Source organism: Malaclemys terrapin, chromosome 11 (genome assembly GCF_027887155.1).
Source record: "Malaclemys terrapin pileata isolate rMalTer1 chromosome 11, rMalTer1.hap1, whole genome shotgun sequence".
Lineage (NCBI taxonomy): Eukaryota > Metazoa > Chordata > Testudines > Emydidae > Malaclemys > Malaclemys terrapin.
In genome coordinates this window covers 74481587-74553675 of record NC_071515.1, presented here as the reverse complement: position 1 = coordinate 74553675, position 72089 = coordinate 74481587, and the positions used below count along the sequence as shown (strand labels likewise).

General features: G+C 45.6%; 1 protein-coding gene across 1 annotated transcript; it reads right to left on the bottom strand.

The window, feature by feature from the left end:
- Positions 1-13564: 13564 nt before the first annotated feature.
- On the bottom strand, positions 13565-51546 carry GYPC (glycophorin C (Gerbich blood group)). Its single transcript, XM_054044024.1, has 3 exons — positions 51241-51546; positions 21116-21166; positions 13565-15710 (listed from the first exon to the last, which is right to left on the bottom strand). Exons 1-3 carry the CDS (start codon positions 51272-51274, stop codon positions 15514-15516), a joined length of 282 nt encoding a protein of 93 aa, XP_053899999.1. The 5' UTR covers positions 51275-51546; the 3' UTR covers positions 13565-15513.
- Positions 51547-72089: the final 20543 nt, after the last annotated feature.

Here is a 72089-nt window from a genome sequence, read left to right as displayed (position 1 = left end):
TAAGGACCGCCGCTTAAGATCTGTAACTGCCCTCCCCTGCCACAAAGTCACAGAGCAACCCACCCCCCACCACATAACATGAAAACAACCTCCCAGACTAACCAGGGTAACTAGTCACTGCATCACTGCACTATGTATGTGCCCTGCTGCTGTGCCTGCCCCCGACTATATACCCTGCCAAAGGTGACTGTCCTGTCGAATTACCAACCCCCTATCCCCCCCTCCTCCAAAAGAACATGATGGAAACAGTAGTTAACAGAAACGTATTTTTTATTATCAACCAAACATGGAACTGGGAAAGTGAAACTTGGACGGGGGCTTGTGTCAGGCGGGAAGGAAAGAACTTGTCAAATTTTGGGGAATGAGAGCCTTCTGCTGCTCGAGCTCTCTGCAGGGGTGGAGTGAGAGTTAGCAGGGACTCTGCCGCCTCTCCTTCTGTGCACTTTGGGTGAGGGGAGTATGGGACTTGGTGGCGGGGGAGGGCGGTTAGAGATGGACTGCAGCGGGGCTCTGTCCTCCTGCCTCCGTTCCTGCAGAACATCCACAAGGCGCCGGAGCGTGTCCGTTTGCTCCCTCATTAGTCCAAGCAGGGTTTGAGTCGCCTGCTGGTCTTCCTGACGCCACCTCTCCTCCCGATCCATGTTGGCTTGGTGCATTCGGGTCAAGTTCTCCCGCCACTGGGTCTGCTGTGCTGCCTGGGCTCTGGAGCAGGCTATAAGCTCCGAGAACATGTCCTCCCGTGTCCTCTTCTTCTTATGCCTAATCCGCGCTAGCCTCTGGGAGTGTGATGACAGGCTAGGTTGTGAGACAGTCGCAGATGGGGCTGTGGGAATGGGAAAAAGGGAGTGAATTCCTCAGAAAGATAAATGTAGTTGTGAACAAAGAACATAGTCTTTCTCTGTTAACAAGACCATGCACAGCACCTATCACATGCGCACTCAGAACAAGGTCGAATTCTCGGCCTTTGCATTCAGTGCCTGGGGTCTTCTACAGCACATTTGAGAAGCCTCTCAGGAGAACGGAATTTCTGTTGCAGGCAGACATGGTAAGCCGTAGACTTGTGGCAGCTTAAAACTTTAATATTAGCAATGGCCTCATTTCACATTGAAATCAATGTCGGTCCCTGCTGCCAGCAATTCGGCAAGCAGGAAGTCTGCTCCTGTCCCACACCCTCGCGGCTGTCCCCGGGAACGATCCCTTTCGGCTGCCCCTCTCCCGCCTCCACCGCGTGGCTGCAAACCAGCGGTTACAGTTCTGTAAAGGAACGGCAAAGCAGTCCCAACACTAACATTCCCCTACCTCATTCAAAGCAGGTCATCATGAGCGACATCACCCTCATGAGGATCTCTGACAGCGAGAAAGAGAGAATGCTCCGGGAAAGCCTGCAAAGACCAGGGCCGTATGCCGCCATGCTGTGCAGAGCAATGATTCCAGAGTACTTGATAGTCTCGTGGCGAGGCAACGTGTCCTACTACGGAGGACCCAATAAGGCCGCTCTCCCCAAGAACCTAATGCAGCGGATTTCCAATTACCTCCAGGAGAGCTTCCTCGAGATGTCACAGGAGGATTTCTGCTCCATCCCCGGACATATAGACCGCATTTTACTGTAGCTGCTGTAGCAGTGACTAACCAGTAGAGCAGCTTGGGCAGGACAATCATGCAAAACCGGACATTGCTAGATTTTTTTTCAATAGTTGCACTGCCCATGACTGAACCGTTAAGCTAATCAAACTAATCATGAGAAACCCATTTTTTAAATTGTTAATATTCCTGTTCTGTTACAAATAAATGTTTAGATTTTTACAACACTTACTGGCTGATCCTTCCCCAGATTCTGTGTCCGGGGTAACGGCTGGGGAGGGTTGGTAGGGGATCTCTGTAAGGGTGATGAAGAGATCCTGGCTGTCGGGGAAATCAGCGTTGTGAGCGCTGTCGACTGCCTCGTCCTCCTCATCTCCTTCCTCATCTTCCCCGTCCGCTAACATGTCCGAGGATCCAGCCGTGGACACTATCCCATCCTCAGAGTCCACGGTCACTGGTGGGGTAGTGGTGGCGGCCGCACCGAGGATGGAATGCAGTGCCTCGTAGAAACGGGATGTCTGGGGATGGGATCCGGAGCGTCCGTTTGCCTCTTTGGTCTTCTGGTAGCCTTGTCTCAGCTCCTTGATTTTCACGCGGCACTGCGTTACATCCCGGCTGTATCCTCTCTCTGCCATGTCTTTAGAGATCTTCTCGTAGATCTTTGCATTCCGTCTTTTGGATCGCAGCTCGGAAAGCACGGACTCATCGCCCCACACAGCGATGAGATCCAAGACTTCCCGATCAGTCCATGCTGGGGCCCTCTTTCTATTCTGAGATTGCACGGCCATCACTGCTGGAGAGCTCTGCATCGTTGCCAGTGCTGCTGAGCTCGCCACGATGTCCAGACAGGAAATGAGATTCAAACTGGCCAGACAGGAAAAGGAATTCAAATTCAAATTTTCCCGGGGCTTTTCCTGTGTGGCAGTTCAGAGCATCCGAGCTCGTACTGCTGTCCAGAGCGTCAACAGAGTGGTGCACTGTGGGATAGCTCCCGGAGCTATTAGCGTCGATTTCCATCCACACCTAGCCTAATTCGACATGGCCATGTCGAATTTAGCGCTACTCCCCTCGTCGGGGAGGAGTACAGAAGTCGAATTAAAGAGACCTCTATGTCGAACTAAATACCTTCGCGGTGTGGACGGGTGCAGGGTTAATTCGATGTAACGGCGCTAACTTCGACATAAACGCCTAGTGTAGACCAGGCCTAAGAGGGCTGTGTTCTGTTGGGCAAAGATTTGCATGTACCCTCTTGTATTTGTGTATGAAGTGTCTCTTTGCTCCTGACCAATACAGCCTGCGACTGGCTCCTCACCAGAGTATTTAGCCCTTTAGCTCTGTCTGTAAAAGCTCTTGCTCTGAGCTCGTTGGTTCTTCATTCAGGCCTCTGTGCATGGTCATCATCACGGGGGCAGGGGGAAAGATTGCTTGAGCCCTGAGCGTCACTCACAGTACAATGGTCTATGCTCCTTTGCCAATCAGCAGTGAGATATAATCATCTACTTGACTCTTCGCTTTCTGTGTTTGAAACTAAGTTGTGCTGGTGATGGACGGAATAGATGTTAGCTGAGCAGAGTTTCCGAGCCCATCACTGTATTTAAACGTAATATTCAGGGAATATTAGAAAAAGCTATGGAGAGCCCCAGGCATCACGCTTCGGTTTATAAAACGAGAATTTATTAATGGAAAAGAAAGAGGATATAGACACTATAAAGAATGTTGTTTGCAGTGTTGTTGTAGCCAAGTTGGTCCCAGGATATTAGAGAGACAAAGCATCAACTTCCTAAAGAAGAGTTCTGTGTGAGCTCAGAAGCGTGTCTCTTTCACCAACAGAAGTTGGTCCAATACAAGCCATTACCTCACCCATCTTGTCACTGTAAAAGTGGCAGGAGGTACAGTTTAATAGAAATACAATATAAAGTGCAATTTGGATTAAACTTGACCATTGTAAAAATGCCATTGATCACTCTATTCGGTGCTAGAGGGGGAACGGGTAATCTTTCCTGGTAACATAGAGCATAGTATTGGGTTGCATTTTGTCGGCATGTGTTAAATTGGGAAGGATTCCAACAGATCCTGCTAGCAATTCCCTTGGGAGATTAGATTCTTTCTTTCTAAGATACTGGAAAGCTGAAAGCTCCGTTACATCTTGCTGATCATTATCCAGCCGTCAGGAAGTAGTGTACTTCCACTCAGCCAGCTCCGACAAGACCATCTGCGGGAGATTTTTTTTGGTTGTTTGTTTTTTTTAGCTGAAATAGAAACATTAATCAAAAGCTTTCCTGGAAGCAGGTTGATTATTATAAGGTCTGGACCATTTTCTTATCTAATGCAGCCAGAACTTTCCACCCTAAGCCCCCGTCCCAGCCCTAGTGATAGCAGTGTGATGTGCATCACATTCATGTATTAGATGTCTCTTCTGAATTAGCTCCGGTTTGGTGGGAAATCCAGAAGTTGCATTTATTCTGGAGAGTAATACGTTTTGCAGAGTTGAATTCTGTTGCTACAGGGGGCCACATGTTGTTGCAAAGAGCGGTTTTCAGTTCCTTTCCTTTTGATATTTTTCTTCTGCTTTGTTGTACAAGCCTGGGGTAAGCTTGTGAAAATCAATGGGGTTAAAAAAGGGATGAATTTGGTCCAATGGACCTTTTATACAGTTCCTGGCATACAAGCTACAAACAAGGGGCCAGACTCTGCGTTGACTTACTCTCCCTGCAATCAGGGCCGGCTCCAGGCACCAGCACAGTAAGCTGGTGCTTGGGGCGGCCCATAGAAGGGGGTGGCACATCCAGGTCTTCGGCGGCGGGTCCCTCAGTCCCTCTCGGCAGGTCCCTCAGTCCCTTCCCTTCGCCGCTTGGGGCGGCAAAAAGTCTGGAGCCGGCCCTGGCTGCAATCTCTCTGGTTTCAGTACAAGTCAACACAGAATTTGGCTCCTTGTGCATCTCCAGGTGTAAGTTAGGTACCATGAAGATGAGTGATATACTTCAGTCCTATGGGCAGGTACACCCATGGGTAGGCGGGGCCTGGGCTTGCATGTCAACGGAGCATCCAATGGCCACTCTTTGGTAGGAACATTGTTCTTGCACTCTACCAGTCCTGCACTTGTGGGCAGTGCCTGGAGGTGAATGTCTGGCTGAAGCTAGCATCATCACACCTTCCCCACTGACTCAAGGGATGTTGCAACAGATTGACACCCAGATCTTTCAGACACCACAGCCCACGGAGCGTGACTTCTCCACCTTACCCAGCACAGCTGGGCCTGTGAAGGGCCATAATTTGGCCCAATTAATGTATCCCATGGAGCGATGTGTTGGAGAGACAGGGGCTCAAGATAAGCAGAGGACAAACAGAACATATGGTTATAGAATTTCAATAATGTGAACACTGAAGGAAACTAGATGGGCAGACAATACCAAAAATGCAGTTTCAAGTATCTGGGTTCCAGAATCTGGGAAAATGGAGGATGAAATTAGAGCTCAGATTAAAACATACCTGGCTCAAATGGAGAGAGAGAGAAGTGGTGTCGTGTAGGGAAGGAAAACAGCAGTAAGACTGAAAAGGGAATGTCTATAAAATGGGGGTCTGTCCAGTTTCAATGTCTGACCTTGTGTGTTGGGCAACGAAGAAGAAAGATGAGCAAATGATCTTTTCCGCAGAGATGCCAATGTTGAGTTGGGTGTAGGTGGGTAAGCAAGAACGACCACGTGAGGAAAGTGTATGTTAGAGACATGCTCCCAAGAACACCCATAAATGCAAAAATGAGGGTGTGCAGGCTCTGATAGTTTGGTCATGTGAAGTGCAGTCCTGAAAACTGTGTGTGAAAGGGAGTCCAGCAGATCAAAACTGAAGGAAAAAGATAAACACTGACCCAAGAAGAAGTTGAGGAAGGTCATAAAGGACGACATGTTAGCATGTGGTGTGATAGAGGAGGATATGGTATTGAACAGTGCACTTTGGAGAGAGAGACTCAAAGAGCAGACCACATTTGATGGGAATAATGAGGGGAAGATGAAGAAAGTACCCATGAAATGCCTGTTAGATTCAGTGGGAGTCTTTCCATTAACCACACCAGTCGTTGCATTAAGCCACCTATTAAAGAAGACTTGCATAAAGAAGGCTAAAGTATGTCTCATTTCAGATGCATCCTCCTATTAGCCTTTACTTAGGGATATTGCAAATTCACCTTGATATTTTACATAAGGCAGAAAGAACAAAGCAGACACCTTCAGACCTGGTATGGTTTGGGTGGACGGCATGTTGTCCACTGCTAATAATCAGTCAGTCACCTTTATAAGCCTGTCTCAGTTGGAGTCTCTTCACAAACTTTTTCAGAATACCTGAGCTTTAGTAAATATGCCAGCATGAATATCCACAGTGACGACATGAGAAAGGTTGTGTTGTTTCTGGTGGCATTATTGGTTGATTTCTGATTTGAAGATTGAATCCTGCTTTAGTCTAAAAGCTTCTATTGCACCAATACACCACCCCGCTCCCCAGCCTTCTGTCTCTTGAGTTTGCTCACCTTATTAAAGAGGAAGGCTGTCTTAACTAGGGTTCCTTTCTTGGACTCATAAGAAAACAACATAATTGGCAATTCTGCTTTAGCAAGAAACTCATTCTTCCCCAAAGAGTTGCAGATATATATGAAAAAGAGAACAAAAATGTGGAAACACACTCCTTAGATACAGAAAGTGACAATTTTAATTAAAAAGTATACCCTTCGTTTTAAATTTCTTTTCCCCATTCAAAATATAGTAGATTAATACCAGCAGTTGATTAATAGCTTTGTTGACTAAAAACATAATAGTCTACTTTAACATAAGTATCAGAGATAGCCATGAAGCAGAGGCATATATCAATTAACTCAGATTGTTCTATGATCTTCTTTGTCAGGTTAAAGTAGGTTTGAAGTGGTATCTACATAAATGTTTGCAATTCAAACCTACTTTAACCTGACAAAGAAGATCATAGAACAATGTCAACAAAGCTATTAATCAACTTGCCAGCAGATATATATTCTTGAAACAAAAAAGAGCAATGAAAGAAAACACTAAAAATGTCCTGAGTGCTGAGTTGTTATTGTGGTGTTTAGATGTTGCTTATAATTATTAGAACTGGGAGCACTGGCTGCTGGGAGTCTGAAAGGACAGGGAACAGGAAGGAGCGGGGAGGAGTTGAAGAGGCTGAGTGAAAGTTACCGAGGGTGCAGCAGCAGCTTGGTAAAGAGGTTTCCACTTTAAAAATCAAGTCCTGTTGAAGTTTGTTAGTACCTCGCCTGGTTGATACAACAGTTATAAAGGTTTATCCTTTGATTTAGTGTATTCTTACTGAGATCTATAAGGACTATAATTCATGTCCCCAAGAATAATAAACACAATGGGTGAAATTCTGGCCAGGGACGGATCCCTCTGGGACTCCACTAGAAACACTCCCATAAAGAATGATGATTCCCCATTTACAATTATTTTTTGTAATCTATCCGTTAACCAGTTTTTAATCCATTTAATATGGGCTACAATCATCTTGTATAGTGCTATTTTTTTTAATCAAAATGTCATATGGGACTAGGGCAAATGCCTTGCAGAAGTCAAAGTATATTATGTCATCAAAGTTACCTTCATCAATCGTACTTGTAATGTTATCGAAACGCAGTAGTATTTGCTTGACAAGACTTGTTTTCCATAAAACCATCTTGTCTGGCATTAATTATGCTAACACTTTGAATTCTTTACTGGTTGCATCCCATAGCAGCATTTTGATTGATGTCAGGCTAACCAGCCTATAGTTACCAAGTCATCCTCTTTAGCTTTCCTAAATATTGGCATAACATTAACTTTTCCCAGTCTTATTGAGTTTCCTGAGTGTTCCCAGAGTTCCTTGGCCAACGCTTTTAATTGTCTTGGGTGCAAGTTACTTGGTCCTGCTGATTTAAAAACATTTAATTTGAGTAGTTGCTGGTTAACATCCTCTCTAGATATTAATGGAATAGAAAGTATTTCTCTATCACTAGAAGACATGAATATATCATTCTGCTTCTTTTCAAATATGGAACAGAAATATTTATTTAATACTTCTTCCTTTTCTCCATCATGATTGACACTTTTACTATCTTTAATTAGTATTGAACCTACATCTTTGTTTGGATTTCATTTGCTCCTAGTATGATTAAAGAATTATTTTTCATTGTCCTTAACCCTACTGGACATAGATTTTTCATTGATACCTTTAGCTTTTCTTATCAATTGTCTGTGTTTCCTGTCAATTCATACTCATTGCTCTCAGCTTCCCAATTTTTTTCATCCATGCAAATTAATACTGAAGTCAACGGGAACCTGGAAGGGTTGAAGGACTGGGCCCTTAACTCTTTTTTTAATATGATAACACTTCCCTCTAAGGATCTGCAACATGCTCTGTTTGAAACACACAGCGCTAATGAAACCTTATTGCTGTGGGTGAAAGGTGATGGGTTCATGCTAACTGAACACAGAGCGGCTTCTTCCCGATGACTAGCTTGGATTCGGATAGCTGTTTTGTTTTTTTCTGTGTAAACTTACTTCACTAGATTTTCCTGTGAGTAAATAAATGAAATGTCTATTTTCAGTGACCTGAGCTCTCCTGTAAGGGGGATGTAAGCTTAGGAGTGCATTTTAGTACATATGGTTCTGCATATATACCCATTTCAGCTTGGAGGGCTGGTCTTCGTTATTGCACTCAAGTTATTCCACCTATACTAGACTAGCGCGAGGGAGAGTTACCACATTGGGAAACAACACTCAAAATAGGCGGAGAGCTTGGATTAGTGGCACAGAGTCATTGGATTGGCACTTGATGAGTAGTTGTAAATCAAGATGCTGCATTCCCACCTCATCAGCGGCAGCTCTCAAGGGTCAATCCATCCTGCCAGACGGGCCTGCTAGCTTCAGCTTAAAGCACCATTGAACTCAAGCTAGAGGTTTGTGTGTGTGGACAGGAGTTGGTTAAGGGGTTAACTTGAGTTATTATAGCTTGAGCTAACAATGCAGTGAAGACAAAACCTTAGCTATTGTGGTGATGGGTGCCAGCACCAGCCCTGAAGAAAGACACAATGGTGATTTATCATTGTTTGTTTTACAAGACCTTGACATTATTGAGCAAGATCCTCAGCACGTGTAAATCACCGCAAGTCTACAGAAGTCATTGGAGCGATGCTGATTTACATCCACTGAGGATCTGGCCCCTTCGTTCTTTATTTATTCTTTGCAGTTTGTTTTGAAGGAGGGGGAGGTGTGTTGGGAAAAAACATACTATTTGTGCCAGCCATTCACGACTATCTATGCAATGTTTGCCTACATGTTCCATGGTCATGCAGTTAATTAACACTCCAGAAGTCCAGGCTTCTGAATGAAGAAAGCTGCATAAGGTTGGACATTCATCTGCTTCCTCGTTGATCTCATTCAGCAGTCTGGGATATGCACAGGTATCTTGGATGCTTGGTACCAGCAAGAAGACAATAGGCCGTATCCCTGGCTTGGTACAGTGAGTATAGAGAGAGCTCATTCTTGGCTGGTTCCCCCTCCTTTTTAAAATCTATTTTAACCACTGGTAAAGTCAGAGGAACTCCATTAAGTCAATGGAGACCCTGAAGTTAATGGAGTGCCAAGCTGTGTAAATCAGGAGTGAGTGAGAGCAAATGTGGCCAGATGTTTCTGTATGTTGCCATAAAAATACGCAGCCTAAGCGAGAGTGACAGGCTGCAGGGTTGGTCCCAGAGACGCTCGCAGATATACCATTAAAACAGAGCTCAATTGCACAGAAATCCAATTCAGGGTCTGTAATGAAGGATGAAAAGATCTAAGCAGCGGCAGGTTTTCGTTTTCTAATGTAAATGGCAGGGTGGTATTTAAGCTATGACTGATCTCCAGCTTTTGGCAAGCTTGCAGTTTTCACTCCACTATGATAAAAAATATAGCTAATAGGGTAAATGTGATTAAGTGACTCTGACAAGCAATTCACAGTTCTCTCACATGGAGAAGCACAAGCAGGATCCAGTGAGCATTATTTCTGAATCTACAATACAAAGGCTTTCCAGCCTTGTTTATGCCGCAGACCAAATTCTGCTCCGGTTACTCTGGTGTAATCCCAAGTACCTGTTGAAATTGGTAGAATAATGGTGGATTTAAATTCATAGATTTTGAGGCCAGAAGGGACGGTTGGTATCAGCTAGTTTAACCTCCTGTATAACACAAGCCATAGAACTTCAAGACTACGTAAGAACCCAACAACTTCGTCACCGAACCCATAACACTACACACTAAGCCCATCTGGAACATAGGAATTGCCCTACTGTCTGTGAACTGTCTGGTCCAGTGTCCTGATCCGGTTTGGCCAGCACCACAGATCAGTCTGGCCCTACGTATAATTTGCCACGTTTATTTGAAACGAGATAAAGGAATGAAGAAAATGGCCGAACGGTGGCCCAATGACCCAATGGTGCCCTTCTAGACTGGAGGCTGGTGACACTGGAGATTGGGTAGGGATAAATAGACATAACACTGCCATTCACACTCACTTTACAGCAGTGGATGATACATGAGTCAAAACAGGGTAGAGATGAAATTCTTCCTTTGTCTGTCCTGAGGCAGCTCTGCTGACATTTAGTACTGCAGCTATTAACTCCTGGATTCTGGAACCTTTTGTGAGTCTTCCGGCTCCCAGGTACTGGACAGGAAAATGCCACAGGCTTTGTCCCTGGCTGGAGACAGTCTGCTTTGCATTCTCCTCCTAATGATTTTGCCTCAGAAGGCATCTCTGGGCTTGTGTGTCTATTTGGCCAGATTGACAATACTGCCCCTGAAGTCAATAGAATTGCATGGTGCGGGAGATGTGGCAGAAGTTGACCAACTGCCTAGAAAGAGAATGGGATGCATTCATCTCGGTGGTTACTCCCTCACGTTCACTGATGAAAGTGGGCCAAGGTGCTGGGAACATTAACTATGTAATGAAAGGATAGGGCACAGCTTCAGTGACAAAATGCTGGCAGATTGTCCCACATTGGCACTGATAGTGGTTGGCATCTGGAAATGCTTAGGTAAGCATTCCCATCAACAGGGGAAGGCAGGGCCGCTAGTTGGACTGAATGCTTATATGCAAAATTCTGTTCTCAGTAGCACCGGTGTAATGCCACTGCTGGTAATGGGTTACACCATTGTAGCTAAGCACCTGTAATGTTTGCACAGCCTTAGACTAAACAATAGTACAGGGGTCGGCAACCTTTCAGGAGTGGTGTGCCGAGTCTTCATTTATTCACTCTAATTTAAGGTTTCGCGTGCCAGTAAGACATTTTAACGTTTTTAGAAGGTCTCTTTCTATAAGTCTATGATATATAACTAAACTATTGTTGTATGTAAAGTAAATAAGGTTTATAAAATGTTTAAGAAGCTTCATTTAAAATTAAATTAAAATGCAGAGCCCCCCGGATTGGTGGCCAGGACCCGGGCAGTGTGAGTGCCACTGAAAATCAGCTTGCGTGCTGCCTTCGGCATGCGTGCCATAGGTTGCCTACCCCTGCCCTAGTATAAGATCAGGTGTTGGTGCCATGTAAATCCAGTAGAGCAACAGATGTCCACGTAACTCAGTTTAATCTAGACTAGAGGATGGATTTTGAAAATAGCTTTATTTTTCTTCACAAACAACACAGGGTTTCAATGAGACCTGTTTAAATCTCCAGGGCCCAATCTAAAGCCCACTGACATCAACAGGAATCTTTCCAGACAAGTTTTTCTAATTAAGTTATGAGCCTCATTTCTTAACACTAGCTATTATCTTATTTTTAAAAAAAGCCTTAATGCGTCCACAACAGCATCAGTTTGAAAAATAGCAAATAGTTGAGGATTCGATGCAAAGTTTCAAAGGCACTGAAAATGCATTTTGAAGACCGACTGGTGCTTCCAAACAGAGGCGTTATGTACAAAGTGGTTCCTGTGGGACCAATGACTGTCAGTTATTATAGAGCACTACACCAGGAGTATCTGTACCAAACTAGAGCTGGGCGTGAAATGGTTTTCCTATCCTGTGGAAATTTTTGAGATTTCTAAAAATTTCCCATTTTGCACTGGGATGAAACCAAGACTGTTCTGATTTTTTTGGGGCGGTGGGGGGGAACCCAGAACTAGATTCCCCTGCCCCAGAATAGCCCGGTGGTTTAGTCACAGCTCAGGTGTGTGAGACTCAGGTTCAGAAGGACTGTGCTCTGACTGATTTGGAGTAAGGACTTGAACCCAGGTGAATTCAAGCAGTAGAGTATTCTGGAGTGTCTCTGGTTTGGACCAGAAATTCCATCCTGGACCCGACAAAACTTCCTAACAAAAGTTTTTTGTTAAAACCAACCCTTTCCCACAAAAAGTTTGTTTTGACAGAGCGGCATTTTATGACAGAAAACCATTTTGTCAAAAAAATTCCCACCCAGCTCTATACCAAATGTACAGTTGGCATTTGCTCATACAAAATGTGTCCTATTTCCTGAGTTGGTGGCTACATAATAATGGGAGTAAGTAACTCACTGAAAACTTTTAGTGCTATTTTAAAAAATCTATCAGCTCTTTTTGATCCAAAGTTACAGCCACCCGCCGAGGCACCTCTGTATTGCAAACTGTGTTCTGTTTAGCACAGCATGTGGCTTACAGAGAGGGAAGTTTTGCAAATTAGCCCTAAAAGTTATGAGAATTTTGTAATGCACTGATTTAAGGCCAAACCGATTGAAGACAGTGGGGCTATTGTGTGGGTAGAGGATGAGCGATTGGGCCCTTAGAGCTCTGCCAGTCTCATGATACTGTTAAATGTTGCTCTTTCTTTACAAAGCAACCTTTGATTCCTAAAAAGTCAAACAAAAAAACCCCTCACATCCCTGCTCTGCTCTCTGTTCTGGGTGCGCGAGTCAAAATCACTGAACTTGAAAGAACACAGAGAAAACAACTGAAAACATGACTAGCGCCAAAGTTACTGTTCTAAAATATTCTAAAAGGCTCATTGGTGATGGGTAGATGATGTAGTTATTGTATACTTGGATTGTTCAGCTGGCTGCGTGAATGTGGGGAAAATGGCATACAGAAATGAAGTAACCTACTAAGAAGGCCATAGCCAAAGATTTGGGGCCTAAATAGTCACATACTGGGTCAGATTTTCAATTGATGTAAATCAGCATAACTCCATTGAAGCCAATTTACCCCACTCCTTTAGGACTAACAGCTACCTGATGGCCATCAGTCCCACAACTCGAGATGACTCTCAGACTTGGTTGGCTTGGTCCATCCACCCCATTAATAAATAAAAACACATTCTGGTGTACCTTGCGCAGCTGTTCAGGTATCCCATGGTTCCTTAGTAGCTTAGTAACAATCCCTAGCCTTGAAAAACGATTTGTTCCTTGCAACCTCAGTGGATCTCCCACCACCACCTCATTTCTGCTGTGCGTCCGTCCAGAAGATGGCTGCTCAGATGAGAATTTACTACCGTTCCAGTCAGCCACTAGAAAGGCTTCAAACAAACCTTTATTGAGTAAGTTCTTCTTAGCAGCCATAGCTGGCTGGTGTGGGGCTGGATAGATGCAAGGTAGAAATAAGGGCATATAAGGTTCAGGAAGTTTGCTTTAAGGAAAAGGCTTAATAGGGCCTGGCCCACTAGGCCTCCTGGAAGGTTGTTTTTTTTGCAGGGGGGGAGGGGTTTCCCTGGTCTCATGTATGACATGGGGTGTATGTTCCACCCACCCTCACATCCATAGGGAATGTATACATTGTTTCCAGACTGGGTTCCTGAGCCTATCCAGGGCGTAAGCTTATGTATTTTTTTAGGTTGATGAAGAATTTAACTTCATAGTAGATATGTGAATTCTGCACCTTCAAGAAGAGGATGTCTTGATGTCTTTCCTTCTCCTCCCCCCAGCTCCTTTTCTGGGGATCCAGGCACAGAAGTGTACTCCCGCTGCTAAGATTAATCAATTTCCTCCACCCAAAACAATCACACACGTTTATTCCTATTTCACAAGCAGCGGTGAAAGGATTCAAATGGTAACACGAATAAAAAAAATCAAGTACATAACACCATAACATTTGAATTGTGTTAGTGCTGGACTATTGGATTTTAGTATCATGTGGGCTGATGTATATGATATGGCTGTACAATGGTCTGTGGAATTTGGTCCCAAGCTTTTAGTAAGTTGGCATGGTTTGGATTTTCTTTGGTTAAAAGCATACAGCGCAAAGATTCAACATTAGCCAACATTCAATCTTTAGGACTCTCCTACTGCAAAGTCCTGCTCCTGTAGGTACTGAGCGGCCTTGAGGACTTAATTAAAGAGACAAAACTGTCCCCTTCCTTCACCAAATCTACTTGATTCCTCAAATATTTTCTCCTGGAGATCTAGTCTCCTCTAGTAGTTGTATGGCCAACATTGGTGAATTAAGCTGGTCTCTAGGAGCCAGTCTGGCTTCCAGTGTCATAAAATGAAGATCTTTGGAGAACATGAAGCCACCAAGTTGTGAAAGCACAATTATAGATGTCTCTCTATAAACAGGAAAACATAGAAAACTATTGATTTAAAACAGGGTAGTTGATCGAAGGCACATTTATTATTAATTGTTCCCTCCGCCCTCCCCCCCCCCACATACTCATTTGGGATAATTAAGGGCATAAACCTAGCTGGTGATAAACAGGTGCAGAGGACAATTAATCCTATTTCCAGGACGACCTGTTGGTTTCCGTGAGACAGAGAGCTTGCTGTAGTGAAGAAATTCATCACAGTGAATTCTTATGTGATGAACAGGATCTTTCATTTTATAGATCACGTCCATTTTATTTTTTTAAAGAGGTGATGCTCAATGGAATTTTTTGTATCTGAGCCTGCATGAAAAGCGAGATATATTTAAAAGCTGGGAGGGGCACAAAAGAGAGAAAGATCAATACCACAGAATGGGATTCAAATGGACAAACTGCTCCAGGGTAGCATTACAGTTACATTTCTAACTGTTATTTATGTCTGCGTTCTGACTCAATTCCCCCAAATGTCAGCAGGTTTTTGAAAGAATTCGCCAATGTGAAATAAATAAATAAACACCAGGGCCAGAGTTCTCATTCCAAATCTAGGGGAGAGCATTTGTTTCAGAAGGCCTGCACTAGCCAATAACTATTGACTTACGTATGCATGAGAGGAGCCAAATAGTTATTTGGGATCATTGTCTTAAGTCTAGTGGTTATTACCTACTATATATTGTAAATTCTAACACTTTGCATTCCTCAAGTCACCATGAAGAGCTAGCTAAAATTCCTTCACTCTTAAGTGTTCCATATTTCTCCTATAGGGTTTGTGTGTGTCGCGTCCTTGACTTAAAAACAAAGTGGGGGGGGGGGAGGGGGAGGAAGAGGGCTGGAAGAAAAAAATCACACCTGGCAAAGTGCACATTTAAAGGGGGGGGGGAATTCTGGACTAGAGACCAATTTTTGTTCCTCTAACCTCAGCTTTTATCTGGTTTAACTCTTGTTCTATTACCACTGAAAATGCATTTTCAGGTAGTTCTGTATAATATCGATGTAGGGGGCATCGTTAACGCTAAGAGGATGTTTTCCATTGGCATCTGCTATTTTGACCAAATGTCAAGGTTTGACATTTGATATCATGGGCTGGTATCGGTTTATCGTTCAGACTGAGATTTTATTTCTTCTGATCGGATACTGAATTCAACTGTGACCAGCTGTGTGGCTAATAAAAATCAACAGCCAGGTATCTGGTGTTCCGTTCTTCATGGGGAGTGGGGGGGTGGGGGGAGAGTAGCAGTTCAGTTAGGATGCTTGCTTCTATCCTTGCCGTATCCATATCTTAGTGCTTTCGTTGATGTAGCATTTCTGACCGATTCCCTTGGGGGGAAAGAACGACTAAGGCAGTCTCAGCGTGGCTTCCTTTTGCTCTCAGATGAAATACTCCTTTTTGCTCTCATCCACAGCCTCCTGGAGAGCCGGGTCATTTTTCAGCGCAGCGTCTGCACTTTCGGCAAATTCAGTTCCCTTTGCTTCATTCGTGTGGTAGGTGCCCTTGTGCCTGTACATGTATCGGAGCATCACGATCAACAGGCAGATTAGGACAATCGCCACCGCTGCAATGACACCTAGGAGGGAAGAACCGTTTGAATTGCTTAGTGAGCAATCGTTTACAGCCTACATTTTACACTGGGACATAATGTAACCGGGGGTGTTCAGTAGGGGGGAATATGCTAAATATTATAGAAGTCCATAACAAAACCATGAGGGTTGGCAATACTAAGGCATAAGCACGCTTAGCGGGTCTATGAACGATGCAGACCCCCGGGGCAATTCCCAAGCAGAGAGCATGCAGCCCACGTGGCTCTGTGTCTGTCCCACGTTCCAGATCCAAGGCCAGGGGCAGGAATTGGCCTCTCCTGACTTCTGTGCTCATCGCCCCATGCAAAGCCCATGTTTAACCATATTTAGACTGTGTACGCAATGAATGAGCTGTATGAATTCTGTACAACAAACACGAGAAAAGCCTGTCCTGCTAGACCACTGGTCTCCAAACTTTTTTGATCGCGCACCCCTATCAGTAAAAAATTTGAGTACGCACCCCCACTATATGTATATTTATGTATAAATTATATACATGTACTACTATACTAATATATTATGTACAATATAAAACATACCAAAAATAGAAATTAAAAACGGATGAGATAAAGAGGAACAATATTTTTAAAATTTTTACTGTATTTTATTTATTAACGGTACAAAAAACCTTTTTGCTCTCACAAAAAAAATTATTAATAATGTTTTTTAATGAGAGCAATGTGATTGAATATGCTTCATTATTTCTGAAAATCTTGGTTTAACACTTTGTGATACAGCGATTGGAAGGTCTGGATTAGGGTTAGGGTGCAGGAGGGCGCTGGGCGTGCAGGGTCTGGGAGGGAGTTAGGGTGCGGGAGGGCGCTCAGGGTGGGGTGTGGGGTCTGGGAGGGAGTTAGGGTGCGGGAGGGCGCTCAGGGTGGGGTGCGGGAGGGCGCTCAGGGTGGGGTGTGGGGTCTGGGAGGGAGTTAGGGTGCGGGAGGATGCTCAGGGTGGGGTGTGGGGTCTGGGAGGGAGTTAGGGTGCGGGAGGGCGCTCAGGGTGGGGTGCAGGAGGGCGCTCAGGGTGGGGTGTGGGGTCTGGGAGGGCGTTAGGGTGCGGGAGGGCGCTCAGGGTGGGGTGTAGGGTCTGGGAGGGAGTTAGGGTGCGGGAGGGCGCTCAGGGTGGGGTGTGGGGTCTGGGAGGGAGTTAGGGTGCGGGAGGGCGCTCAGGGTGGGGTGCGGGAGGGCGCTCAGGGTGGGGTGTGGGGTCTGGGAGGGCGTTAGGGTGCGGGAGGGCGCTCAGGGTGGGGTGTAGGGTCTGGGAGGGAGTTAGGGTGCGGGAGGGTGCTCAGGGTGGGGTGCGGGAGGAGGTGCAGAGCACTTACCTGGGGCAGCTTCTGTTTGGTGCAAGGGGTGTGCAGGTGGCTCTGCGCAGTGCAGCACCGCCCCCATTGCCACGATTCTGGGAGCTGCACCCTCTGGGCAGGTAGGGCCACCCGGAAAGCAGGGGCTTTAGGGGCTGCAGGGCCCTGGGCTAAGGGGGCCCCGGGGCCCTGGCCTGCAGCTCTAAAGCCCCTTTCGGAATGTGGCCCTGTGAACACGGGCTGGAGGACTCAAGAGGAGCAGGGGTAGCCGCAAAGCCAGCGACCGGAGAAAAGCGACGCTCTCCTTCTCTCCAGCCGCCTTTGAAGGGGAAAGCGCCGCTTCTTTCCGGCTGCTGACTGTGGGGCTGCCCCTGCTCCTCCATGGGCCGGAGGACTCAGGGCCGCATTCCAAAAGGGGCTTTAGAGCTGCAGGCCAGGGTCCCAGGACCCCCTTAGCCCTGGGCCCTGCAGCCCCTAAAGCCCCTGCGTTCCAGGTGGCCCTGCCTGCGAGGGAGGAGGGGGGTAGCTTTCCCGCTCGTTCATTCCCTCCCTCCTCCAGCCGGCCTGCTTTTCCCCCCCTCCGGTGGCGCTCCTCCTGCCGCGCCCCCCAATGGATCGTCTTGCGCACCCCCCACTTTGGAGACCACTGCGCTACTCATGTCTACACAGCGACTGAATATGTGGCAAGCCAGGCAGGAAATCTGCCACACGCTAAGTGCCTGTCTGGGCCCTGCTACCGTGTAGTAAAAGTTTCATAGTGCTCTTTGATATACTGCAGCAGTATGTCAAACGCACTATGGGATTTTTAGTGTGTGGCCACTTAGTACATGGCAAGTAAGTCTGCTGTAGATTTACATGCTGACTGCCACACATTGAGTCTCCAAGTAGCCCTAAGATAAGGATATAAGCAGCATTGATTGTCTTAACTCGGGGTGGGGGGGTAGGGAAACCCTGTCATACTTACAAATTTTATTTAAGCTAATGTTAAAATATTTTATAATATATAGGTTGAGAAAAGTGTCTGTACATCTGGGTATAGTGCTTAGATCAGGGGTCGGCAACCTTTCAGAAGTGGTGTGCCGAGTCTTCCTTTATTCACTCTAATTTAAGGTTTCGCGTGCCAGTCATACATTTTAACGTTTTTAGAAGGTCTCTTTCTATAAGTCTATAATATAGAATGAAACTATTGTTATATGTAAAGTAAATAAGGTTTTTAAATGTTTAAGAAGCTTCATTTAAAATAAAATTAAAATGCAGAGCCCGCCCCTCCCCGGACCGGTGACAAGGACCCAGGGAGTGAGATCCACTGAAAATCAGCTCGTGTGCCACCTTCGGCACATGTGCCATAGGTTGCTTACCCCTGGCTTAGATTATCCATTCATACAAAGTTTGTTGTAAAAAAGTCATAGGATACATATAGTGCATAATGCCAAAGTAGCGAAAGGATGGATGGACTTTACAAGAGTAGCTCATCATTGCAGAGTAAGCGTGAGCTCACTTGTAGGGACATGAAAATGGGGGCGAGTAATACGAGACTATTGGCATGAAAACAATGGCGAGGGGAGAATTTTGGCAACACTTCCAGGATTAAGGCAGGAGACCGTTTTAGTTGTACCTAATTATGTTAACTAGCTCCTCCAGCTTTTATGGTGACTGAAGTACTGCTCTCAGAAAGAATTGCTCATGTAAAGAAGTTGAGGTTACAATAATAATTTGATTCCACCAGAGGCTCTCTCAATTTTTTTAGGACTACATTGGTATCCCTTGACACAATGGGCTTTAATAGGCTTTAGATCTGGCACAGTATTAATAACCCTAAGAGACGAAGCACAATTCAATTTACCTTCCACTCGTTCGCAGGAAACTGAAATTAAAGTTACAGGAGCTAGAACCTGAGGGAAATACAACAGAACCTCACTAATTTGCACTAATGATTGGGATACCCCTGGTGAATTACTGAAATGAGAGAGTGAGCAGGGAAGTGAACAAACACAATGAAAATCAAAAGGCCAGGATAATGCATTTCTCCAGGTACAGTGCTTTGCTCATTTAGCTTGACAACTGTAGTTAGTTTAAATGTATGCGAGCGCTTGAATAGAACTCTAGGAAATGTGGTGTCGTATATTTTGTGTAAACAATGGGCCACATCACCAGCTGGTATAAAATTGGCGTAACTCTAATCAATGAAGCTACCCTGATTTACACCAGCTGATGAGTTGGCTCAATGAGGTAAGAGTTCACTAGAGTGCCCGACTATTGGTTCTTTGTTGAGCTGTGGGGCGAGCGGCATCATTTGTGGGACGATAACGTGTGTAACTCAGCAAAGAGCCGATTACCGAGGTTCTGACATGATCTGGAATCTAGACACAGATGGATGTGGAAGGTAATAGAGCAGTTCCTTTCGGAGACAAGAGAAGGAAATGGTTGCCTCGTGGCCATACATATCCCTTCCAGATGCACAGGGCTGGTGAAAGACATATAGGTACCGGTCGGGGGAAAGCTAAACATCACCGTTTCCACCTCCTCCTCTGCTTCCCAGGGATGGATTTGGGGGTACAGGTGAGGTTGTGCTGGAGCACAAGCAGGGAATTGCCTGCTCAGTGGTATCATCCCGCTTCAAGACTGCAGAAATTCTGCCCACCTATTGTGCCGAAGCAAATACAAGGCCAGAAGGGACCTTTGCGATCATCTAGTCTGATCTGTATAACAAAGGCCAGAGAACGGCCCCAACATAATCCCTAGAGCAGATCTTTTAGAAGAAACATCTCGATTTAAAAATTGTCAGCGATGGAGAATCCACCACGACCCTTGATAAATTGTTCCAATGGTTAATTACTCTCACGGGTAAAAAATCTACACCTTATTGCCAGTCTGAGTTTGTCTAGCTATAGAAGAGCGGGGTGCTATTATTATCATTAACATATGGACCGCCCCTGTGCATCGAAACCCTAACATCCAGGCAGATCCTGGAATATTTGATTCCTTCCCAGGAAGCATGACCATCTATTTAAAATTCCCCCTAATTCTGCACCTGAAACGTGACTTCTGTCATGAATTACGCACAGGCAATGGCAGGTGAAGTAATTGCCGGTGCAAATGTTGGATTTAAGTGTCCTAATTCTGTTCTCATGCCAGTCTTACACTGGTGGAACTCCATTCACCTCAATGGGGAGTCACTCCTGCTTCCCCCGGCATAAATGAGATCAGAATCAGGCCCCAGGCCGTTAGATGTCTAAATTCTATCACTTTTCTCCTCGGCTGGCCACAGGTAAAAAATTAGAGGCTGGGCTGAAGCTGCTTGGAAGATTTAACCCTTCAAGGGCTGCTGGGTGGAGAGTGACTCTGTAGAACATAGTAACACCCTGTCTCCGGAGAGGGAGAGGGAGAGAGAGAGAGAGAGAGAGAGAGAAAGAAAGAGAGCGCGCGCATTCTGGGCCCCTAATTCAGCCATGTATTTAAGCACATGTTTTACTTTACGCGCGTGAATACTACAGAAGATTTAAAATTAAGCATTAAACATCCAAATTAAGTCTGTGCTTAAGGGTTTTGCTGGATTGGGACTTTTCTGATTTCATTTTTGAATACCACATAGTATCTGCACAGCGATGTCTATAAAAGGCTGACCAAGCATGGGATTTTATAAGACGACAAGAGCCCTGTGTCTTTCCTTCTAATGCAGAGGTTCTCAAACTTTAGCAGCCCGAGGACACCCCATTTTGATTTAAAAATTTTCACGGACCCCTAAACCCCCCCACTCAGCCCCAGGCTCCACCCCGACTCCACCTCTTCCCCCCCAAGGCCCCACCCCTGCCCCACCTCTTCCCTGCCTCTCTGCCCCCTCCCCTGAGCGCGCCTCGTCCCCGCTTCTCCCGCTCCCTCCTAGCATCTCCCGCACACTGCTGAAAAGCTATTCCTCGGCATGCAGGAGGCACTGGGAGGGAGGGGGAGGAATTAAGGGAGGGAAGAGGTGGAGTTGATCAGCGGGGCCGGTGGACCCCCGGAATACCCTCACGGACCCTCAGCGGTCCACGGACCCCAGTTTGAGAAACGCTGTTCTAATCAAACTTTCAAATACAGTCTAATACTTACCTCCAATGACTGCCACATCTACTGCCGCTGAAGAACCCCCGTGATCTCCAGCTACAAATAGAGAAGAATACAGAAAAATTAAGTAGATGAAATGGCTTGCATGATGTGTGACTGCAGCTCCCCTACTGAAGGGTGCGATAGTATTTTAACCTCTGTAACATGAAATGTAGAACTTAAATGAGATCTCTGATTTAGCATCCATAAAATATCTAATTAAAACTGGGTGCATGGTAGTGGTATTGTATCAATATAATGCTTGGGAAAGAAACAGCCAACACATAGTGCAAATTCTCTTTGCCATCAGGGAAACACACCTACTGTTTCTACTGTAACATCCTCTGATGAATGATGAAATTAAGAGTATCTGGGCAGTCTGATTCGTCTTGGAAAGTCAGTATGGGGGACAAAAAAGCGGTGCCTATTTTGGACAGGATTCTCGTTTGGTATAAATTAGTTTAGTTCCATTGACTTTAATTACCATTATGTCTCAGCAGCATCATCGTGTTTTATTTTTTAAATGTATATTTGGAGGAAAGCCAGACCTGGTGTGAATACGGTGTAAGTTCAACACTTTCTTGCACCACATCTGAATGTGGCCCTTCGAAGCTAAATTATTTATAGCTTATAACTTCTAAGCAGATAATCTTAGAATTTAAAAGCATAAGAAGATGATGCCATGGCCTTTTCAGTATCTGAGATCAGGAATTTGGTTGAAAAAGTCATAAACTGCTGGGGAAAAAAAATAGCATTTACTAAAAAATTGAAACCAACAAAAAACCGAAAAACAAACCAAAACACAAAACCACAGGGAGAAAAAAACAACTAATGAAAAGCTGTAGTGTTTGGAGAAAATACAAAACAAAACAATGAAGTTTTTCCCTCCTTATCATCTGATACAGGGGTGGGCAAACTTTTTGGCCCGAGGGCCACATTGGGGGTTGCAAAACTGGATGGAGGGCCAGATAGGGAAGGCTGTGCCTCCCCAAACAGCCTGTCCCCCACCCCCTATCCATCCCCTCCACTTCCTGCCCCCTGACTGCCCCCCTCAAGACCCCCAACCCATCCAACCCCCCCCGCTCCTTGTCCCCTGACCACCCCCACCTCTAACCACCCCCTGAGACCCTACCACTTATCCAACCCCCCTGCTCCCAGTTCCCTGACTGCCCCAATCCCTATCCACACCCCCACTCCCTGACAGGCCACCCGGGACCCCACATCTATCCAACCCCCCCCGTCCCCTGTCCCTGACCCCTATCCACACCCCCATCCCCTGAGACTCCCACACTTATCCAACCCCCCACCATGTTTCCCATCCCCTGACTGCCCCCCAGAACCTCCACCCCATCCAACCGCCCCCTGCTTCCTGTCCCCTGACTGTCCCCCTGGGATCCCCCGCCCCTTATCCAACCCCTTGGCCCCCTTACCATGCCACTCACAGCAGCATGTCTGGCAGCCGTGCTGCCCGGCTGGAGCCAGACACGCTGCCACGCTGCTCGGCAGGAGTGTGCAACCCTGCCGTCCAGAGCGCTGCCTGAGCGGCGGCATGGCTATGGGGGCGGGGGGTAGGGCAGCGCGGGAAGGGCCGGGAGCTCAAGGGCCGGGCAGGACGGTCCCACAGGCCGGATGTGGCCCGCGGACCGTAGTTTGCCCACCTCTGATCTAATATGATACTTAATTCAACAGTAAAGTGAGATAAACTGATATTTCCCTATTGGGTTCCCTGGTTGGACCTAAGCCAACATTACCAGGTATGATTCTGTGCTCCTGTCTACTGTTTTTTACTCTGGTGTATCCCCACTGACTTCAACTGAATTATTCCTGATATTTTACTCGGCTCAACCTGTGTTTATTCTCAGAAGGAAATTATTACGGTGCAGGCCTAACAATTAATTTTGGAGGTAAATTTGTAGCAAGCATTGACTGGCAGCTTCTACAGTCAAGAAAGATAAGGCAGATGGTAGTAGGTTTTAAGGCCAGCAGGGAGCACTGTGATCATAGAATATCAGGGTTGGGAGGGACTTCAGAAGGTCATCTAGTCCAACCCTGTGCTCAAAGCAGAACCAATCCTAACTAAATCATCCCAGTCAGGGTTTGTCAAGCCTGACCTTAAAAACTTCTAAGGATGCAGATTCCACCACCTCCCTAGGTAACCCATTCCAGTGCTTCATCACCCTCCTAGTGAAAAAGTTTTTCCTAATATCCAACCTACACCTCCCCCACTGCAACTTGAGACCATTACTCCTTGTTCTGTCATCTGGTATCACTGAGAACAGTCTAAATCCATCCTCTTTCGAACCCCTTTCATGTAGTTGAAAGCAGCTATCAAATCCCCCCTCATTCTTCTCTTCTGTAGACTAAACAATCCCATAACTCATGTGCTCCAGCCCCCTAATCATTTTTGTTGCCCTCTGCTGGACTCTTTCCAATTTTTCCACATCCTTCTTGTAGTGTGGGGCCCAAAACTGGACACAGTACTCCAGGTGAGGCCTCACCAAAGTCGAATAGAGGGGAACGATCACATCCCTCGATCTGCTGGCAATGTCCCTATTATACAGCCCAAAATGCCGTTAGCCTTCTTGGAAACAAGGGCACATTGTTGACTCATATCCAGCTTCTTGTCCACTGTAACCCTTAGGTCCTTTTCTGCAGAACTGCTGCCTAGACACTCGGTTCCTAGTCTGTAACAGTGAATGGGATTCTTCCATCCTAAGTGCAGGATTCTGCACTTGTCCTTATTGAACCTCATCAGGTTTCTTTTGTCCCAATCCTCTAATTTGTCTACGTCCCTCTGTATCCTATCCCTACCCTCCAGTGTATCTACCACTCCTCCCAGTTTAGTGTCATCTGCAAACTTGCTGAGAGTGCAGTCCACGCCATCCTCCAGATCACTAATGAAGATATTAAACAAAACCAGCCCCAGGACCGATCCTTGGGGCACTCCGCTTGAAACCGGCTGCCAACTAGACATGGAGCCGTTGATCACTATCTGTTGAGCCTGACAATCTAGCCAGCTTTCTATCCACCTTATAATCCATTCATCCAGCACATACTTCTTTAACTTGCCAGCAAGAATACTGTGGGAGACCATATCAAAAGCTCTGCTAAAGTCAAGGAATAACACATCCACTGTTTTCCCCTCATCCACAGACCCAGTTATCTCCTCATAGAAGGCAATTAGCTTAGTCAGGCATGACTTCCCTTTGGTGAATCCATGCTGACTGTTCCTGATCACTTTCCTCTACTCTAAGTGCTTCAGAATTGATTCCTTGAGGACCTGCTCCATGATTTTTCCAGGGACTGAGGTGAGGCTGACTGGCCTGTAGTTCCCCGGATCCTCCTCCTTCTCTTTTTTAAAGATGGGCACTACATTAGCCTTTTTTCAGTCATCCGGGACCTCCCCCGATCTCCATGAGTTTTCAAAGATAATGGCCAATGGCTCTGCAATCACATCCGCCAACTCCTTTAGCACCCTCGGATGCAGCGCATCCGGCCCCATGGACTTGTGCTCGTCCAGTTTTTCTAAGTCAGTTAGGGCTTGTCTACATTACCTGCTGGATTGACAGGCAGCGATCGATCCAGCAGGGGTCTAGTCTACATGCGATAAATCTACCGCTGAGCGCTTTCCCGTCAACTCCGGTACTCCACCAGGGCAAGAGGCGGAGGCAGAGTCGACGGGGGGTGTGGGGGGTGGTTATCCCCCCCTTGCGTAGACCAGGCCTAAGTCTGCCCTCCTGCATACCACAGGCCATAGAACTTCCCTGAAAGAATTCTTGTTTTGAACTATAGCAGATCTTTTAGAGCAACGAACAAGGTGATTGACTTTTAGAGGTTTCCCAGTCTTTGTATAGTACAGAGGCTCCCTTCACCTGGAGTGTTGTTGTATTGTTTATATAATTACAAATTGTATAGAATGGAGGATATCGGTCCATCAGGGTACAACCCGAGTAGCTGGGAAGAGTCTATTTATGTGGAGAAGGAAGACACCCAAAGCCCAGGTCCTCCTACAGAAGCCCCAAGACTATGATAGTTCCCAGAACATCCCAGACCTGTGAAAGGAATGGTAACACATTGGCAGGCCCATGGCTTCCAGCCCCTCTCTGTAGCCCACACCTGGCCCCTCTATATCAGAGCACAGTAACCTCACTGGAGCTGAGGCACATACCCCCACAGCCTCCGATCCTGCCCTCCCATGGAGTTGCACCATTGGGGGGGCGGTTTCCAAAGTATCTGCAGGAAGGTCTAGGAATAGGATTCTTCCGAACACACCCTTCCCCGATCCCGTTCAAGCTGTGTGCTGATGAAGGGTTTACCCCATTCCATGAAATCTGCGCACTTTTATTACAATCAGGTCCACCCCAAATCCTCATGGCTCAGAACAGATCAATTCCCTGTAGTAGCCTAGCAGTGGGGTTCCTCTCCGTCTGGGTCTGTGGGAGGCCACACCACCTCACTACACTCCAGTCCATCACCCACCATGGGGAATTAGCGGGGCGACAAGTGTCTCTAGCTCAGGCCTGTTTTCAGGGGGCGAGCAACAAACACAGTTAAATAGCCCGGGCCCTCAATCAGGGCAATAGGAGTCTAGGGTTCGGGCCTGTGGTCAGGCCCCAGGAGCACACACAGTTAGATAGCCCAGACCCTGAGTCAGGGCAGGGCAATAGCGGTCTATGGCTCGGACCTATGGTCAGGGCTGAGCAGCAAACCCAATCAGGGAGCCCAGACCCTTAGTCAGGGTGGGGCACTAAGAATCAATATCTCGGGCCTGTAGTCAGGGCCAAGCAGCAAAGGGTTCGAGCATTCTATCTCCTGCAGATGGCCGACAAACCCTGGCTTCGTGGCCTGGAGAGGGGGAGACTGGCACCTCAGGATTGGGGTGGTAGGGGGGACACAGGCCTACCCGCTCCGCTGCATCCCAGCCCAGGGCCCTACCAGTGGCAGATCGCTCTGCCACTGGGTCAGCGGGGATCCTGACCACAACACGCTGACCTACTCTCTGGCAGCACTGCAGCCAGACTAGGGTCGGCTGTCCCTGGGCCATTTCCTAACTCCCCCTCGGGGTGCACCTACATCAGTAGGGGCTCCTCCAAATCGTCCGGGTAGAAGGCCTGTAATAGTGCTGGCCACTCCTCTGCGGTCGGATCAGCAGGAGGCTCTGGCCAGTACTCGGTTCCACAGGGGCCTGCGGCAGTCTCCCAGCTTGGGGGCAAGCAGGAGGCATCTGACTCCTCCGGCAGCTGCCGCCTAGCTGAGCTCCCAGGCCCATCTTTTATACTTCCTGTCCTACCCACTGACTTCTGGTGGGAGGGGTGAGCATGACCTGGCTCCACCCACCAGGGCTCAGTGAGGGGTTGCTCTCCCTTTGTGTCCATGAGAGGCCACACCGCTTCACTACATTCCCCCCAAGCTCAAACTGTATTGGCCTTCTTTATGCCTGATGCACACTGACAAAGAAAACTCTTCCGTTATATAGCAGGCACCTAAACGTGTGACTCCTGAAACGTTTCCCTAGGTTATTGCAATATCAAGCTACAAAGGGATGCTTCCAAATATTAATTCCAGATCAAATCCTCCTCGCTTTAATTATAAAAGTATATGAGTAGCTCTCCATCATTCCTGGCATTCCCAAGGGCCCTTCTGATTCAGATAACAAGCAAATGCCTTATCTCCAGTCCTTGACACAGAAGTGCTTTTTGATAAAGTATCTCCGCGTTAAGATTTAATTTTGACACTGGACTTTTTAAGCTTTTGGAAGAATGTGGGCCAGATCCTCCACTGGTGGAAATCGGCGTTGCTCTGCTGAAGTCAGTGGAACTATGCCAGTGAACATGGTTATGTGTCTATAATCACCACAGCTCTCAATGATTGCCAACAGGAAAGTCTCCACTTTTGCATTAACATGTCCTCCTCCCACAGGGAGCTGGAGGTGTGGGAGGGATAGTTCAGTGGTTTGAGCATTGACCTGCTAAACCTAAGGTTGTAAGTTCAATCCTTGAGGGGGCCATTTAGGGATCTGAAGCAAAATCAGTATTGGTCCTGCTAGTGAACGCAGGGGGCTGGACTTGATGACCTTCCAGCTCTATGAGATAGGTATATCTCCATATTATCCTTTCATTGGGTAAACTGGAGGTGTGCCAATTTATACAGCAGTAGAGAATTTAGATCAAAAATTTGGCCCACTTCCCTCCGCACTTTCACTGATGTAAATCAAAAGTAACTTAATTGTGAGGCCACTTCTTCAGCTGAGGTTCTCAGCTGGCAGCTCAGTGAACAAGTGTGTGAGGGAACTACCAGACTTGCTATATTAATGGGACTGAGGGCATTATACAAAGTTACCATGACTGGTTGAAGTGTTGGGGCTGGTGAGTTTGCACTTATGAAATGAGATGACCTGCTCTGAGTCTGAAAGAGAGGTGACCGCCATCATCTGGAGCAGATGTAGAATTCTAAACCTCCAGAAGTATAATCTGTTAGTTTTGGGCTGAATTCTCTACAGTGGCAAAGACTCCCATGCTCTTCCAGGAGTTTTTGCCTGGGTAAGGACTACAAGGTGTGACACTCTATGAATTCTTTAGTCCATTCATCTGCAGAGGACTCAAATGCCTGTGTTTCATGAGTCTTTTTGTTGTGTCCATTTGGTTATTTTCCTGCATTTCACAGGGGAGACATTTTCAGGTATTGCCTATTAAATTGCCCCTGCAAAAATGCCTCCCACAGTTACGCTGGCTTGCCTGTCTGTTAGGCGCAATCTGGCCCGTTATGGGTTATATAGCGCGGTAACTCAAAGACTGCATCTGGGCACTGTACAGCAGCGTTGGTTATTAAAACATACAGAAATGAAGAGAGTGGAAAAGCTCCTGTTCTTCATAAAATTCCTACCCACACCAATGTATTAAACCCATCAAGACAACAATAAACAAACCAAACAGCCAAACTAAATGTTCAGCCAAAAGCCCGTATCTTTGTTGCATTATATGAAACTCATCAAATTCCAGCTCTGAGGGATCAAATTTCAGAAGATCACGTTTTGCAACAGATAATGCTTTGCTACCAATCTCATCAAGCCAGGTCCCAGAGACAGACAGAGGTTTTGTCCCAGCAGACCTCAAATATCATCATGGAACATAGGGGAAGGGAGTGACTTTTTGAAATATCTGGAGTAAGATAGTGGGAAATGGATCCCAGTACATGGAGCAAGGGATTATACCAGTCCATAAATACAATTCAGTGATTATATTTTAATCCATGCACTGATTAGGGGTCCCAAAAATCTACAGGGAATGTTGCAAGTCCACATAATGCTCCTGAGGGCTAGATATAGCAATTGGATGATAGGACTCTATCATCACCAATGCAAAATCCATCCTACCAGATACTTAAGTTTAGCAGTGTCAAATTGCTGAATACTTTCTAATATATCAAAGTTTGCTCTTCCAATAAGGAAACAGAAACAATCCCATGTGATTTGTGTCCAATCACACAGCTCACAGAACAAATTCCAAATATCAAATAAATGATTGCAGCAAAAAGCGTGCAAGGAATCCATAGGCTGAAACATGTCTGCACAAAGTAGCAAACAAATGGGATTGATTCATAGATATCATGATCTGTTTAGGTGGACAGGAGAGAGGGCCAAACTGAATGGATTAGTGGCTTGAAGTGAATAATTCAACCAGCTCTGAATGTAAATGAAAGCAGGATTTTCCCATTCTTAATACCTGGATCCCTGTCTCCCATTTAAACCTTTTATAGATTCTTAGGTTGGAAGGCCAGAGCATTTCATCTGAACCTCCAGCATAATACAAGACATCAAATGGAAGCTACTAACAGTGCATCAAGCCCAATAATTTAAAAGCCTAGAACAAAATGGGAGGTTATATTAAAAAGATATAAAGACTTTTGCCTGGGATTTTCAAAAGTGCTCAGCATTTGCCTAACTTTGCGACCATAGAAGTCAATGGTAAAGTACCTCATTGGCTTCAATGAGAACATGTTAGAGAGGCCAACGTTGAGTGCCGTAGAAAATTCCTCCATCAAGTGAGGAAGAACCTATCCCTGGTCCAATGGGTAATGACTCTTGGTTATTATTATGATCTTTCTTCTGCCATGAACTCTTTTTGTCTTGCATCTGAAGAAGTGAGGTTCTTACCCACGAAAGCTTATGCTCCCAATACTTCTGTTAGTCTCAAAGGTGCCACAGGACCCTCTGTTACTTTTTACAGATTCAGACTAACACGACTACCCCTCTGATACTCTTCTTCTCTTGTGTACCTTCCTGCATTCAACAATCGCTTGAGCTCCAAAAGTAAGTCCCTCAGTTAGCAGGACTCTATCATCACCAATGCAAAATCCATCCTACCAGATACTTAAGACCCAAGAAGTAACATAGTCTTAACGTATACAACAACCCATTGTTTATGCAATTGCTGTACACCCTTCTTGCCCTTCATGTTTGTGTCTTGCCAATACATCACATTCATGAGAAAATCAGTAATCTATGAACCTTAGTTTACTGATGTAATTTGCAAGCTACAGTTAAATCTGGTTTACTGAGGTTCTATGTGTAAGAATGAACAGCGCAAACTTCCTTTAAAAATCTCTCCAAGCAGCCTCTGGACTTGTTTTGTGAAATATCTGTTACATTAGATACATGCCTTTCGAGAGTTAAAAATCTTTATCCAGCATGTGTTTAAATACTTTCTACTAAGCATGTGCTGCCCCACTGGAGCTGGCATCTCCTTTCATGAAGGGTCATCAGTCTAAACTCATCAATCTGACACTCTCTGTTGAAAAACCCATCACCATCTCCCATTAGATAGTAAAAGTCATCAGTGCTGCTCTTTGAAAATTAAGGAACAGTTTCTCATCTGTCAATCTGGACAGGAGACAGAATAATTTGGCTTCCATTTATATGCTAAATTATTACAAAGATAATAGCGGGGTGGGGGGAAAAAAAACAAAAACTGCGTGATCGTTTAGATGGCGAAATGGGTTGCATTTAGAATTCACGATAAAAATGTAGATAAGCATGTGATTTGTTCTAAAATTAAAACACATACAGCCCAATCTTGTACCCTGCCAACTCAGTGGGTGTTTTGTCATTGACTCTGAAGGGAACAGGATCAGACCTTTAAATGTTTGGGGATGTAAATGCTTAATCGGAACAATACCAAAATGAAACAGGAAGGAGCTGGCTATGTGAGAATGTTTTCTCAGCTAATGTAGTACAATGAAGCGACGGGGTGTTTGCAGAATTAGTATAATTATGTTAATTGAGTCCATACCATCTCAGCAGTTCACCTTTTGAATCTGAATTGCAGTGGAAATGTCTGAATTTATTTCCTACTCCCCAAAACAAGGTCTTTTAGACTGAATAGCCTCACATTTATAGAGTAAAAGAGAGCTCGCAACAATTAAAGGCAGCCAAGACTGCCCGGGTGTCAAAGAACTCATTATCCATCTGGGATCATCTATTGATTGTGAAGGTGGGGCAAACTTGGTTCTTTGCCCCCTGAATGTAGACGTGGAGAGTAATTTTTAAGTACCTGTGCTATTTAGTGGAGGCTGGTTGCACACCAAGAGTGCTAATGCTGGTCACCGTGAAGAAAAGAGCAGCCATTGGAAACAGCAAAATAATACCACTTCCTTCATAACTTTATGGAAAGGAACAGTATGAAGGCCAGATTCAGGATGATCCTTAAGCATGGTCATAACTCAAAGCCTGTGAGTATCCCCATTGACCTCACTGGGACAACCAATGTTTTTCAAGTGAAGCATGTCTGGGTATTTGATTAGTTGGGACCTAAGCGTGTCATCCGGCACCTGTTGAAGTCAGTGGTAAAGGACCAGGCAGAAAATTGGCAACACTGAGAATTTAGGATCCATAAATGTCCTTAGTACAGCTGGGTGACAATTTTGACATTTTTTTAATGAAGAAAAGAGATAAATTGTTCACAACACTTTTTCCCATTTATCAACCCATTCTACTCATTAGGTACCTGTGCTCAAGGGACATTCCTGAGCATTGTCCTAGGACATTGGTCAAAATAAACCCACAAAGCCAATCTCTGCTACCATGTTACCAGGAACTTTATTAGAATAAGACAAATAGTCCTATCCCTAAAGCCATTGTGTCTGGCTGTGTCACTGTAGAATTTCTGCGAGAACCAACCCCAGCTGCCCTCCTGCTACAGGTAAAAAGAAATTGCAGAGTTATCTTCATCGTCATCTGAATGTCAGAAACAATAACATTAGGAAAAGAGGCTGCCTGTACATAGAACTGGAAGCTTCATCTCTCCGCATTGCCTGATATTTGCAGTGTGCTTACCATGTCCTTCCAGGTACTGAGAGCCCTCCCATTGCTGTGGCATCTGCTATGTTATTTCCATACAGTGTTATGCTTAAGTTTTCTCAGAATATTATCCTAAACTCTGCTGGACTCCTGTGCAACATGAGGTGGGGCTGTGCGGACAATGAATTGCCAGTGACGTTGGATTTTGTCCAGCTGTTAAAACGTATCGTGTGCTTTTTGCTCCATAGACTGGTGCTGTGAATGCTAATCTCAGAAGTGCTACAGTGGCCTGACACTTGAGAGTGGCGGTGAGCACCTGTTCAGGCTTGCTGGGTACTCTCAACCACATTGGCTTCAATGGGAGTTAAAGATACATTAAACCTCACAGGTTTGGGTATGTTTCATGCACCCAGTTCTGAATTCCGACCTAAAAGCCTATCCAATGCCCAGTGAAGGACTTCCATTGACTTCAGTGGACTTTAGATCAGGCCTTAAATTCTGAATACTCAGGAAGATCTCCTGTTGACATCTATGGGTGTTCTGCGGGAGTAAGGGAATGGCTCAACATATGGGGTGTGTGTGTGTGTATATACTTCACAGCCTATATGATTATCGCCTATAGATAAAACAGGGGTCCTGTGGAAAAAATAGTATGTGATTGTGTAATTAAAGACTGTTTCATAATGCATACACAGTGGGAGCAGAATTGAGGTTGCACAGGCAACCTTTAATTCTGGCATTTCCTAACTTTTAAGTACATGTCTTTGCAACTTTAACATTCTTTTAACACAGGGTTTGGTTTTTGTTTGGTTTAGTTTTTGGTTTTGGTTTTATGTAACATATCCTTGGGGGACTAGTATAAAGAACGAGAATTGTGAAGATGACATCAAAAGAAGACTCGATGTAGCTTCTACTACATTCGGAAAACTCTGCAAGATCTGGAAAGCTAAAGACATTTCAATAAAAGCAGAACCCCATGTATATGAGACAACTGTCATACAGCTACTTCTGTCCAGCTCAGAATGCTAGAGTGTGAAGAAAGCCGATGACCGAAAGATTTTGACTGCAGAAATGAACTGGCTGAGAGCAATGCTGAGAGTTTCAAGGCTGCAGAAAATAAATAAAATGAAGAGATAAGAAAACAGGCAAGACATAATGCTGTTATAGGAGATTCAAGAAAGAGGGACACATGTCAAGAGTGGACCCCTAAGGGGATACCCTAAATAGCGATGCATGCCAGAGTGCAAGGAACTAGAAATAGAGGAAGACTGAAGATGTGTTGGGTAAACATGGTGAAAAATGACATGGAACAAAAATGTTTAAAGATCAATGAAGCCATGAAGCTAGTACAAGATAGAAAGTGGTGGAAAAGCTTCATTTGTCACTGTTGCTGCCAAGCTGATGGATGGGGATCAAAGAGAAGAGGAGAAGATATCCTTCTTTTGTTCTTCCAGCTTATTTAAAATGCATCAGCTCTCAAATGGTCAGGACAAGAAAGCTTTTAAATAATTCCAGCAAATGCGTTTAGCAGCATCTTTAAAAGTAACATTGACAACCAAGGAAATAAAATATATGAAGGCTACTTTAGCAAAGGGCGATGAATAAAAATACAGAACTTGTCCTTGTGCTCAACTTACAGGAGAGCCCTGGAAAAACCTAGAACCTGATTGGACACCTGTATACATGTATGAGAATCTTTCTATTAGACTTCAGTGGGCATTGGATCAGGCTGCTAGTGTGTAGATATAAAGCACAGTAGCTGCTTTGCTAAAATATGCACTTTGGTTCACCCCCATAGTTTGTAGCGGAGCTGACCCATAGGTGATAACTCTTGGAAACAGGCATTTTCCCCCCTCCGTGTTTATTTTAGATGAAATTGCATTCAACTACTCCCATGTCCTGTTCCAATTCTCGCCTCAGGCCATGTCTACTAAAAGCATCGCAAGTTGAAATATCAGGATGTCTAGCATATGCTCATTAGGGACACGAAATCCTGTCCTGGGGTGCTGACAAGCATAATATTATTAATGAAGAGATCTGTTGTGGAAATAGAAGCTTCTGAATTTTTCAGTGTTGAACATATGAAAAGGGAAATAAGACATTCCGAGACACATTGGAAACTTACAAGGCAAATAACAGCTTGAAGTAACAACATTCTCATTCTCCAAGGCTTTCATAAAGAATGTGCAGATTTCATTTGAATATCTGCTGCATTTGAAAATTGCTTTTATAATCTGAACGGCATTAAAAAGAAAAAAAATAAACCTTTTATTTGACCTTTCTTAGCAAAACTTCTTTAACATCTAGCATTTATTTGAATCCTCATATTCAGATTGTGAGATAATTATTATAAAAGAAAGGCCAACTCTAATATTTTTCTTGGACAACTGTCTGGTACTAACTGTTGAAAACATTAGCAGTGCTGACCTTAAAATCCTGCATCAGCAGCATGTATTGGAAGATTTTCAATGATGGCCTTGAAGAGGGATAGCTCAGTGGTTTGAGCATTGGCCTGCTAAACCCAGGCTTGTGAGCTCAATCCTTGAGGGGGCCACTTAGGGATCTGGGGCAAAATCAGTACTTGGTCCTGCTAATGAAGGCCAGGGGCTGGACTCGATGACCTTTCAAGGTCCCTTCCAGTTCTAGGAGATGGGATATCTCCATTAATTTCTAATTGTTGTGAGCACTGTTTTACACCCACAAATAATTTCCCACGCTCAACAATTTGCAAGTGTGAATGGTAGCACTTCGATAGCTAATTACCACGTACTTCAAACACCCATTGAAGTCAGTGGGAGCCTCTCCATTGACTTCAATGTTCATTCATTTTGGCCTTTGTTTGGGTGGTTACATAGATAGACTGGGGAGCCTAAATCTGGCTTAAAAAATTAAAGTGGTATTTATGGAGGCAAAATTATGCCTTGAAAATGAGAGGCTGGGTAGCGTCCTACCCGGAAATGAGCTCATAAAGTTTAAAGATCTGAACAAAGAGAGATTTAGGGAAGTCGATTCCTGTTTCAAAGGAGCGTAGATTCAAGTGCACTGGGAAACTTTTTGTATGCAGCTGCAGGATACATACAAATACTGTGGCAGGCTAGGTAGGGAACTTGCCACAAACTTAAATGTTCGTCTAGATAAGCCCCAGGAATCGTCTGGGAGTGCACAGAACTCACAGCATTCTAAACTATTCACTCCAGAGTAGGTGGTGGCCATGCACTGAATGGTGAAACAAGTTACAGCGATGCCTTCAACTGCAGCTGTTTGGGGAAAAAAACAAGGGAAAAGAATTCAGAAAATTTTCAGCCACTTTTACTCATGCTGAGTAGTGCCTTACTCTGTGAATAGTCTAATTGGGACGCAGTGCAAGAGTGGCAGAATCTGGTCTTTTGTTCCTTTTTGTCCAAGTAATTCACAAAATATAAGAAAATTAACAGCTGTAGTAGGGAAAGGGGTTGCGTGAATGTGCATCTATTCTTTCTTTGACAGTAGATCAGCCTTGTTGATTTCAATGGGGTTCTAATCAATTAACTTAGGGGAGAACATGCTCTAGTATTTTTTGATCACAACAAATGCTTGCTAAGGCACTTCTCTCACGAGCATATTGTATAATGCCCAGTGCTGAGAGCCATTGCTTCTTTTCTAAAAGTATTAAACAACCAACATACGATAAAACCGGATAACCAGGGCCCCAGTGAAAAAAATCGAAGAGTTCCTCAATAAACTCTACCAAAAATAATAACACAAAATAAAATACTACAAGTTGCCGAATTCATTTGGAATATGGAAACAGGGAGGAATTTTGCCTGTCACATGACTGAATAGGACCAGGCATCCTTGATCTCAATTTGTGCTGGTATTACGAAGGGCACTGTTTCAGCATCATTCAGTGGACAAAATGAAATACCAGTGTTGTACGTGGAAGGTGGGATTTTCCGAAGCATTTTGGGTAGAACTAGTCTTGCTCCCATTGAAAGCAAAGGCTAAACTGCCACTGTCTTGCATGTAGAGCTGGTCAGGAATTTTTCAGTAATTTTTCCCCCCTGAAAAATGCCAATTCATCAACATGGAAACTGTTTGCTAGAAACAGTTGGTTTCAACAAATTTTCCAACCTGAAAAAATGTTGAGACTTTTTTGTTTTTTTGTTTGTGTTTTTTGCAATGAAAAGGTCTGGGTTTTTTGTTTCAAAATGACTTTTCATTTCAAAATGTATGCTAAAACAAGCATGAACCAAAGAAAAAATGTCAAAATTGGAACAAAAAAGTCTCAAAATTATGGGAATTTTTTTTTTTTTTTGTTAACCCTAGCTGAATTTTTTTCAGTTTGTCTCTTCACCAAAGTTTTTGAGATTTTGACTTTCCATCTCACTGGGAGGCAGGAAAAATTATCTAAACCTCAACATTTTTCATGGGACAGAAAAACTGTTTCCAGCCCAGCTTCAGTTTAATGTAAGTAAAGTTAGGTCAATGTTGAGGGCTTTTCACAATCCCAGCTGGAAAGATGTCAGAGAGGGGACAGAACTAATGACCAGAAAGCGGATTATTTGCTAGCGTCGCCAAACTCGGACACTCCCGGTAGTTCTCGCTGACTCTCCAACTCACGGACTAATGGAACACAGCTTGTTCTACCTAATGTTACCACACTGGGTCTCTCTAATCCTAACCATCCATGGAAGAGACTGCCCATTTTTCATCTCACTTTGTATCTTGAAACCATTACCATTGCCTCCAAAGAGGACTGCTTTGGAACAGAGTCAGCAGGTTAAGTTATCCCAGTGAAACATCTGCTGGGGGTGTAGGCGGGGAACACACAGGGCTGCCACAGCTCTGGAAAATATGAAGTCAACTTAGAGTTCAGCTATGCCGTACTGACATTAAAGCTTGTTTATGAGCCAAATTCCACCCTCCGACATGCGTGTGCAACTCCTGTTTACTTCAGTGGTAGCTGTGCTGTGCTTATCGAAGGACACAGCTTGAGCTAAAGTATTTATCCATTGTGAGTCAGGGTCAAGAACAAACACCACACACCCGCATAGCATTTTAAAGCCACATTTTTAGCTCCTTTTACAAGCCTGCCTGATGCTACACCCCCAGGCCTGAATTACAGACTGGGACACTGGGAAGCAGAAGACAAGGCGGTCCCTTTCTGCAGGAGGAATGTTCTCTGTGTTTGGGGCTCATTGGTTTCATCCCCCACCCTCTTCTGGTTTTTTGTTGTATGGGGCTGTTTTCTCACCACGGGCTGCTGCTTTCTAGTTTGCTGCCTGGCTGTTGAGCACCACCAAAACCTCCAAGAATTAAGCACAGAGAGAGAGAGAGGCTAGACCCCCACTCAAATCACGCCATTTATTGAGCATTTGTGTGTGGGGGGGTCTCTCTTCTGAGTTATTCACCTGAAGCATTCCCCTGGATTTGCAGAAGTGTTTCGTAATAATGATGGACATAATCATCATTAATAAGCACCTAGACGGGCATTACATCTTTAGAGCCCTTTCCAAGATGCTTCTATGAGAACGTTAAGGGTTCAGCGAGGGTGGACAGCTTTAAGCCCCTGCGGGCTGTGTTGATGGGGCCATTCCTCCACCCTGCACAGCTGGCAGAGCGGACCTTCCAGTGTAGAGTGGAGGAGGAGCTGCAGCCCCTGCAAGGGTGTAGTAGCGTCTGTGTCACTGCACAACTCCTGGGGGCCTCGTGGCTGCACGAGGCTTGCACTGACTGTGATTCAGAGCCACTGACAGCAGTAAAGAATGAATTACTGCAATTCCATGGGGAAAGTGCATATACAAAAATGGGGCAAGCGGGAAGAAGGGGCTGAGGGCTCAGTCCTGCTTGAACTTTAAGCCCTACTGAATCTAATGGGACTGTACGCCTGCGTAAAATTAAACATGTGCTTAAGTGCTTCGTTGGACCAACCCAAACTGCTTGGCACCTTGCAGGATTGAGGCGATGCTGCTGGACCCTGCTCATTGTCATACTCTGCAGAAGGACGGAGTGGGAAGTGTCTTTGGCAAAGATAGCTGCTGTTCCTGATGGATTGGACAGGAAAATGGAAACAGTCCAGAGATGTATGGGGACGAGAAGGAACATTCCTTTGCCCCTTGTCACCCGAGATGTGTAAATCGTACCACACCAACAGCCAGGTAGAACCCTGCAGGTACGCTGGGAGAGGCGAGGGAATGGAACAAAGGAAGCGTCTTTCTCCACCCAATGTCCCCACTCAGTAGCTGAGCAGGATTCCAGCCCAGTGCTCTCTTGACCAATAAGTTGAGGGTGTATGACCAATTTACCAGCTGGCATACCAGGGCTGCACAGGGGTATGATTTAGTGCATCAGGGATAAGGTTAGGCATCTAGCATAGAAAGCCACATTTGCATAGAGAGCCACATTTCCAGCTGGTGCACATTGGTCTATAGCTACCAGGAGAAGGAGGATTCAGTTGAGGGACAGGCCTGTGTTTTCTTTAGCAGCAGACACTGTAGGGAACTCTGGAGCATATTCTCCGCGCCCCCTTTCCCCCCCGCCTCCGCTGTAAGAACAGCCAGACTGGGTCAGACCAAACGTCCATCTAGCCCAGTATCCTGTCTTCTGACAGTGACCAAAGCTACGTGCCCCAGAGGGCATGAACAGAGCAGGCAATCATTGAGTGATCCAACCTCCTGTTGCTCATTCCCAGCTTCTAGCAAACAGAGACTAGGGACACCATCCCTGCCCATCCTGGCTAATAGCCATTGATGGACCTATCCTCCGTGAATTTATGTAATTCTGTTTTGAACCCTGTTATAGTATAGTTGAACCAAAGTCATTCTACTTTGTGGGATGACTCAGAGACCCTCCATACAACCATTCCCCCCGTGTCATAAGAGCAGGATTTTCCCCTTAGTTAAAATGACCACATCTGATGCACTAGTAACAGAGGACTATTCAGGTAGGGGCTGAAGTGGGAAGTCACGGTTTTTGTGGGCCCTCTGCGCTGGAGTGAATTTCACCCGTAACAAGTAAGGGTCAGCTTTCATCTCACAATCCAAGTCGCTATGAAAGAGCAATCTCACCCTTTGACTTTGAAAATCAGGTCATTTGCATCTGCATCTCAGCTAGGTGACCGACGGTATGTTCAAGGGGCCACAGCTCTCAGCCCAAGTACCAAGTACCTGGGCTGGGAGCTGGGGAACGTCCTTTGGGGGGCTCAGGAGAGACAGGGGACTTTATGCCCTTGACAGCAGAGGAAGAGTGGATCCCACCTGTAACTGCTGCTCTGGCCTCAGTTCTGGAATAGTCTTTATGGGCCTTGTGATCCCTGTGCTCTGAGGGCCGGGCCCGGAGAGCCGGTTCTGCATGGCGGTGGGTCCTTTGGCCCTATCTCACTTTTCACCCAAAGAGCTGTTGCATATGGCCATGCAGGAAGTCCGCCAAGGAGCAGTGCTCCAGGTTGCACTGGCGCCCTGCCCTCCCCACTAGGCGGCGCTGTTGCAAGGGTTTGTTTCACGAGCCTCCGCTCACACTGAAGTCGGCGGCAGAACTCCCAATAGGGTTAAGCTCAGGCAGTTGAATTGCTCTCGCAGTAAATACCTACCATGTGCGGCTGCACCTTACTGAGATGCATCCCTTGGAAATTTTATCAACAAAGCTTAAAGGTGCTATTTGGCATCAAGGCAATTGTTACACTCTTAAGACCTACTTCTACTCCCACTGTAGCCAGGGGGAGTCCTTTCCCGTCCCTCCCCCCACCTTATTTCAGTAGCAACAAGATCTGTGCCCTTGTTTTTGGTGAGCAAAGGAGGCGCTGGGCCAAATTCTCAGCTGCTGTACATCAGCATAGTTCCTACCAACATACAAACCAGCAAAGGCTCTAGCCCATCATCCTACGCTATCTGCAATAGAGACGTTCAAACACCCTGAGTTCAGCCTCTACACCGAGAAACTGCAAACGGTGGAAAAGAAAATCACTTGTCAAGCTGGGTACAAGCTGTCATTAGGAAGGCTCTTGTCAGCCATCCTGCAAACCTCTTCCTTTACTGTTTGCTGCTGAGTCAGCTAAAAGCTACAGACTAATAGCATAAGTCAACTTTTCTCAAATCTTCCTCTGGTGCGAGCTTTAAAGGAAAGCTACATGGGAAATCCGTGCTAGGGCTGCTATCCTTTCCACAGAGATGCCTTGTACGCTGTCACTTCTAGATACACCCTGGTTGGAATAACTCCACGACGGGCTAGGGAACAGATGTGATGAATGTATGATTAAGGGAGGTAGCGTTGGGTGCAGTTACAGTATCTGCTATATGCAGGTTGGAGTATATTCCCTGTAAGAGAGAGGAAGTTATACACTTAGGTGGATATTTCAAAAGTCACCTGTGGAATTTGGATGCTCGTTTCCCATTAAAATGAGTAAGAACAGGCCATCCAAGTCTCCGTAGCATCTTTGAAAATCTCCGCCTTAAGGAAGAGGGGCTTAATCCAAAACCAGGGAAATCAATGGCTCTGGGTCAGCCCAAGTTTAGCAAGCAGAGCTGGTTTACAGTAAAAGTTCTATTTTTACTGCATCCTCGAGATTAGAGAGACACGGTGGGTGAGGTAATGTCTTTTATTGGACCAACTGCTGCTGGTGAGAGAGACAAGCTTTTGAGCCACACAGAGTTCTTCCTCGGGTCTGGGACAGGTCCTCAGAGTGTCTCAGCTAAATACAAGATCAAACAGATAGTTTCGCATTAGTGGTTAATCCTTGAGATTTGTCCACCAAGGCACGACTTCATTAGATATCCAGTGGTCTTCCACTTTGCACCCACATTGTTGTGCATGTAATCAGCATCAGAATAAATGACACATTTCCACCCAGTGTTGTTTGCACCCGCAAACCAGTTAGCTAAATGCCTCTATTCTTTTGCCTGCACCTGCAAATGACTACATCTTCGAGATTGTGTTCACAGTTGAGTTCACCTGCAAAATTGCAGGTGTAATATTATTTTCGAAATGGACAACCAACCTAATTCTCAATTGCTGAGGGACAATCTCCACTCATTGATATATTTTGCTTTCCACAACCAAATCTCTGCACAACTTTTCATGAGTGATGTACCCAAGTATTCAGATTCTAATGTCTAAACTGTACTGTTAAATCTAAACACTTCAAATTGGGTTATTGCTGATTATGTCCTCTATGTATCATATGACTTTTAAAAACTAACTTTATATTTGTGGCTAATCTAAGCACTATACCCAGATGTACAGACACTCTTTTCCCAACTTTTGTATTATATTATTTTTTTAAACATTAACTTTCATATTTTTTAAAAATCTATTAGAAGCCACGTTAAAGATCCTCTGAAAAGAGCGCTGTTAACACAGAATTTTGTTGAGAGCAGCTAGGCACAATCTTGTTCATTTTTAAATTCTCCAGTGGCAGAGGAGTGACTGGTCTGGTTTTATCAGATGCACATCTGTTGTACACCAGGAGTGCTTGCAAGGCTCAGCAGTGGGGGTTGGATGTCAGGAGATCTGAGATTTAATCCCATCTCAGCCACGGGTTTGCTGCGTGATCTTGAGTCCTTTTTTGCATCTGGATTTCTCCATCTGTAGAATGGGGTGAATTATGTGTATCCAGTATGTTTAAAGAGCTAACAGTAAAAGGTGCCATGTGAATAGAGAAAAAAGTGTCAGAGTGGTTACATATCTGACTCTCCTTCCCGTTGATTTAAAAAAAAAAAACTACAAAAGAAAAGGTCCTTTTTTGGTGACAAGGACTGGTCTTGTAGTAGGTTGGAACTCAGAAGAGATGGCTCCAGTTCCTGGCTGTGCCACAGACCTCCTGTGGGTATGTCTACACTGCATTGTAAAGTCAGGCTCAGACTCAGGTTTGAGCCCAAAGCCCTCTTCCATCCACACCAGAAATCAGTCTGATTCAGGCCAGGAACCCCTCTGGCTTTGAGCCTGCAGATCCTGCTGAGGGGGGTGGGTCAGAGTCCCTGTCTCATTGAGACGCCGCTCCACGCCCTGTGTGGATGCAGCTCAAGCCACAGACCTGAACCAGAAGGTCTGCATAGGGCAGTGTGGACAGGTTAGCAAGGCTGTGAGACCCAAGTCCAGCAACTGTAAACCCAGGTGTACAATGCAGTATGGCCACTCAAGGTCAGGCCTTGGTCTCTGTTGTGGCTCAAAGCTCTGAGGTTTTACTACCCATAGGCATCTCGTGCCTGTGTTGTACTCCGCAACATACCCATTCACTGATTCCTGCTGATGCCTTTCTATTCCTGTTTTCAAAGTTACTTCTGACTTACGAGGACACTATGCGCGACTCCTGTGGAATTAATCATGAACACAATCTTTAAGTACAGGCCATGTGCTGTGGATACCCAGCTATGGTTGCAATTACACCCCTGACAAAAATAGTCCGGTAGAAATGCAAAGAGACGGCTAGGATTTCACCTCTGCGGGCTGCGATTGGCCACCTCTGGGTAGCTGCCACCATGTGTAAGCCGCGGTGCTTATCTGCAGACCGGTTAAAGAGGGCATTCGGTGGTGCTGCCTCATTGATTTGGGAGACGGTCTGCTGAAACGCAGCACAGTTCAGCAGACACATGGAATCCATGCTCCCATCTGCTCAGTTAGTGCCTATAGGGGAAAACATGACACAGGGTCCACTTCCTGCATAGATAATGTTGTTAACAACCCAAGGCAGAATGTATGACCCTCCTCTTAAAGGAAATGTAAGCCAGGAAGCGGGGAGGGGGAATTCTTTGCCTCGGGTGGTTTTTTTTTTTTTTTTTTTTAACCAGCACTGCACAATGGAACTCAATCTATCCCTCTGCCTCTCCCCCATCCCCCAGCATTCATCCATTCTGTATTGACTCAGCGAAGCAGCTCTCCAAGCAGTCACCAAGCCCCCTCCTTGTTGCTCCAGCCAGGCACGAGTCCTATGACCTGAGTCAGATGCTATCAGATCAAAGGCTGTATTCATCGAGAGCGACGCTGATTCGGGGAGGTAACCAAAGCGCAGAGGGACTTGGCAAGCAGTTTTGTCCTCGGGGGTGTATGTGTGTGTGCAGAGTTCAAAAAAGTCCTGAAGAGCGTGGGAGGAGGAAGACAAGCCTTTGACACGGTTTCAAGCAGCATGATGGGTTCCAGAAGGGAACGCAAGGGTCTTTTACAAACAGGAGGTAGTGACGCGCAGGAGGAATCTAAAATCATTCATCTCCTGAGTGCCATTCATTCCTGCTGATCCAGGGAGGTGAGATTTGCTCCTCCATGCACCGGCCTGGGCTGCAGGGAACATTCACCCACAGGGAGAGCTGGCTGGGGTACCAGAGCCATCCTCTCTCAGTGGGGAAGCATCTCTAAATCTCTGTCAGAGCCTCCCCCTGTTGGACTGTGCTGGCCCCTGGCATGTCCCCCACAGCAGCAGAACAGCCCCAATTAGCCTCCAGAACTCTTTCTGTCTCAGCCAGGGCCTGGCGGAAGGCAAGTAGGCCTTGAGCTGAATCTAGCCCTCTGAAGCAAGCTAACATTAAAAGGGAACTAAGATTCCAAATCAGCCAGACCCTGACCCAAAGCCATTGGGAGTCAGCTCAGAGTCCAGGAGCTGATCCTCAGTTGGTGGAAACGGTTATAACTTCACTGACGTCAATGGAGTTGTAACAATTCCCCAAGTGAACATCTGTGTAGACTTAAAGGTTCGACCCTCTCTAAGCTCGAAAGCGCGTCTCGCTCACCAACAGATGTTGGTCCAGTAAAAGATATTCCCTCCCCCACCTTGTCTCTCCAATATCCTGGGACCGACACAGCTACAACAACATGGCATAACCCTCCCTAATGCCTTTATTTACCTGCCAAGACCTCAGGATAATGAGCCTAAGCTTTCCCTGGTGGAGACAGAGCGGTGCGGAGAACGGGAATTCCGTTTCGCGGAGGATTTTGATATTTTGAAATTTGGTTTTGTTCCGATTCAGAGTGAAAAACACTAAAAATGACTGTAATCAAGTCAACCCGTAACCTTCTCTTTGCTAAGCTAAATTGAGCTCTTTGAGCCTATATTATCTATATGGTCTAGGAAATATGTAGCCCTGCCATGAGTGCAGGTGGTTGGACGAGATGACCTCTTGAGGTCCCTTGCAGGCCGACGATTCTATTCGCATAAGGCATGATTTCTAATCCTTTAATCGTTGTCAGGTCTCTACTCTGAACCCTCTCCACTTTATCAACATCATTTTTGAATTGTGGGCACCAGAACTGGACACAGGGTTCCAGCAGTGGTCATACCAGTGCCAAATACAGAAGTAAAATAACCTCTCTGCTCCTACTGGAGAGTCCCCTGTTTATGTATCCAGGGATCCCATCAGCCCGTTTGGCCACAACATCACCCTGGGTACTCATATCCACCATGACTCCCACATCTTTTCTAGAGTTACTGCTTCCCAGCATAGGGTCCCCCATCCTGTAAGCATGGCCTACATTCTTTGTTCCCGGATCTAACCTTTACATTTAGCCATATTAAAATGCATATTGTTTGCTTGCGCCCCGTGTACCACGTAATCTAGATAACGTTTTTAACCCATTTACTCTGTTTTTAACCCATTTACAGTTATTTAAACAAAATGTCACGTAGCTCCAAGTCAAACACTTTCCAGAAGTCTACGTATATAACATCAGCACTATTACCTTCATCATGCAAACTGGTAATCTCATCAAAAAAAGATAGCAGGTTAGTTTGACAGGGTCGATTTTCCATAAACCCATCTTGCTTTGTTTTAATTAAATGACCCTTCTTTAGTTCGTTATTAATTGAGGCCCATATCAGCTGCTCCGTTATCTTGTCTGGGATTGATGTCAATCTGACAGGCCTCTAATTACCCAGGTCATCCCAATTATCCTTTTTAAAAATTGGCACATTAGCTTTCTTCCAGTCTTCTGGGTCAACATCTGGGAACCACACCTGGACCGACATAGCTAGGCAGACTTACCCCCATGTAGACGCAGCTATGTCGATTGAAAAAATGCTTTAATCGATGTAACTACCATCGTTCAGGGAGACGGTGTTCTTACAGTGCTGGAAAAACCCCTTCCATCACTGTATGTGTCTACACTAAGCGGTTAAGCCAGCATAGCTACACCGATGTAGCCAAGCTGGTGTATTCTCCTTAGTGTAGACACAGCCTGAATCACAATTTGTTTCCGGGTCAGTTCTGGGGTGATGCAGCTACTTACCACTCTTCACTCAGCACAGACTGTAGTTACAGTCGAATCCTACATGTATACTGCAATATGCAGTACTATAGAACTTCTGCCTCCATATGCTTATTTACCAGAATGTCAATACCTTACTGCAGCATGGCTGTGTGGCCTCATGGTTAGAGCGCTGGATGGGGGCTCCAGAGACCTGGGTTCTAATCCCAGCAATTTCACTACCTTGCTGGGTGACTTTGGACAAATTACTTCTCCCCCGTACCTCAGTTTCCCCATCTGTAAAATGGAGTTAATGATTCTTTGTAAACTACTTTGAGAGCTGCTGATGAACAATGCAATATGAAAGCTAGGTATTATTCTTATTTAAAATAACTAAGCGTGATGAGACTAGGAAAAGAAAACTAGCTCAAAGTGCCGTTTAGAATCCCGAATCCAAAAGCAAAACCCGCTGGCGGGCAGTGAAAATGAAAGGGAGCCTGGTCTAGATGAACTCTGTTAGTCCTGCAACACAGGGAGTAAAAAATGCCCCAGAATGCAAATGAGAACTCCTGCCTTACTGCAGGAAGAAAGTGCAGATGGAGAGATTTTCTGCTGTAGAGTAAGCTCCAGAGACCAAGACAGAAATCTTTGGAGAAGGGAATGGAGGCAGGAGAACTCCCAAATGAAAAGAAATTCTAGGCTGAAAAAGGAAGATTTATGTCTTCCCAGCATTTGGTCTTGGCTTCCCTTCCTTTCTTCTCACTTCTGAACCTATGGAATGCCCTTGAAGGACAGGAAGAAACAATTCTTCATTAACAGTTATGATCTTCACAAGAGCCCCCAGTTTTGGATGTGGCAGAAGTTCCTTAGGAGCTAAGAGAGGATGAGATTAGAAAAAATGGGAGGCTTACAGGGGAGCAACAAACCTCAGTTGACTGGACAGGCAAATCAGTGGTAGGGCTAAATCAGGAAACAGATGGTTCAGAGATCACTTGCCTTTAGAGGCATCTAAGCTATAAAAGGGAAAAGTGTGAGCATGTGGACGTTGGGTGGCGAATAGTGTCATGAATAGCGAAATAAAACATGAGAATTGAGAAGGATACACACATACATTGAAGGCCATTTGGTAGGTTCCATGTACTAAGTGACTAAAAGATATTCTCTGTTTAAAATCAGTATCTATATCAGAAGGCTTTGTAGGTCTTCTAGCTTAGAGGGAATACACACACACACACACAGCTGGTATTGACTCTGCAATATACGGCCTGTCACATGTTCTCCTTTATAATGTGGACTGTCCCATAAAGTAGGACATTTTAAACATGAGCGCTGCCATTAAGAAACTGAAACAGTCGCTTATCAGTCACAGGATGTCATGGAGCTGTCTCAGGGTCTGCTTGAAAGCCCCCCTGCAACTTACTGATAAAAAGCTTAACTCCATCTCTGGGCTTATCTGAAGAAGAAAGAATTAGACCCTCATGAAATAACAGGGTTTTTTATAAGCTAAAAATAAGAGAGCAAGAGAGAGAGAAATCACTTACAAACTTTATAATACAGCCGAACGAGTTTAACCCATTTGCGATTTTCGGCTAAGTTTTCTGCTTCATCAGGAAAGAACCCCGTTGTGAAACAGATGTCAAAAGAGAAAAGATGGGAGAGGCTGGTCTCTTTCATAGATCAGAAGATTAATTAAAACAAAATCACTTAGTCAAATGTCTTACTGGAGAAAACACACACAAGGCATACCACTGCGTGTATGCAATATGAGAGTATGGAATGGATAATCACTTTCGATCGGACTCTGGTGTGAGCTAGATGATGCTGATTCTTGGAGAAACTCACGGAATATGGATCTTATTTCTGCCACACAATGCGATCTGCCAGCCAGTTGTTTTTGCGCTGCAATATCATTGCTGGACGTGGTTGAATTATTGGTTGCCAATAAATTATCCAGCATAGCTTTTAATTTTTTCTATTCATAAATCATTTGCAAACCAATCCTGATTTCTGCAAATGTCATCATTCCTTTACCAGATAGTTTGCAGGAACAGCTATCAGCCTGCGGGTAAAATTTTCAAAAGTACTTCAGTGACTTAGATAGATAGATAGATCCTATCTATCTAAGTCCTCTTTTCCAAAGTTTCATGGGACTTAGGAGCCTAAGTGCCTAACTCACTTTTGAAAATGGGACCTCAATTTCTATCTATCATCTGAGCAGTGATGGATGCACAGTATTCCATGAGAGCCCAGACGGAAAGATGCAGTGATAACAGCTTTGTGACAAGGTTACGATGTGCCATGCAGTAGTGCTAATAGGCCTATGAATTTAGCTAGTTATAACCGGGATCATTCAAATCTGCTGTATAATATTTGTTTTAATTGTCGGGTGGCAGAGTGATCCCGATAAATGTCAAGGGTCATGCACTTTAAGAAAAGCAGAGTGTTATTTGCATGGGTATTTTTTAACCTATATTTGTGTGTCCAATTACTGCAATTTCTTACATATATCAAGTCTTTGCATTTTCACATTTCCATATAGATGCCTATAAAAATGGGCACAATATAAGAGCCTACATAGAATGGACTAGGTATATCCAATTTACATGCAGAGTCATGATAATCATAGAATCATAGATTAGGGTTGGAAGAGACCTCAGGAGGTCATCTAGTTCAACCCCCTGCTCAAAGCAGGACCAACTAAATCATCCCAGCCAGGGCTCTGTCAATCTGGGCCTTAAAAACCTGTAAGGATGGAGATTCCACCACCTCCCTAGGTAACCCATTCCAGTGCTTCACCACCCTCCTAGTGAAATACTGTTTCCTAATATCCAGCCTAGACCACCCGCATTGCAACTTGAGACTATTGCTCCTTGTTCTGTCATCTGCCACCACTGAGAACAGCTGAGCTCCATCCTCTTTGGAACCCCCCTTCAGGTAGTTGAAGGCTGCTATCAAATCCCTCCTCACTCTTCTCTTCTGCACACAAACACAGGTGCTCAATTTCACATGCAGTTGTGGGTGCATTTTGGGCCTTCTCTTTTAAAAAATGGGGTCAGTATAATCCTCCACGGTTCCTGACTCATTAAATACTCAGTGCTTAGCAGAGAAGTACCAGCGGGTAGCCGTGTTAGTCTGTATCCACAAAAACAACAAGGAGTCCGGTGGCACCTTAAAGACTAACAGATTTATTTGGGCATAAGCTTTCGTGGGTAAAAAACTTCACTTCTTCAGATGCATGGAATGAAGTATGTTTCCTTACTCAATAGCCTCCATTCTTATTTAGAACTTACTGTTCCAGACAGGGCCTCCACTGACGAGAGGCAACAAAATCAAGTGTAGGTCCAAGTCAGCAGATGGTCCAATGAAGGTTCGTCAGGGACTGACTGTGGCTTTGCCAGAAGCCCCGAGTGAAGGGCAAGAGACCAGCTGGTGACTCTGTCCTTGAGTTTCCCCTGACTCCAGAAGGGAGGTCAGGCACTAGCCCTTTGCCTAGCACTTCCCCCTCCAATCTGTGCTGGATGGTGCCTTGCACGGCAGCACCGAGGCTCCAATCACTCTACACTCAGCACAGGATAGGAAATAGCCTCATGGAAGTTGTTCTCCCCTTTCGTACTGCTCCACACAGCCAACGTGGGGCATTAGAGGCTGCACCCTTAGAAGCATACACCCAGGCTGGTGCTCAAGGGCCTGTCCCTGCTGAACACCTTCAGCTCCCGGTGAAGGAGATGGGACCGGACAGAGTTCAGCAGTTTGCAGGATTGATCCCCCATTCTGCAAACCCTTACTCCTGCGAGTAATCCTCACTCACTCGAGCAGTCATAGAATCATAGACTCTCAGGGTTGGACGGGACCTCAGGAGGTCATCTAGTCCAACCCCCTGCTCAAAGCAGGACCAAGCCCAACTAAATTATTGCACCCAGGGCTTTGTCCTTCAACTCCCCTGAAAAAGTTTAGGAGGCCTGGGCTCTACTGTGGAACTGGACATCTCCAGAGTCCAGGTTAGGTTTTGTAACAACAATCCACATGGTGACTGTCCACACCCACTGCCTTCTTGAGGGGTGGGGGAGGGATATGGGGAAATCTCATGGGCTGAGTATAATAAAAATAAGCATAAGATTACCAATAAACCGATGCAGATGAAATACACTGTTGCAGGGATGTTCACAGCAGTTCAATAATGGCTTCACCACATGGCACGTAAAGGAGCCATGATCAGAAGAAGAGAGGTAGAGGAATATGGGAGGAAAATAAATTCTCTAAGTTCATAAAGCTGGGAATTTTAAAATGGAAACATTCCTCTTTCTGTTATGCTCTTTCAGGACCACCAAGAATATACTTGTATACAAAGAAAGAGTGAGTAAAAATCCTGTATCATTCATCAGTAAATGCAAGAGGATCACCAGAGCACCCTAATAATTAGGTTACCCAACACCATTCTAGCAACCTCACAAAACAGCTGTTATCTGGCATCCCCAGCCAGTATCAAAAAATTAGTATAAGATTAGTCTGATGTATTGCTGATGCTTTGTGGATATTTGCACCAGCTTCAGTACTTTTTATTTTGCTTATCAAGCCACACAACTTTGCTTTGCCAGACACAGTCCCTCTCTGTTAAACATCTGTTGTCTGTGCTGTACAGGACCTCTCAACACATTGAACTTTAACGTCTCCTTGATTAGAAACTGACTGGTGCCAAAGCTACTGGATTTGTGCCAGGAAAACAAAACAGGCCTGCATGGAAATAATGCACTGAACTTCCATATGTAGTCACCAGAAGGCTTCCCCTTTAATTGAATTTGGTTCCTATTTTGTTTTTTAAACAATGTGGATCACATTTACCATGATGCAAACTGAAACAGGATACAGGAACATCCTGTCTGAATCTGCAGGAGAAATTGCATTCAGAGAGTTGGAAAGCAGACAGCGACATTATTTCAATTCAACACTAGGTAAAGGGGCGCAAGTTTTGTATGTAACCATCTATAGTGTATGGTTGTAAAAATGGTTTGCAGAGTCTGACATGGTCAAAAACTGAGAACTCCTTCCTAGATGTTACCGAAAACGAAATGATTTGATGGATACAGTTGTTTTCTCATTCTATACTGTTGTGAGATGCTGACACACCGAATTAACGCTTTAGATAAGTCAAATGTCAGGCCTGACTCTTGAGTTCACTTTCGCCACTTTTAAACTGGTGTCACTCCTGATCTACACTAGCACAAGTGAGATCTGAATCATGGCCTGAGAGTCCACTCCTGAACGCCTTAAGCAGGCAAAACTCCTGAGTTAAGCTTGGGCCTTGGGGTTTCTACATAAGCAACAACACTGTCCAATCAATAATGTGCATTTCAGCTAATAAGTGTAACTCCCCCATCCCACAAGACATTTGAGGGCAATAGTTATAAGTCATTTACATGTCTGAAAATAAGAGTACAGAAGCTCCCAGTCACCATAGTGTCTTCTAAAGTGCCAATCTTTGTTTTTTCCTTCTACTAGCAGTGAATAGGCTTAAATCTGGTCAAAATTACTGGAACCGAAAAAAAAAAAAAAAGATGGAGGTGATTTTTCAGCCTTTAAGTTGGTTTCTACTTGTAAAAAGACCCGGGGCCAATAAAAATCTTTGGCTAAAATTCCAGTGATTCTTTTCAATATAACATTTCTGCTCAATCCATCTATCTCATTCAAAGCTTGAAAACCATTGTCAATTTCAAATTTCATATAGACCAGTTCATCCTACAGCAACCCTGGGACCAAGAGTTGAGGGTGGATCTTTTCCCAGCACTCCCCTCTGTGTTGTGCTTTTTATTACAGGGATCTACTGTGAGGATCAATTCCGTTTTGGTGGGTTCGTTACAAATATGCTGTGATGTTACCAAACTGGTTATATTTCAATTAAAACAGCAAACCTCTTCCAAAGCCATTCTCTGGACTGTGGGTCACAGTCTGCTGTCAGTTACACCATTGAAACCCAAAATGTTTCCATAGATGTCACTGGAGTTACTCTAGATTTGCACCAGATCAGAATCTGGCCCTCAATTTTTTTAATATTACCCCAAAAATATTCTACCATGGGGTGATTAAATGGCATGGTCACTTGAACTCCCTGGGCCAAATTCTCTCCTACGCCACTCACTGAAATCAACAGAACTATGCCAGCATTGAATTTTCCCTCCTATAACGTTACTGTGAGAAAACCATTCAGTTGCCCTAAGACTGTGTTTCTAAAGTTCCCAAAGCAAACATGCATTGTAACTTTAAATATAGACTGACAGTTTTTGGCTTGCATCTCATATTACATACAGACAGCTTGGTGTCTCTAAATACAAGCTAGGCAGCACCATTAATATCTCAGAAGAGAGACACTAAGCCTTCTGAATGCTTTATATTTTCATTCCTTACGGGAAAAGCATTTACTTTATATTTTCTCTAAACTAGCACTTAGAATGAAATGTAACAAATTTTCATATGCTATATTCAGGAATTAAACTTTGCAGAGGTCTGTTTCGATTCTCTCTGTAACTTTTGACACACACACACACACACACACACTCTGTTTCATCGATATCTCTTTCCTTTAAGGAGACTCCAGGCAATTTGTTGCAGAACTTGAACTGTGTTTAAAAATCATCTGGTTAAACAACAGACTTGTAAATTCACTGTTACTGCAGGGAGGGGAAAAAAATAGGGTACTCACATGGTGATGGTGTCACATTATTTTTGTCACTCATAATTTATGCCTTCAGAAATGCCTTATTTGTGCTGACTGTTTTTTCCCCCTGTTCAGAATCGCCGGCTGGATTAAACAGAGCAGCTAGAAAGGCAGGGAAGAGACCAAGGACCCAGGAGAATGCAACACTTGTTCAGACACTCCTTGCCGAGTTCCTGACCCCTTTGCAACTGGAAAAGGAAACAGCACATGTGTCATTCTCTTTTGCTTTTCCAGCTCACATGAGCGGGGAGGGGCCCCACTTTCAGATAGCAGTAACTGTTTTCAAGTTTGACGTATCCCAGCCCCTCTGCCTTCCAGGAACTTTGAATCTTCAGCAACAAGTAGAAAGAAAATGCTTTTAAAAGTGCTTGGTTTCAACCACAATCCAGCCTAGTGTCCCGGGCCAGTTACCAGCCCCATGGATATTAACCCAATGGTGGATAATTCACTGCCAAAAAAGTGGAGGAATGCAGGGATGATTTCACAATGGGGTTTTCAAGTTCCATTCTGGCTTGCAAGCCTCTGCCCTGATATTCTAATTGTCCCTCTCATTTAACTGGTATAAATCAGGAATATATCCACTGAAATCGGAGTAGTTACACCGGTGTAAATAAGAGGCAGGATCAAGCCAGTGATTAAGACACTCAGCTTGGTATTCAGGAGAGTGGGGTTTAATTCCTGCTTCAGCCACACATTTCCTGTGTGACCTTGGACAAGCATCTTAGTCTCTCCCTGCCTCAGTTTCCCATCTGTAAAATGGGGGTGATAGAAAAGGTATAGGTGGTAAGAAGTACTTTCTTGTCTATTTAGATTATTAACTCTTCAGGCAGTGTTTTTTTACTGTCCGTACAGCACCTAACGCAATGTCTTATCTGGGTTAAGGCCTCTAGGTACAAGGAATGATTAATTAATTATTATTAATAATAATAGTTCATTAGAATCAGACCCAAGTGGTTTTGTCAAGAACTGAGCATTCCTCAGTTCTCATGGACCGTGTGGGTCAGTATGAATTCACAGCATGCCTTCGATGTCAACAACATAGTAACAGTTTGACTCAAAGTCGGGGGCAGGAAAATCAGAATCAAGACTGAAAACGCCCCCTGTTATGCACAGGTGTTGCAGCTTGTTTCTGTTAAGCCAGCTAAGTGCCTTGCTGCTAAATGCACTGCTATGTACTTGGCTCACAATATTTATTCTATAACGGTGGAGTGGGCCGTACATGACAAATCTAAATAACCCAGCCTTGTTTGTGTGCACCGATACGGTAAACAACTCATATCAGCAGCATTTGCAACGGACTCTCACAGTGTTTAGAGAACCCTCGAATACTCCCTGGCATGCAGAGCACAGCAAGGCGAGGGCCAAAGGGACAAAAAATCCTGATGTGACTCCACTAGCTTCCACAGAGGTACATCAGTTTATACCAGATTAAGGTCTGATATAGTGTGGATGGACACCTGTGAATGAACGGAAAATACTGACTAGAATTCTGTTTGCCATTGTGTTCTGCTTCCCCATTCTACACCTCAAACACGCGGCATGCACAGAGCATTCTGGATCTACACAGAGGGAAGGAAGGAGGCTGAGGTGCTGACAGGCAGGGGTGTGTCTACACTAAGGCCATGCTGTAGCATCATAGTGTAGATGCATCCTACGTCAGTGAAAGGGGTTATTCTGCCAGGGTTGCTAATCTGCTTCTCTGAGAAATTCTTCCATCCACCTGCCTACACCGGGTGGTGAGTCAACCTACCTATGTCACACAGGGGGCAAACGTTTTCACAGCCGTCAGCGACGTAACGAGAGCAATCTGATTTTAACCGTAGATCTGGGCTTAGCTTCGAATCCTGCCTCAGTTCCCATCCTGAGTAATATGTCTGGACACGGGGGAACTCTGTTGTGAGGAAGGAATCTGACCTGCCAGGCCACAGCTAAGCCAAAGGAATGGAAGATCCCGATAGCTATCTAATTTTAGGTACTTACCGTTAATCATGTTTATTACAGTAGTGCCCCAGGGCCAAACAGGAGCAGGACCCCATTGTGCCAGGCACTGTACAAATAGAGTAGTGGACGGTCCCTACCCTGAAGGGGTGATATGGTCCCCATTACTGTAGTACCTCACAGTGTTCTTCACCATGTTTGCTCTAGTTAGCCTCATAACACCCCCGTGAGGAAAGGAACTGCTATTATCACTATTAATTTTATAGCTGAAGAACCGAGGCAAGACTAAGTCCTAGATCCTCAAGGTATTCAGTCCCTGAACTACCTCTGAAATCCATGGGAGTCAGGTACATTTGGAGGCTCTGAGCATAAGTGACTTGCCCAAGGAGGCACACAGGAAGTCAGTAGCAGAACAATGAATGCAATCCAGATCCTCTAAAGCAACAGAGGCCACCGTAACCATTAGACCAGCCTTCCTTTCTAGTGGATTTTCTAGCCCCACTTCCTGCTCGTCCGCTGTGCTGGGATCCCCTGTAAGGGTGTGGGGCCCACTCTGCAAGGCCCCTGGTACCCTGTTCTCAACCGCCATGGAGCAGAACCTCAGCGATTCTGCTGGATGATGGACCTTTTCCATCCACCAATATGGGAAGGGTCTGAGCTTTAAAGTGGAGAGAGCCCGCCCAGTTCCATAGCACTTCCCGAAGAGTCTGGGAGAAGAATACTGAACATAGAAAGGCATAGTGTTCTCTCTCCCTCTGACCGCAGAGCCAACGGCCTGGAGGGGAGCAGAGGCAGCAGGGAAATAAGAAGCATGGAGGGTAGCGGGGGGAATCAAACCATATGGGGATAGCTCAGTGGTTTGAGCATTGTCCTGCTAAACCCAGGGTTGTGAGTTCAATCCTTGAGGGGGCCACTTGGGAATCTGGGGCAAAATCAGTACTTGGTCCTGCTAGTGAAGGCAGGGGGCTGGACTCGATGACCTTTCAAGGTCCCTTCCAGTTCTAGGAGATGGGATATCTCCATTAATTTAATTTAATTTATATGATTGGCCATTAATGTCTCCCATGTCTGAACCCCCCTCTCACCCTTACATCCAGTGGCTGCTGTAGGCAGTGAAAACTATATGGAAGAGGGCAACTAAAGAGTAGTTTAAAGCCTTTTTTGGTCAAAGGTTACAGTATTTGTCCAGAAGCATCCAATCTATCCGATAGCAAAGGGATGTTGAGAAGCCTGCATGACGGCCTTTCATTGGCCGATACGTCAGCCGCCTTGGCCCACAGTGTCTCCATTAACCCAGAGAGGAAAGGGCAATTTAACTGATTTTTTTTTTTGCCTTGGTGGAGACATTTGTTCATCTGTCCATCTCTGAAGCCTTCAGATCCTTCCTGAAAATATGGAAACAAAATTCCTTGTTTGCCGGTGTAGCGCTTTTATCCCAAAGGATCATAGAGTGCTTTACAAACTATGTGCCACTCTATTGTAGAGGAGTCACACTGGTATGGCAGTGGCGAAACACACACACACATCTTTGACCATCTCACCTGCACTCTGCCCACTAATCTATCTCCATCGGAACTACTCCTAATAGCCCATACCACCAAGCAGCTTCATTTGGCCTACATTGTTTTAAATTCAGTCTCCTTTATACCACTGGGAAAGAGAGACAACAACTGTTCCTATTTTCCAGGGGGCTTAAATGACTTGCCTAAGGTCACGCAGGAAATTTGTGGCAGAGCAGCCACTTTTGCTTCCCACCCACCCCGCTCCGGCCCCTCCTCCCTGTCCCAAGTGCAGCAAAAGAGTAACTTGAGAATCAGGATATCACAGGCCAGCTGGGGATCAGGGGATCAGGGCTCAGCCTTGCCTGGGGCATAGCAGTTATCCGCCGGCTGATCCTGAGTGGGTGGCTTAATTACATTAGTGATCCTAGCTGTGAAAGGGTCAGGGTGACCAGGGGAGTTCCCTCTCTCTGGGAAGGACTTGCAGAAGGTCGGCAGGCAGGCTGGGGAGAACCACATGGGGCAGGATAGGCCTGTAAAAAGCAGGGGGGGTTCCTGGAAGAAGCTTATAGCTTCATAGATTCTCTAAGGCTGGAAGGAACTGTTATGTTCATCTAGTCTGACCTCCCGCATAACACAGGCCCCAGAACTTCCCTAGAATAATTCCTGCCGAGTCACCAGGGAGGGGAGGCATTGGGGCTAGAAAGCAGGGCCTCCTGGGAGGCTGGACCTCTGCAGTGCCCTGGAGTAGGGGTGTAGAGTCAGGTACTTCTTTGTCAACCGAGAGGGGCTAAAGGATCGTTTGTTTGGATGTTAATTTGGATTCTTTAGCTGGACTTTTGTTAGCCTGGAAGGGGACTGAACTTAACCGTGACATGCCTGGAGTGCTGGCCCTTGGAAGTTTTAAACAGGGGTCAAGGCAAGCAAGTAGGATGAATGTAGGTGTAGACGTGGTACATTTCAAATTTCTCTCTCTGCCGCCCCGAACAGCTCCAAGGAGAAATTGGAGAGCCAAGTTTGGTCCATAGAGTTTAAAATGAAGGATTGGTATAACAGTAACAATAAGGCACATATTCCTGGGCTACTGATGAACTTTGGAGGTGGCTGAAAGAATGATTTTTGATCTCATACCTCACTAATGTATCTCATGTGAGTACCGACAGCCTGCACATCCAGATACGGTTTATTACTTGAGAGCTAAATTATGCCTCCAAAAGGCACAGCCCAGCTGGAAGAAGGCACCGCTTAAGGTATAATCAGGGCCGGTGCAAGGATGTTTTGCGCCCTAGGTGAAACTTCCATCTTGCGCCCTCCCCGAGCCCTGCGGCAGCTCCCCGTCCCCCCCGCCCTGAGGCTCCCCCCCCCGTGGCAGGTCCCCACCCCCCCTCCACCCTGAGACGCCCCCTCCCTGTGGCAGCTTCCCACCCCCTGCCTGGGGAGCCGTGCGGCAGCTCCCCACCCCAGCTCACCTCTGCTCCACCCCCTCCCCGAGCCCTGCGGCAGCTCCCGCCCCCCCCCGCCCTGAGGCACTTCCCCCACGGCAGCTCCCCACCCCCCCTCCACCCTGAGGCGCCCCCTCCCTGTGGCAGCTTCCCACCCCCTGCCCGGGGAGCCGTGTGGCAGCTCCCCACCACAGCTCACCTCTGCTCCGCCTCCTTCCCGAGCACGCCGTCGCTGCTCCAATTCTCCCTCCTCCCAGGCTTGTGGCGCCAATCAGCTGTTTGATGCTGCAAGCCTGGGAGGGAGAGAAGCAGAGTGGGGTGGCTTGCTCGGGGAGGAGGCAGAGTAGAGGTGAGCTGGGGCGGGGAGTTCCCCTGCGTGCCGCCCCCCCCCCTTACTTGCTGCAGGCGGCCCTCCCCTTGCCCCCCTTGCCCCAGCTCCCTCCGCCTAAATGCTGCCGCCGACCGGGGCGGCCGAAGATCCGGCTGCCGCGGTCGCCGCCGAGGAAAATGCCACCCCCCAAATGCTAGTATCCTAGGCGACCGCCTAGGTTGCCTAATAGGTTGCACCGGCCCTGGGTATAATGCCACCTCTGTACTGACTACGACTGCACTCTTCCTCTAGGCTAGATACCACCACGCCCTGGAGAACAGGGCACCAAATTATGTCTGCCTCCTATGTTCCTGTATTGGGGGAGAGGTTCCTTCCTCCATTCCCCTCTCTAATGCGCCTACCACATCCAGCCTCCAATGAACTCCACGCAGATGCCTGAAGGATCAGGGCATTAATTTGTAGTTATATCTCAAAGCAAACCAGGGCTTGAAATGCTTCTGATAATTTTTGCAAGGATTAGATTAACATAACTGTGCCCAGAGATACTAATCATATTTGATGTTTGAACTCGCAGGCATCTGTCTTGGTACCTGTCTGCCTTTCATTGCTTCGTATTCATCATGAAAGCAGAGATACTTCAGTGCAAATGTTACTGTCACACCCCACCGTCCTAACACAAAGCCTGTCTGTGCTAAAATAAGGACTTGGTTACAATGGATAAAAACAAAGCCCTGAGTGAATATCTGTAGCGAACCCAAAAGCCCTGTTTCTTAGCACAATTCCTATTATTAGAGTTTTCATAAATAACTCTGTGGTAGCCCTAACTCAGTGATGTCTGAGTGGCATTTTCTGCACTGCGCATAGTTGTATTATTAAAAAAACTCACTTCACGTGGATTATTTTTCTTCTTTTTATAGTAAAATTTCGGATCTGATCAGTTGTTTAATGTCAGGAAAAGCAAAATATGATTCAGACTCCAGACTTGCAGACACACAGATGCTTAAAGAACGAGGAGTACTTGTGGCACGTTAGAGACTAACAAATTTGAGTATAAGCTTTCGTGGCCTAAAGCCCCCTTCATCAGATGCATGCAGTGGAAACTGCAGTAGGAAGATGTGTGTGTGTGTGGGGGGGAGGGGGGAGGGCGTATCTATATATAGATATAGATATATACAGAGAACAGGAAAATATGGGTGTTGCCATACCAACTCTAATGAGACTAATCAATTAAGGTGGGCTATTATCAGCAGGAGAAAAAAAACTTTCTTAGCGATAATCAGGATGGCCCATTTCAAACAGTTGACAAGAAGATGTGAGTAACAGTAGGGGGAAAATTAGCATGGGGAAATAGTTTAGTTTGTGTAATGACTCATCCACTCCTAGTCTTTATTCAAGCCTAATTTAATGGTGTCCATTTTGCAAATTAATTCCAGTTCTGCAGTTTCTCGTTGGAGTCTTTTTTTGAAGTTTGTTTTTGTTGAATAATTGTGACTTTTGGGTCTGTAATAGTGACCAGGATGGTTGAAGTGTTCTCCGACTGGTTTTTGAATGTTATAACTCTTGACATCTGATTTGTGTCCATTTATTCTTTTGCATAGAGACTGTCTGGTTTGCCCAATGGACATGGCAGAGGGGCATGTGCCAGCAATGCAATCCATTTGATGAAGTGGGCCGTAGCCCACGAAAGCTTATGCTCAAATAAATGTGTTAGTCTCTAAGGTGCCACAAGGACTCCTCGTTCTTTTTGCTGATACAGACTAACACGCCTACCACTCAGAAACCTGTCACAGATGCGTAACTCAATCACATGATGGTCTTGTTGACTTCATGCATGCGTGTTGTCCCATTGATTTCATAGGGATTACTCCCATTAGAAAAGCTAAGCCCGTGCTTAAGTGTTTGCATGATCAGGGCCTCAGGAAGGTGGGATTATTAAAGACAAAAATGGGCATCAGGCATCCAACTCCCAGTGACTTTCGTGGAAGCTGGGGCCCAGATCCTTACAGGTAATTTTATGCCCAGTTCTCATGGATTTCAATTCACCTAAATTCCTTTGAGGAGCTGGGTCTGGGAGTCTAGTGACTTCTGTGCTTTGGAAATTTCTCCTTATTAACTTACTGTAGTTTGCTCAAGTGGCAACATTTCCATTGAGCTGAGGCAACATTCAGAACATACTGATCGAAAGCGAAAATTCTCAGGCCATTCCGGGGGTGGGGGAGGGAGAGATCCTCTGTGTAACTCAGCATAATGGAAGTTGCAGGCCTTGAGCACTGTTTCCCAATGGGTCCAGCTAAAAGTATATTATGTTTTTAAAACTGACTAATCTGTTGTCTCTTTTCCTTTCCCTTGCTCAGGAGTCAAATAAGTTTCAAAAATTGGACATATGTGTCTGCCGTGATGTGAGTAAAGATTTAGCCTGGCCTGTTCTAATAATAAATTGCATGCTGAGCATATTTTTACGGCAGCCAGGGCGTAGTTTAGCTGTATCTGATTGGCTCTAATTCAAGATTTTTGACTTTCAGCAGGAGAAGAATACACAGTGGTAAGAAAAACCCTGCAATGAGCCCATGGTGATTATATCCACCCATGACAAATTGGGCTCCAGAAAACACAGAGACAATATTTGTTGACCGACATACACACAATCTAAAGCCGCTTTTATAATGGCGATCTGCAGATCTTTGCTTCTAGAAACCACATGCTTCATTGTATGTACAGGTCGCTTTTAAATTAAGATCATTAGACCGAATAATGAGACACACCACGGTCATATATGAGGTTTATTGATCATTTCTGCACTGACTAAATTCTCAAAGTCCTGTCCTGGCATTTTAACATGGTTTCCTATTGGGCACAGAGGCAGCTAACATGGAAACAAAACCCAAGACCTTCCAGGAAACAGACATTTTGTTCAGAGATCACTCTGCCAGCATAAATAGATCCAGCCACGTCCATTCCATTCCTTGTAACAAGACACTAAGGTTCCCCTTACTATAAGCATTCACCTAGCTCAGTGTAAAACCTGGGTTGGTTTATTTAGAAACAGCTTCTTCTTTGGTTTTCTCAAAACCCTGGTGTGGAAAATGGAGGGGATGTTTGTGGGACAGTATTTATCTACAAAAGAGATAGTCATTACTGAATTATCCTCTGCCAAGAACCCTAACGTAAGCTTCCTCTAGTGAAGTTTGGTGAAAGATGATGTAGGTGAGAGAGAGACTGTTCAGGTTTGACTCTGGTTTAGGGTTGAGGTGTTCTTGGGAAGACTTTGGCCCAAAAATGGCAGGACTCTCATAAGATTAGTTGATCTTGTGAAATTTCAACCACATCCAAATCAGAACTGGAGATGTACTGGGCTATGTCTGCACTACTATGGAAGCCCAGGGTTTGAATTCAGGCTCAAGCCTAGTTCCTCTTCCATCCACACTCACATTGCACTAACCCAGGCTCGGACCCAGAGTCCCACGCCTGAGTCTGTTGTCCTGGATTTGAGAGGTGAGTGTACCCCAGATCGTGATCGAGCTAATTGCAACCATATTGTGTGCATTTATCCATCATGAATTAATAAAATAGAACACCACCTAGTTAAGGATTAATTGAAAGCAGGGTTTATGGAGGCAAGGTCAAAGCTATCTGTGGGCTTGCAGTTTCTGCTAATCAGAATGGGAGGAGGGGAGAAAAGAGTCAACAAATTGAAACTGAAGGAAAATAAGTGGATGGAGACCTTTAATTTGGGTGCCTTTGATATGCAGAAGCTTATGAAGGCTAAAATTGTTAGGTATGTTTGTTGATAAGCAGTTTATTTAAGTTAGGAGAAGTGATGACCCAGTAGGGGTCACTGTGAGCTGTGTGGTTTATAAAAGTTAATTATAAAAAGACTAGATCAGTGGTTCCTAAACTTGTTCCGCCGCTTGTGCAGGGAAAGTCCCTGGAGGGCCGGGCCGGTTTGTGTCCCCGCCGCGTCCGCAGGTTCGGCCGATCGTGGCTCCCGGCTAATGGGAGCTGCTGGAAGAGCTCTGTTAGATAATCAGGAGTATACTGTAACCAGTGTTTGCAATATAGTCTAAATCCCTCACATGCAAGGTGGTATAGAATCTTTCTTTCTTTCTAGTATCTGGATGTTTCTATCAGGATCTGGGCTGTGTCATGCTAGGCACTGCGCAGACAGAGGTAGACACGGTCCCTGCCACAAAGAGTTTACAGTTGAAGAAGATGAGCAGCATACTTTAGTTGGGTTAAGAGTCAATCCAGTACATATTTTAATTCCTTTTAAAGAATGTGTAAATCAATACTCTGCCCCCCTCCACTCCCCATCCCTATTGAGCTGAATTTCAATGTTCTACCTATTGAAAACGGAACTGTCATAATATTGGATTGTTCTTTTGAACTACAAAGGAAGGTTTCCTGACATCTTCCATAAATGCCCTCCCTACAGCTTAATCTAAATGACATTATACTTAGTGCTGTAAAAGCTTTCAATGCCAACAGAATAAATTAATTACAGCCCAATGAATTCTGAATTTTTTACTCATTCTTGGGTTCTTTGACACTAATTCAAATCCTGACCTTTCTCTGAAATCTTTTGCTAATTTTGTCACTTGTTGGCATCTTTGTTAATATTCCCATGAGTCAGAATGGTTGTTTCAGGGCTAATCTGTGTAGAAATGAGCTCAGTCGTGTTGTATCCGTAAAGCAGGTAGCACACCACCTTGTCACCTACACTGTTTGAAGGTAAGATGAGGTTAGAGATCTTCTGACCAAAGTCCATAAATTCTCTGAACAAACCAGTTAATTTCCAGAACAAAGAGTAACTGCCATTATGAATACTCTTTCACACTCTTTGATATACTAAAAACTCAGCCATCCTCTTTCAACTACTCACAATCAACCCCAACTTGCTGCATCTGGAGAAGGATCCCGGAGAAGGTACTCGAGAAGGATCTGGTGGTCTGGAGCAAGCAGAGCTACAGTGGGTTCTTTACTGGGGAAACTGCTAGTCAGCACTGGCTGCCCGGGTCCCATGAGGAAGTAGAGGGATTGGCTTTTCTTTCCTTTTCTTTTTGGAGTCCTGGGGCTCAGCCGTGGCTGTTTGGAGACACCGGGGATAAGGACCTCAGATCTCCTCCTCCTTCACACTGCATGAGACCATGGGCACCTGGTCCTTTTTATGGGCTGTGGAAGTACTTTGCCTTTTTTGTTCATTTGAACTACTTTACAGCCTGGAAAGGGGAAAGTTGCAGTTAGAGGGCTGCACCCCAAACTCTGAACTCGAACCATAGCAATGTCATTACCCAGGGAAGGATGGCTGGAACAAGAGAGGTCCCATCCTCACCCCAACGGGGTGCGAGAGAGGTATAACCTATTGCAACATCACACTTTTAACATTTTTGCACAGTTACTGTACAATGCATTGTTATGCCCATTTTACAAAAGGGGAACTAAGAAAGAGAAGGCAAGAAGTTTGTGCAAGGGCACGGAGAGGAGTTAGTGTCAAAACCGGATCTCAAATGCAAAGGAGTCTCTTTGGCACAAGTATAATAAGAGGAATTAAAGGCTGAAGCTTTCAAAGCTGTCCAGGGGATTTGGGCACCTAATTCTCATTATCCGGCTTTGAAAATCTCAGATTTGGGTCACGTTTCCAAGCTTTTCTCCATAACCATGAGGGCTAGAAACTTCCTGGTTTTCAAAATGAAAGATGAGATGCTCACATAGTGACTTGACTGCAGCCGTTGGGGCTTTAACGAAAGCACCAAGTATCATAAGACTTGCAATAAACTCATGAGAATTGGCAACACTGGGACTTCTAAACTAAGTTTTTTCTGTAACTGGGGCCTTGCAGTGGTAAAGACTATGTACAGGAAACCATTTGCAGGGCGTAACAACTATATTGAACCAACAAATGTATGAACAATACAACACTATTATTCTTATGTACCACTAGATGGAGAACTTTATATATGTTCACTTTTATTATATATATATATATGAGTTGTATATAAAAATGCATATGCATAATATATATGCATGTAGTATATATATATATATATATATATGTATGTATAGCAATGTATAGTGTGCGTGTATATATATATATATAAATATATACTACATGCATACACAGATGGACACATCCTTCTTTTTATATACAACTCTTGTAAGACTCTATCTGTTTTTATTTCTCTGAAGTGTTGGAGGCTGGGTCTCACAGGAAAATAACACTAGTCATCAATGGAAGCTGGTATTAGAGGGAAAGGCTGAACATTTAATGCAACTCTTCTTATTCTTCGGAAACGCTGGCAGTCTGCTAGCAACGGAGCTAAAATAAGAGTTTGGGACTCATTAACTTTAGGGTACAAATGTGGGGGCCTGCATGAAAACTTCTAAGCTTAACTACCAGCTTAGGTCTGGTCCGCTGCCACCATCCCAAAGCTAATTCCCTTCCCTGGGTAGCCTTGAGAGACCTTCACCAATTCCCTGGTGAATACAGATCCAAACCCCTTGGATCTTAAAACAAGGAGAAATTAACCATCCCCCCTCCTTTCTCCCACCAACTCCTGGTGGATCAAGATCCAACCCCCAATCCATTACTTGCATCGAAGAAGTGAGGTTCTTACCCACGAAAGCTTATGCTCCCAATACTTCTGTTAGTCTTAAAAGTGCCACAGGACCCTCTGTTGCTTATTAAAAAAACAGAAGAAGATCTGCGATATACCCAATGACACTGATAGAGCCTTTGATGAATTTGTTAATAATAACTAGTGCTTTACATCAGTAGATCTCAGAGCATGTTACAAAGGTCAGTATAACAATTGCCATTGTACGGATGGGGAAACTGAGGCACGGAGAGGCAAAGTTCTGTTGCCTGCGTTATGCAGGTGGTCAGAATAGATGACCACCGTGGTCCCTTCTGGCCTCAGAATCTATGAAGTGACTTACCCAGCAGCAGAAGCAGGCATAGAACCCAGCTCTCCTGAGTCCTAACACATTGCTCAATCCACTACGCCGCGTCTTTGAAATCAGAAACAAGCACATCCTCCCCACTGAAAAGTCTCTAGAAGGAATAAACCTGCTTGTAATGACCCAGGGTTGTATCAGCCAGGAAGGGTTTGCCTACGTACACAAGTTGCACCAATTTATCTTAAATCAGTTTAAAAACCTCACTTAGGGTAGGTCTACACTACCCGGTAGTTCGGCGGCAAGCAAATCGAACTTCTGGGTTCGACTTATCGCGTCTTGTCTGGACGAGATAAGTCGAACCCGGAAGTGCTCGTCGTCGACTGCGGTACTCCAGCTCGGCGAGAGGAGTACCGCGAAGTCGACGGGGGAGCCTGCCTGCCGCGTCTGGACCGAGGTAAGTTCGAACTAAGGTACTTCGAACTTCAGCTACGTTATTCAGGTAGCTGAAGTTGCGTACCTTAGTTCGAATTGGGGGGTTAGTGTAGACCAGGCCTTAGATTAACCACTGCAACCCCCCTATGGATCCTGTGGTATCCGTTTAAAACGGGTTATGTTGGTTTTGCTTATGCCTGTAAATTTACCAATAGAAATCTAAGCCACTCAGCCTGGCATTGAGTCCCCCTCTAGTGGTGGATGGGTCACAGATAGCAGTTGGTGAGTCTGCTACAGCTTTGGCTAGCAGAGGGGGTTCTTTTAGCTCAGGCAGTAGAGGCTCATGCATTAAGATCTTGAGGTTCTAGGTTTGATCTTTCCTGCCGACAACCCACCCAGGGGCACAACACAACACAAACTAAATGGATGTGAGCCAGGTTTAAACCAGTTTAAGGTTTCCACACACAAGATTACTGGGTTAACTAAATCAATATAAAATCACACCTTTTTAACTGAATTGGTGTACCTTTGTGATAGACCAGGCTGGAGGCAGCAGGCACAGAGATATTTCCCAGGAAGGTTACTCTGTTGTAGTCTTTTCTGAAATATCACACTGCCTGTATCACAACCAGATGTGTCTCTCTGCTCAGCCTCCTAAAAGCAGTCCACTACACAATCTGCCCTCTCAGACCAAGCCTTGCATCCGAAGAAGTGGGCTGTAGTCCACGAAAGCTTATGCTCTAATAAATTTGTTAGTCTCTAAGGTGCCACAAGTACTCCTGTTCTTCTTTTTAAAGAGAACTAGAGTTGCTGAAGTCCTGTTGGCTATTGGAATATTGATATCAACCCAACCACTGAAACAAGGTGGCTTTTCTACTTTTCATCATAAATCTACTGTGGAGAGGATGAGAGGTCTTGCCCTAGGACACAAAAAGGAAACCTTTAGGCCTGTAAGGCAATACATGTTATTTATCATAAAGAAAGTGAACTCCAGCGCAAATGAGCTTAATTTAAGCAAACTACCTTCCTTTTACAGACCTGAAAAAGTTGCTAAGAATATTTACCACAATAATCAAGTTAAGTAATAAGAAAAAAAGACATTCACAGAGATCAGCAACAAGGTGGCTTTTTCAAGAAGGAAACCTGCTGACAAGGCTGAACATTATTGTCCTTTTGCTGTGGTCTCATCAGAAAATGGGCTGTGTTCTCTTCTCAGTTGAACTACTGTAAAACCAAAGTAGCTTCACGGAAATGGATAGAACTCCTCCGCATTTGCAGCAGTGTCACGGAGATCAGAATTTGATCCTATAGATTTGGTGAGTGGGAGGTCTCATTTGCAGCACTAAGAAAGGTGTAAATTGGAGGTGGGCCTGAGCCGTAAAATCCATATATATCTGGAACCAGATTACAAACTCCTCCAAAGTTTGGGGTAGTTCAGATCTAGCATTTTGATTCAGGGCCATCTCAAATGGAAATGGAACCCCCCCACACACATATATTGGATTAAATAAATCCTACAGGACTCAGTAAGAGTAGAATCCCTCCCTCCCATTGTCCATGGCTCCACTTTGCCATGGTCTCGCTTTGGTGGTCAGGACAATGCCTAGAAGACTCTATGAACCAGGAAAAATTTACCCATTAATTCAAGAAGTAATATCCTTAAGAGTTTTGCTTCCATTTCCACAGAGAGGTTCTGAATCTTTTGGTTCTGAAATTATTGGGTTCTTATTGGAACTGAGGCAGGAACCAATCCTTTTAAGATTATCAAACAAATCAAAACAAAATAAAGGGAAGAGGTGGCTTGATCAGTGTATAAGTACTTTCAGGGGAAGAAAATACCAGTACTAAAGGGTTCTTTAATCTAGTGGAGAAAGGCAGAACACGAACCAATGGCTTGAAGTTGAAGCCAGACAAATTCAAACTAGAAATAAGGCACAAGTTTTTAACAGTGAGTGTGATTAACCACTGGAACTACCAAGGGAAGTGGTGGATTCTCCACCTCTTGACATCTTCAGGTCAAGACCTGGATTCCTTTCTGGAAGATACACTTTAGCTAAACACAAGTTATTGGGCTCCATACAGGAGTAACTGGATGGAATTCCACGGCCTATGTTATAGGTCAGACTACATGATCTAATGGTCCCTCTGAATCTCTGAGTGAAACTCTATGGTCTGTGTTATGCAGGTGGTCAGACTAACTGGTTGCAGTGATATCTTCTTTCCTTAAAAACTGAGTTTATGAAACTATCTTTACTACTAAGGGCAGGTCTACACTATAGGGAAAAGTCGATCTAAGCTATGCAATTTGAGTTACATTAGTAGCATCACTTAAGTCAACGTAGCTTAGATCTACTTACCACGAGGTCAACGCCATGCTGAGTTAATGGGAGAAACTCTCCCGTCGACTCTCCTTACTCTTCTCGTTCTGGTGGAGTACCGGAGTCGATGGGAGAGTTATCGACCCCCGGTGGATTGATCGCTGTAGCATCGATCCCACCGGTAGTGGAGACCAGCCCTAATTCACACCAGAATTCTCTATTGTGTCAATGACCAAGAAGTCTCCATAAATTCAGTATTTAAAGCAAACTATCTTTGTACGTTTCCTGTGTGTTGAAAGTAAAGCTGAGACTTTTAACTTAGTCCCTGAGAACAGAGGTCGAGGAATGTCACGTGGCAGGCTGTCAGCTCATAATCTGGAGTGACATTTTAAAGCTGTTAACTGATTCCAAGTGAGATGCAAGGATATATACATCCTGTATATGGGCTAGGGGGCAAATATTAGGGAAAATGGCTGGCACATCAGCAATGGGAACTTCTACTGGAAAAGTAAAATAGGTTGCAATACCAGGCTGAGAATAGAGTGTTCATCCAAAAAAGTCAGGTTTAGCTTCTAAACACTGTAAATTCAGAATCCTTAGTGGTTGTATTTGGCTATTTCTCAGGAATGACAGGACTGGCCGGGCTCATTGTTTTCTCAGCTAATATTCAGGTTTCTGATTTCCCAAGGATACCAGCTTCCGGCAACCTATTCTCAGACGGTTTTGTTTGCACTACCAGCCGCTGTCAGTCACTTTTTCAGCACAAGGAGGAAGAGTTTCCCATTAAATGATGAACTCAATTTAAATAAGTAAATACAAGTAAAATGTTTTCTTAAAACTCTGTTTTAAGTCCTGGATCTATCTATCCCTTCATCTATCTCCAATGGAGGTTGTGGAATCCCTGTCATTGGAGATTTTTAAGAACAGATTGGACAGACACCTGTCAGGGATTGTCTAGGTTTACTTGGTCCTGCCTCAGTGCAGGGAGCTGGACTAGATGACCTCTCGAGGTCCCTTCCAGCCTTACATTTCCATGACTTTATGATTTATGCAACATTAACTATCTATGAATCTGTTTATGTATCTGCCAGCACATCTGTCCATCCATCTGTGGTGTCATCTTTCTATCTATCTTCTTCTAACTGCACCCAATGACAGTAGCACTAATGGCAAGACATGAAAGAATTCAAGCTGAAAGGATACCCTCTTTAGGCTGCAGTCTCTCTCTGGACATGGGCTCACACACTCTGGAGTAAAGTAGTTTGTGTAGTTATTGTTTTAGCACCTAGTAAGTGTCATAATCACAAATGCTTTAGCCAATCTGATGTTCCATTCATTAATGGACTGTGGTGAACCACATACGGTCTGATGGTCAATGGACTTTTGATCGGGTCACTTGGTCCAGTGCTGAGAGGGGAGGGACACTCTTGAGATTAAAGCACTGGACAGAAACTTCAGAGTCATAGAAGATTAGGGTCAGAAAAGACCTCAGGAGGTCATCTAGTCCAACCCCCTGCTCAAAGCAGGACCAACACCAACTAAATTATCCCAGCCAGGTTTTGTCAAGCTGGGCCTTAAAAACCTCTAAGGATGGAGATTCCACCACCTCCCTAGGGAACCCATTCCAGTGCTTCACCACCCTCCTAGTGAAATAGTGTTTCCTAATATCCAACCTAGACCTCCCCAACTGCAACTTGAGACCCTTGCTCCTTGTTCTGTCAACTGCTACCACTGAGAACAGTCTAGATCCATCCTCTTTGGAACCCCTCTTCAGGTAGTTGAAGGCTGCTATCAAATCTCCCCTCAGTCTTCTCTTCTGCAGACTAAATAAGCCCAGCTCCCTCAGCATCTCCTCGTAAGTCATGTGCTCCAGCTCCCTGATCATTTTTGTTGCCCTCCACTGGACTCTCTCCAATTTGTCCACATCCTGTCTGTAGTGGGGGGCCCAAAACTGGACGCAATACTCCAGATGTGGCCTCACCAGTGCCGAATAGAGGGGAATAATCACGTCCCTCAATCTGCTGGAAACGCTCCTACTAATGCAGCCCAATATGCCGTTAACCTTTTTGGCTACAAGGGCACACTGTTGACTCATATCCTGCTTCTCATCCACTGTAATTCCCAGGTTCTTTTCTGCAGAACTGCCACTTAGCCAGTCAGTCCCCAACCTGTAGCAGTGCATGGGATTCTTCCATTCTAAGTGCAGGACTTTGCACTTGTCCTTGTTGAACCTCATCAGATTTCTTTTGGCCCAATCTTCCAATTCGTCTAAGTCACTCTGGACCCTATCCGTACCCTCCAGCATATCTACCTCTCCCCCCAGTTTAGTATCATCTGCGAACTTGCTGAGGGTGCAATCCGTCCCATCAGCCAGATCATTAATAAAGTTGTTGACCGACCCCCTGGGGTACTCCACTTGATACCGGCTGCCAACTAGACATCGAGCCGTTGATCGTAGGGCTGTATGCATTATCACATAGACCCTGTGGTGATAAACACCCACAGGAAGTACCACCTTGGAAGGCTGGACTGACAGCTTCCCTCGTGGCCCCTGCTTGGTCCAGGCACCCTATTTAAGCCCTGGAGGAGCTCCAGGAAGTGTCTGTGCAACAAGATGGACTCCCCTGCCAGTTATAATGATGGACCTGCCTCTCGGCCTCTGACCCCACCTCTGATCCTGGGCTCTGACTCTTGTCACTGTTCCTGGCCTCTGACCGCCACTGCGCTGACTACTAGGCCCGAGCGCGCACACCCTGGCTGACAGCTGAGATTTCAAATATTTGCATTAATCCAAATATTTACTTCCAGGATTAGTTCTTTCACAATATGTAGCTTTTTTGGCATAGAGCACTGGGCCGCACCAGGTTCCCTGCTATCTCCGTGTAAAACTGGAATAAATCCACTGGATTTACACTGGGTTATCTCCACTCAAAACAGTGGAGTGACTTTAGAATCACAACTGGTGTAGCTGAGAGCAACACTGGGCTGTACATTTTAAATCCCTAAAAAGACAGACGCTCAGATCTGCAGCTGGTGTAAACGGACCTACCTCCAGATGAGGCTGGTGCATAAGGTGAGTAGAAAGGGTATAACTGTGTGATTCAAAATAAGCGACAAAGAGTCCTGTGGCACCTTATAGACTAACAGACGTATTGGAGCACAAGCTTTCGTGGGTGAATACCCACTTCGTCAGAAGCATGCGTGGGTATTCACCCACAAAAGCTTATGCTCCAATACGTCTGTTAGTCTATAAGTTGCCACAGGACTCTTTGTCGCTTTTTACAGATCCAGACTAACACGGCTACCCCTCTGGTTCAAAATAAGACATTCATATTATTTATTAGGACTCTGGTGATTAGACCAGTCAAACGTGTGGTTCCCTAGTGCTAGGTGTTGAAGAAGCAAATACAAGAGACAGGAGGGAAAGGGGAAGTCGCTAAAGCATGTACAAAACAAGATCAGCTGAAAATTGGACCTGCGATATAATCTATCACACTGCCCACCATGTTCCCCGTTTTACAGATGGGATTTGAGCCACAGAGAGCCCTAAGGGTAAGTCTACACAGCAATAAAAAACCCACGGCAGCGAGGGGCAGTGAGTCTCAGAGCCCAGCTCAATTGACTTGGGGCTAAAAATAGCAGGATGGATGTTGGGTATGGGCTGGAGCCTGGTCTCTGAAACCCAGCAAGGGGGGAGGGTCACAGAGCCTGGGACTCCAGCCCAGCCCCCAGGCTCTGAGAAATCAATATTGCAGTTTTTTTATTGCAATGTCGACATACCCTAAGTGACTTGCCAAGGTCCCACCAGGAGTGTGGCCCTGAACTCAGAACTCCTGAGTCCTGGCCCAGTGCATTAGACATCCTGTCATTTATTGCACTTGGATAATTTTGTTTTACATCAATCTGGACCCAAACTTCAGGGCCAGCCCATCTCTCTATAATGAGTAGAGCTAAATCTCCAGATCTTGGATACCCCTGCACCATGAGGACTGGAATCTTGCATCTCTGGCCCTAATCCCTTGATTGCTAACTCTACATTCCCTTCCCCCTTTTCTTTATAACGACGCAGCTTATAAGAAGCTGTCACGGAGTATTGGGGGACTCAGGGCCCTGCACCCCCGGCTTCCTGCGATTCACCATGACTCTCAGCCAGCCAGTAGAGCAGAAGGTTTATTTGGATGACAGGAATACAGTCCAAGACAGGTCTTGCAGGCACAGACAACAGGGCCCCCCCTCAGTTAGGTCCAGCTTGGGGTCCCAGGGCATGCCAGCCCACCCCCCTTTGGGGGGTCAGAGCCATCTCTGCCTCCCAGCCATCTCTCCAGCCTCCTTCCAGCCTGCTTCCAGCACTCTGCTTTCAGCGACCCCTCCCACAGCCTTTGTTCAGTTTCCCGGGCCCCGGAGTCACCTGACCTCCAATCCCCTCCTGGGTTCTCATGTTACAAGCTCAGGTATGTTCCCTTGGGCCAACTCCCATCCCCCGATGCAGACCATCCTAGTCACACTCCCCTGTCAGCATTCCCACACCCCAGCAAGAACAGTCCCAGTTCGTCACATCTCTCCCCCCTTCGAGACCGAACTGAGCAGGGTCACTTTAGCCAGTGACCTGGGGAAGTTCGAACCTACCCCCGTTCCCATGGATGCCCCCGCATTCCTCCAGTTCCTTGGTGGGAGTTACACCAGGCCCCTTCCGTTCCACGCCCCCCCTTAGGTCGGGGGTGCTTGATGGCACTCGCAGTTCGCATGTGGGAAGGTTTATGCGGCCTGTGCCCTTTTCCCACCCCCATACCTCTGGGGTTCCAACTGGGCTGTGGTCTTCTCCCAGCGCTCCAGTCTGGAGGTCTGTGCTTTGGGCTCTCTTGGTTTAGAGCCGCCCTTTTAACCTTGGCCACCCTCTGGAAAGGATCCTTTATGCTGGGCAAGGGTCCTAAAGCTGTTTTCCCCTTGTCCCAGGCCTTCCTCCCCCTCTGACAGGGGTTACAGGATCTGCAGTACTGTCGGACAGTAACAAAGACCCCAGGCCAGTAAAAGCTCCGTAGCAGCCTCTGCTGGGTACGCCAGGTTCCCTGGTGCCCTGAGAGGGGAATATCATGGGCCCGGCACATCAGCTGGCGGCGATACTTCTGGGGTACCACCAGCTGCCTCCTGATCCCCCCTGACTCCATTTTCCCTGGGGGAGCCCATTCTCGGTACAGAAACCCCTTCTCCCACAGGAACCTTTTCCGGCCACCTCGTCCCATGGTCTGTACCGCATTGAGGTCGGCCAGGTCCCTTATCTTCCGCAAGGAGGGATCTCTCTGCAACTCGGCCTGGAACTCAGCAGCTGGGACAGGGATGGCCACCTGCTCTTTCTCGCCCGCTGGGTCTGAAGCTGCAGCCTCCCTGAGCCGTGTCCCTGGGCGTTCCCTCCCCACCAGGTTAGGGTCCTGCGCCTCAGGCAAGGCACCCCCCCCAAGGCCAGGGCGCAGGGCCTCTCGCCGGCTCTGACTGCGGGTCACAACCAGTGCCTTTTGGGGGTTGCTTGGCCAGTTCTCCAGGTCCCCCCCCATCAATACCTCAGTGGGCAAATACGGGTGTACCCCCACATCCTTGGGGCCCTCCTTGGCCCCCCACTTCAGGTGTACCCTTGCCACGGGCACTTTGACTGGTGTTCCGCCCACCCCCGTCAGGGTCAGGTAGGAGTTGGGCACCACCTGATCTGGGGCCACCACCTCGGGCTGGGCCAGCGTCACTTCTGCGCCCGTATCCCAGTATCCATTGACCTTCCTCCCATCCACCTCCAGGGGAACAAGGTACTCTCTCCGGAGGGACAGCCCCGCGCCCACCGTATAAACCAAAAACCCTGAGTCTGGGGCATCCAGCCCCCTAGAGGAGCTGGCCTGGGGCCCTTCTCTCTCTTGAGCAGTTGATAAGCTGCCAGCCCCTCTTGCGTGAGAAGCCTGCCCCTCGTCCGTCTGGGCCTCTACCAAGTTAACCCTAT

Coding starts and splice junctions, on each gene's coding strand:
- GYPC (XM_054044024.1), bottom strand. CDS start 51,274: ATGAGTGACAAAAATAATGTGACACCATCACCAT. Junction 21,167..51,240: donor TAATGTGACACCATCACCAT/GTGAGTACCCTA, acceptor CTCTATTTGTAG/CTGGAGATCACGGGGGTTCT. Junction 15,711..21,115: donor AGATGTGGCAGTCATTGGAG/GTAAGTATTAGA, acceptor CTTCCCTCCTAG/GTGTCATTGCAGCGGTGGCG.